The sequence below is a fragment of the Rutidosis leptorrhynchoides genome, chromosome 3, assembly GCF_046630445.1.
Source record: "Rutidosis leptorrhynchoides isolate AG116_Rl617_1_P2 chromosome 3, CSIRO_AGI_Rlap_v1, whole genome shotgun sequence".
In the NCBI taxonomy this organism is placed as follows: domain Eukaryota; kingdom Viridiplantae; phylum Streptophyta; class Magnoliopsida; order Asterales; family Asteraceae; genus Rutidosis; species Rutidosis leptorrhynchoides.
In genome coordinates, this window is record NC_092335.1 from 110,881,756 (window position 1) to 110,953,844 (window position 72,089).

General features: G+C 32.2%; 2 protein-coding genes, 1 long non-coding RNA gene and 1 pseudogene across 3 annotated transcripts; 3 read left to right on the top strand and 1 right to left on the bottom strand.

The window, feature by feature from the left end:
• Positions 1-3,763: 3,763 nt before the first annotated feature.
• On the bottom strand, positions 3,764-5,299 carry LOC139900305 (uncharacterized). Its single transcript, XM_071883093.1, has one exon. The coding sequence runs from the start codon at positions 5,297-5,299 to the stop codon at positions 3,764-3,766; it is 1,536 nt and encodes a 511-aa protein (XP_071739194.1).
• Positions 5,300-15,609: 10,310 nt separating this feature from the next.
• On the top strand, positions 15,610-18,645 carry LOC139896657 (glutamine synthetase). Its single transcript, XM_071879303.1, has 12 exons — positions 15,610-15,801; positions 16,333-16,372; positions 16,476-16,579; positions 16,676-16,724; positions 16,835-16,941; positions 17,038-17,125; positions 17,222-17,350; positions 17,445-17,519; positions 17,628-17,681; positions 17,801-17,838; positions 17,933-18,092; positions 18,179-18,645. Exons 1-12 carry the CDS (start codon positions 15,728-15,730, stop codon positions 18,320-18,322), a joined length of 1,062 nt encoding a protein of 353 aa, XP_071735404.1. The 5' UTR covers positions 15,610-15,727; the 3' UTR covers positions 18,323-18,645.
• A 2,551-nt stretch (positions 18,646-21,196) lies between these two features.
• Positions 21,197-24,907, top strand: LOC139900306 (uncharacterized; annotated as a pseudogene).
• A 169-nt stretch (positions 24,908-25,076) lies between these two features.
• Positions 25,077-26,730, top strand: LOC139903030 (uncharacterized). The gene is made up of 3 exons (XR_011777879.1): positions 25,077-25,099; positions 26,453-26,534; positions 26,681-26,730. It is a non-coding gene; the product is annotated as an uncharacterized lncRNA (long non-coding RNA).
• The last annotated feature ends 45,359 nt before the right edge of the window (positions 26,731-72,089 follow it).

The following is a 72,089-nucleotide window of genomic DNA, read 5'->3' on the forward strand; positions in this document are numbered from 1 at the left end:
TTCCCGAATACACATCGGCGGATTATTCCATCGGGACAACTTTTAAACAAATGTGGATCTTCCCAGAAATAGTGTTTTATATCACTAAAGAATTTCTTTCGTTTTTGGTACGACAACCCTTTTTCAAGGAATCCACATACTAAGATAAAATAAAAATGAAATGAAATGATAAGTGATAATAAACTATAGAAACGAAGAAGTTGTCACGTGGTTCAACGGTTGATGGTCTGCCTCCTTTAGAAGTGGTCAGGAGTTCGACCCCCGTTAGCTATATATTAAAAACACAATTTCATCCCTGCTGTAGAAAATAACGAATCAAACACCAGAAGTATACAAGATTGTATACTTTCAGATCAATTTCACTGAATCAACAACAATGAATTGAAACAATATTACTAAACAAACGAAACCAATACAATGATCTCAAAGATAACCATAATTCATCAACTAGATGAATTAAGAAACTTAACAAGAATTACAGAATATTTAGAGAGCTTTTTACAAACTGAAAGAGATTGATTGAATGAATGAATCAAACCTTAGATCTAATCTGGATATATCAGAAATATACACCGACACACCCCATAAACTTTACATAAAGTGCATCTAAGCCCCTCAACTATATAAACTATTAGAAGTTGACAAGAATGACCCTTGGATGTTAGAATTAGACTCAACTACGTCCCATCGTTGTGCTATTAGAGAAACCTCCATACTAGGTATGTCGATTTAACAACTAACAACACATGATTCGCAAAGAGTCTAAAACCTTCAAATAATCTACACCAAGTATCATACAGCAACAACTTCAACATAGCCACCAAACAATCAACCAGAAAACCTGCACAATACTAATCATGCAATGAGAAACAAACAAGAATAAAGAAAACAATTAGATTGATACTTTGAACACCCCTCCTTAATCTAATTGCCAAAACAGTCTTTAAGACCAAGCAAACAGCACATTCTGTTATGTTCAAAAGTACTCAGCCCCTTTGTAAACACATCAGCAACATTTTCAACAGAATTAATTTTTTCAGTTTTAATAACACCTTTAATAATTTTTTCTCTCACAAAATGTAAATCAAGATCAAAATGTTTAGTTTTTTCATGAAACACAGGATTAGCTGCTATTTTAATAGCAGTTGAATTATCCATAAAAACAGTTAAATGTACTTTAAGATTTATTTCAAAATCCCTTAATAATTTCAATACCCAAACAATTTCACAAGTAATATCAGCTAGAGCCCTGTATTCAACTTCAGCTGATGACCTGGAAATGGTAGGTTGCTTTTTACTTTTCCAAGATAAAAGAGACCCATTTTGAAATAAACAAAAACCTGTAACTAACTTTCTATCCATTACTTTCTTTCCCCAGTCAGAATCAACATAGCTAATCAAGCCATTTGATTCACTCTTTAAAATACAAATACCTTTTCCTGGAGCAGACTTAAGATATCTCAAAACCCTCATTGCACACTTCAAGTGAGAATACCTTGGAGCATGCATGAACTGACTTAAAACATGCACAAAATATGAAATATCAGGTCTGGTTAAAGTTAAGTAAATTAGCTTACCAACAAGTTTTTGGTATTATGTGATATTTTTTAAAGGAGGATCACTTGAATTTTCATTTACACAAAAGGTTAAATTTGGTTCAATTGGAGTTTGAATAGATTTACTACTTAAGAGACCAAATTCAGCCAGAAGATCAAGAGTATACTTTCTTTGTGACAAACATATATCATCTTTATTCCTTATAACTTCAATTCCCAAGAAATAATTTAGAATTCCCAAGTCTTTTATCTGAAATTTAGTCTTTAAGTAATTTTTAAAGATTTTAATTTCCTCAACATCATTGCCTGTAACAACAATATCATCAACATATACCAAAACAACAATGAAAATACTATTATCAGATTTTACAAATAAAGAATAATCATTCAAGCTTTGTTTAAAACCAATTTTAGATAATGCAGCAGTAAGTTTTTCATTCTATTTCCTAGGTGCTTATTTAAGCCCATATAAGGATCTCTTTAATTTACACACCTTGTTTTCTTTATCACTAAATCAAGCATCTAACAGTTGTCATTTTTACAATAGGAGAAAAAGTTTCATCAAAATCAATGCCTTCTCTTTGATTAAACCCTTTAGCCACAAGTCTAGCTTTAAATCTATCAATTTCACCATTAGACTTATATTTAATCTTGTAAACCCATTTACATCCAATTGTTTTTCTATCTAAGGGCAATTCTGTTAATTCCCAGGTCCCATTCCTATGAAGAGCCTCCATCTCAATATTCATGGCCTTTATCCAATGTTTAGACTTACAGACCTCCCAATAAGTAGATGGTTCAAACATTTTATTCAAACTAGTGGTAAAGGCAAACATTTCTTTACTAAGCTTTGAATAATTAACAAACTTATCTATACCATATTTAACCTTACCATCTAAAACAAATTCATTAAATCTTTTTGGAATGGAAGTGTTCCTTTGAGATTTTCTGACAGATGGTTGAAAAGTATAAGATGATTCACCTTCTTTATTTTGTAAAACAGTGCCCTCAGGGTTTATGATTTCATCATTAAGTGTTGCTGTAGGACTTGTTGCCCTGCCACACTCTTCAGATTCTACTGTGTCAGCAGAATCATCAGAATTATCAACATGCATTGAGTCACTACTGCCATCACTCTGATGATCAAGATCTTTCCCTTCATTATTGGGACTTTGAGAATTTTGATTGTCTAATTCCATATTTTCAAAAAAATTGATTTGATTTTGAAATTCTTTAATAGAATCTAAACCTTCTTTTAAAACTTTAAAAGGAAAAATATTCTCATAAAATTTGACATCTCTTGACACAAAACAATTTTTATTATCCAAACTATATAACTTGTATCCCTTTTTAACAGAAGAATAGCCAAGAAAAACACAATTTTCAGATCTTTCAGAAAACTTGTCTTTATTGTTTAAAATAGTAGAAAAAGCAAGACAACCAAAAACCCTTAAGTGGGAAAGATTTGGAGTTCTTTTATAAATGAGTTCAAAGGGACACTTTCCATTCAGCAAAGAGGTAGGAGTCCTGTTAATCAAATATACAGCAGTTAAAATACATTCATCCCAAAACCTTAAAGGAATTCCCCCTTGAAACATAAGAGCTCTTGCCACATTAAGCAAGTGCCTTTGTTTCCTTTCTACTAAACCATTTTGTTAAGGAGTATATGCACAAGATGTCTGATGAATTATCCCATTATTTTGAACAAATTCACTTACTCTAGAATTAATAAACTCTGTTCCATTATCTGATCTGAAACACTTGACAGTTTTATTAAATTGATTTTTTAAAAGATAAAATAAATTTTCTAAACAGTCTGCAACTTCTTCTTTAGTTTTAAGTAAATAAACCCAAACACCTCTGGTAAAGTCATCAACAACTGTAAGAAAGTATTTAAAACCTTTATGACTTTGAACTTTATAAGGACCCCAGACATCTAGATGCACAAGTTTACCCAGCTCAGTGGTTTTATGAACACTATTTTGAAAAGATTCCCTAGTTTGTTTTGCCTTATGGCATACATCACAGGGACCATTTAAACTTTTATTATTTAGATTCAAACTATCTTTTAAACACAACAATGCTTGCTCAGCTGGATGACCCAGCTTGCAATGCCACAAATCAACAGAATTATTATTTATTTTACTAATGTTGGAACTACCAACAATACCTTTTTCATTTCCAGTTAGATAGTATAATCCACCACATTAACTACCAGTCACAAGTGTCTTCTTGGACACCAAGTCCTGAATATAACAGGCACTTTCATCAAAACCAACAAACAACTTACTATCTCTAACCAAACAATACACAGATAAAAAACTCACATAATAGTCTGGAACTACCAGAACATCTTGTAAAATAACATTATTGGAGATTTTAAGATTTCCAATTTTGCTAACTTTAGCTTTAGTACCATTTGGATGAGAGACAGTTAAGTTAAGATCACTAACATCAATAAATGACACAAAGTTTTTAACATAATTAGTCATGTGCTGGTTAGCACTAGAATAAACAATCCACCCATAATGAATATTATCATTGCATCTATTAGCCTGATTGGTTTTATAAAAAACTTCAAAGTTGGAGTTAAAGTGTACATTAAAGTTTGTAAAATTACCTGACATATTTGAAACACCAGGCTTAACCCCTCCTTTTTCATCAAGTAAGCTTAATAACCTCATAACCTGTTCATTACTCAAAGATATAGGAGTAGAGGAGCTACTCCCTTGATTTTCACAATTGGATTTACTTGCATTTCCTTTAATATTATTATTTGAACCAAATCCCTTTCTTTTTAGATTATTAGGATATCCAACCACTTCAAAACATCTGTCAACAGTATGATTAGTCATACCACATTTTGTGCATTTAAGATTTTCAGTTCTAGTTGGATAACCAACCACTTCAAAACATTTGTCAACTGTATGATTTGTTCTACCACATTTAACACATTTTAAATCTTTGGCTTGTGAATTAAAACCTGGTTTAAATGAATTAGAATAGAAAGCAGAAGATTCAGAACTCTTTTTTCCACTTATATTTGATTTTCTGTGTGATTCTTCCATTGAAATTATTGCAAAAGCAGTATTCACTAAGGGCAGTGGATCTCTGGTGAGTATATTACTTCTGATGGGTTGATAAACATCATCTAAACCCACCAGAAATTGCATTAGTTTTATTAAACTTGTATGATCCTTAAATTCTTTTGATGATGTAAATTGACAGCTAGGAAGCTGAACCATGGTATCATATTGTTTCCATAATGAATTAAGTGTATGATAATAATCAGAAACAGAATTACCATTTTGAGTCAAAGAATTTAGTTTTTGATACAAGTTGAATATCACAGATCCATCTATTTTATCATAGGTTTCTTTTAGTTCTTTCCATACATCAGAAGCAATTTTTGAATATATTTGACCATTATATAACTCATCAGACATAGAACCAAGAATCCAAGATAAAACAACAGCATTACATCTATCCCACTGGATTCCAAGAACCTCATTATCTTCACTTCTTTTAAAAGTTCCATTTATAAAACCCATTTTATTCTTTGTTTGTAAAGCAAGTTCAATAGCACAAGACCAAGATTTATAATTTTCAGTTCCTTTTAGCTTTACATTTATTAAAGGTGTACTACTAATATCACTTGGGTGAAGATAAAGAGGATCCCCAAAATCCGGTTTGCTAATCTGAGTAGTACCACTACCAGAAACATCATCATCATCTTTAGCCATATTAAACAAACAGTATTAAAAAATAGTAAAAAACAGCACAGAAAACCTAAAAGGTAATCCAAGCAGTGATCCAGATAAGTGAATTTTCAAGGAAATTCACTCCAGGTCTTACTTGGGACCTCCTCTTCTACAATAAAACCAAGAAAGTTAGTACACAATAAAGATAAAGAAGGGTTAGAAGTAACCAATCAATCACGAATGATTGATGATGCAGCGGAAGACAAACAAGAATCAGATGATGAAGATTTGAGAACGATGAACACCAAACCCTAATTGAAGAAAATTAGGGTTTTCAGCAGCAATTAGTAGATTCAACGATCTATCACCCCAGATGTTCTTGATTAATCCCAAAATGAAACAAGATATGACCAGAAACAATTGTATCACCGATAAACACAGAGATCGATGAAACCCTAAAATCCAGAACCTTGAATCAAACGATGAAGATAGACAATAATCAACACCACAATCGATCCGTATCGCTCTGATACCATGTAGAAAATAACGAATCAAACACCAGAAGTATACAAGATTGTATACTTTCAGATCAATTTCACTGAATCAACAACAATGAATTGAAACAATATTACTAAACAAACGAAACCAATACAATGATCTCAAAGATAACCACAATTCATCAACTAGATGAATTAAGAAACTTAACAAGAATTACAGAATATTTAGAGAGCTTTTTACAAACTGAAAGAGATTGATTGAATGAATGAATCAAACCTTAGATCTAATCTGGATATATCAGAAATATACACCGACACACCCCATAAACTTTACATAAAGTGCATCTAAGCCCCTCAACTATATAAACTATTAGAAGTTGACAAGAATGACCCTTGGATGTTAGAATTAGACTCAACTACGTCCCATCGTTGTGCTATTAGAGAAACCTCCATACTAGGTATGTCGATTTAACAACTAACAACACATGATTCTCAAAGAGTCTAAAACCTTTAAATAATCTTCACCAAGTATCATACAGCAACAACTTCAACATAGCCACCAAACAATCAACCAGAAAACCTGCACAATACTAATCATGCAATGAGAAACAAACAAGAATAAAGAAAACAATTAGATTGATACTTTGAACACCTGCCATGAAGTATCCACCCATGACACATTTCCCATATCGTTTGGGGGGGGGGGGATAAAAGGGAGGGGGTTTTACTTGGCAGTGCCCTTGGATCGGTTTCAAGGTTTTCTCCCGGGCAGCGATGGAGGGCGGGGTTATTATCGTTGCATCGGCATAGTCAAAACGGGTGATGATCACAACAGGTGATTTAGTCCTCCTCGAGTGATCTCAATCGCTGTAAAAAAAAAAACGAAGACCACTTTAAAAATCAATGCATCATGTTAGTCTCGTGGGATGTTTTAGGGTATATGAGGTGTTAGTTATCACTCTCCGAATCTATTATACACTTATCTATTGAATTATTATGTGATATTTTCAGTACTGTATTTGATATATCAATCACAATTTCATTCAAGTTTTCAGAAATATTTTCCATTAAATACTAATAATAAATCTTTGTAAGACATCATTTAAAAGTAGATTAAAGAGCGAATCTATCAAAAATCATGTTAGAAATATTAATTCCCTTTTCAAATGTTCAAATTTAATTGTCAAAATTCTAAAAATAGTATAAATAATAAGTACCCTCAGGCCTCGAGTATATAATTTATAATTGTAACATAAATGTCACAATGTTTAACACATAAAATATTAAGCTTATTATTATTGAATAAATAAAGATATTATCAAAAATGTTTGAAACATTAAATCAAATTTAGTATTTATTAATTAGGTTAATAATACTAATATTATAAGGAGCATATCTATATAGTCATATAAAGCTCTAAAATGATGATATTATCATTAAGCTAATTATTCACTAATTTTTATAATGATGATGTCATAATTATATATTAATTTAATTAAAAAAATAATAGAAAATTTTTTATAAAAAGAAATACTAATCTCTCCTAAATTATAATTTTAATTTTCTAAAAAAAAATCAAAAAAGCATTTATTATTACTTATAATTATTATTATTATTAAAAATATAAATACTCAACTTAGAGCGAACTTTATTATTATTATTTACTTTTAATATAATAATAATAATAATAATAATAATAATAATAATAATTAAATTATTAATATTCAAATATTAGGTTGTTATTGTTTACGAAATTAATTACGTTACATATGTATGCGAAAATACATGTCTCTATATATTTGTAAAAACAACGACAAGTTTCTTAGTCAAACGGGTCATTAAAATAAATGACTTCAGCATTTACATTCACTTAATACCTAAACATGTCATTAAATTATTTCGTTTAAACAAACTCGTGATTTCACGGGTCATTTTACTAATTATATTATATTATACTAACAATAAAGCATGTATTTAAAAAAAGATTCTATTTGTTATGATTCAGTAGGCTTATAACTACCTTTAGTGGTTTGATTCTTGATGTTATAATTCAGTAGGCTTATAACTACCTTTAGTGGTTTGATTCTTGATTAAGAATGCTAATAATGAAGTGTAAGAACAAAGATGATAATGGAGAGAAAGAAAGAAATACTTTGTAAGTGTGAGAAAATAGTGCAAGTTTAATGCTTGCATTCATGGCTATTTATAGCAAAAATATCACAAGTTTAGGTAATACAATAATATTACTTTTGTGTATCAATAATTGACTATCCATTATATATATATATATATATATATATATATATATATATATATATATATATATATATATATATATATATATATATTATAACACTCCCCCTTGGATAACAATTTTGTTTGTTGAAGATCAACTGTAAGTTACTGCCTCGTTAAAAACCTTGCTAAAGAAAACCCAGTGGGAAAAAAAAATTTAGCTAAGGGAAAAAGAGTGTAGCATGGAGTTGACTCCCCCTCAAGTAGACATCGCTTCAGTTGTTACATCTTTTGAACATGTCTCATACCAATGTTATGAACGTGTGTTCTGAAAATAGCAGTTGGAAGTGCTTTCGTGAAAAGATCAGCAGAGTTTTTGCTGGATTGAACATATCTCATTTCAATCTCGTTGTCCTTAATGAGATTTTGAGTGTATGAGAAGAATATAGGAGGTATGTGTTTGGTTCGGTCACTTTTGATATACCCTTCTTTCATCTGTGCTATGCAAGCTGCATTATCTTCATAGATAATTGTTGGACTTTTATCGCGTTCTAGTCCACAAGAATCAGTAATGATTTGTGTCATTGATCTCAACCAAAAACATTCCCGAGTAGCTTCATGTAATGCAATCACTTCGGCATGATTTGATGATGTAGCAACAAGTGTTTGTTTTTGAGAACGCCATGATATTGGAGTACCTCCATTTAGGAATACATATTCAGTTTGAGATTTAGCTTTATGTGGATCAGATAAATAACCTGCATCAGCATAACCAACCAAATCTTGTTTTGATTCGTTAGAATAAAATAATCCTAAATCAGTAGTTCCTCGAAGGTATCGAAATATGTGTTTGATCCCATTCCAGTGTCTTTTGGTAGGAGTAGAGCTGAACCTTGCCAACAAATTAACTGCAAAAGAAATGTCAGGTCTTGTACAATTTGTAAGATACATAAGAGCTCTAATTGCACTAAGATATGGTACTTCTGGTCCAAGAATATCTTCATGATCTTCATGTGGACGAACTGGATCAGTTTCAACATTGAGTGATCTAACAACCATAGGAGTACTTAATGGTTTTGCCTTGTCCATATTGAAATGTTTCAGAATCTTTTCAGTATATGTTGTTTGATGTACAAGTAAACCATTAGGCATATGCTCAATTTGTAAACCAAGGCAATACTTGATTTTTCCGAGATCTTTCATTTCAAATTCTTTCTTTAGAAGTTGAATGGCTTCATGGATCTCTTTATTTGTACCTATGATGTTAAGATCATCAACATAAACAGCTATGATCACATATCTGGATGTTGTTTTCTTAATGAAAACACAAGGACAAGTAAGGTTATTTGTATACCCTTTGCTTATCAAGTAATCACTTAATCGGTTATACCACATACGTCCCGATTGTTTTAACCCATATAAAGATCTTTGTAATTTAATCGAATACATTTCTTTGGGTTTTGCATTTGATGCTTCTGGTACCTTAAATCCTTCAGGTATCTTCATATATATATCACTATCAAGTGATCCATATAGATAAGCAGTCACAACATCCATGAGATGCATTTCTAAATTTTTAGAAACTGCCAGGCTGATTAAGTATCTAAAAGTAATTGCATCCATAACAGGGGAATAAGTTTCTTCATAATCAATTCCCGGTCTTTGAGAAAAACCTTGAGCTACAAGTTTAGCTTTATACCTTGTAACTTCATTTTTCTCATTTCTTTTTCGGACAAAAATCCATCTGTATCCTACAGGTTTCACATCTTTAGGAGTGAGAATGATGGATCCGAAAACTTTTCTTTTATTGAGTGATTCTAATTCAGCTCGTATTGCTTCTTTCCATTGAGCCCAATCATGTCTATTTTGACATTCAACCATAGATGTTGGTTCTGGATCATCATCATTATTCATGATGTCATATGCAACATTAAATGAAAATTTCTCATCAAGATTTTTCATTTCATTTCGGTTCCATAATATTTTTGAATGTGCATAATTGATTGCAATTTCTGTATTGACATCATCAATCTCCTCTGCAGTAGGAGTACTAATTTGTGGTTCTTCTTGAACACTTTCTTTTACCTTATTATCAGCTGATTTTCTTTTTCGAGGATTTTTATCTTTGGAACCAACTGGTCTCCCACGTTTCAGACGTGGCATAGATTCCTGAGTGACTACATTATCAGTTTTCCGATTTGGAATCTCAACTCGAGCTGGAGTATTAACTGCTGGTATATATGATTTAGTCACCCTTTTTGTATCTGTGAATGCATCAGGCAATTGATTTGCAAGTTCCCGTATATGCATTATCTTTTGAACTTCTATCTCGCATTCTTTTGTGCGAGGATCAAGATACTTTAATTGAGGTTCACACCATGAAACATCATTTTCTTTATTTTTTATTTCTCCCCCTAATCTAGGAAACAATGTTTCATTAAAATGACAATCAGCAAAACGTGCTGTAAAAACATCACCTGTCATAGGTTCAATATACCTTATGATTGAAGATGTTTCATATCCAACATATATTCCCAACCTCCTTTGAGGACCCATTTTTGTACGTTGTGGTGGCGTAATTGGAACATATACTGCACAACCAAATGTTCTAAGGTGGGAAATATTTGGCTCTTGACCAAAAGCAAGTTGTAGGGGGGAATATTTATGACTTGCACTTGGTCTGATGCGAATCAATGCAGCAGCATGTAAAATTGCATGACCCCATATAGATACAGGGAGTTTTGTTCTCATTATCAATGGTCTAGCGATTAACTGTAAACGTTTAATCAGTGACTCGGCTAAACCATTTTGTGTATGCACATGAGCAACAGAATGTTCAACAACAATTCCTATAGACATGCAATAGTCATTAAATGCTTGAGATGTAAACTCACCAGCATTATCAAGTCTCACCTTTTTAATGATGTAATCAGGAAAATGTGCTCTCAATTTAATAATTTCGACAAGAAATTTTGCAAATGCCACATTACGGCTTGATAACAGACAAACATGAGACCATCTACTAGATGCGTCTATTAGGACCATAAAATATCTAAATGGTCCACATGGTGGATGAATTGGTCCACAAATATCACCTTGAATTCTTTCAAGAAACATTGGTGATTCTTTCTCAACCTTAAGTGGTGAGGGTCTAGTTATCAATTTTCCAAGAGAGCAAGATATACATGGAACCATTGTATCATAAAGGATTTTTCTATCCTTCAGTGAATGTCCATGTGTACATTCAATAATTCTTTTCATCATTGTTGATCCTGGATGGCCCAATCTGTTATGCCATAAATTAAATACACCAGGATCAATATACTTTTCTTTAATCACCATATGTGCTTCTGGTACATTTATATGTGTATAATGTAATCCAGAATTAAGTCTTGACAGTTTTTCAATCACGTGATTCTTGTTAGTGATACTTAAATATTTCTCATTTTCTGCCGTTACTGACTGATAATCATATCCATTAAGGTATATGTCAGAAAAACTCAATAAATTTCTGCTTGACTTAGGAGAGAATAAGGCATTATTAATTAAAAATGTTGTACTGTTTGGTAATATGAATTTTGCCTTTCCTATCCCTTCTATCAAGTTAGCAGCACCTAATATTGTATGTATAGTTCCTTTCGTTGGTTTCAAATCAATGAAATATTTTTCAGATTTAAGTATAGTGTGTGTAGTACCACTATCTGCTATACAGAGATCTTCACTACTTGATTGATGTTGTGTTCCAGCAGAATTCATATTAAACTTCATATATAAGAAACAAACAGTAAGTATATAAATGTTACACAAAATGTTTATTACACACAAATAGATAAAACTGAAACATTTGACATACATAGAATTGAAACATCAAACATAGAACTGGAACATTTGATAAAACATATAAACTGAAACATTTGAGAAAACATGATGACAAAGGTTAAATCGTTTTATTTATAAAAGAAACATATTAATTTAATTCAAGAAATCTTCATATAAATCAGATGGTTGCTCAGTGACTGTTGGATCAATATTATCCATAAAATTTACTTCATTTTCTTTACCTTTCAGCGAATCCTGATACATCTTAAAAAGATATTTAGATGTTCGGCAAGTATTAGCCCAGTGGCCCATTCTACCACATCTGTAACAAGATTCTTCAGAATTTTTAGAAGAATTTTCTTCAACATCTTGTTTAGTGGGCTTGTTTTGTGGTTGATATTTATATTTTCGTGGATTATTATTTCTTTGACCACCACGGCCACGGCCACGTCCACGCCCATTCCCATTACCATAAGGATGGTTTCTACCATAGTTATGGCTTTTGGCATGATGATGGCGATGGTTATTATAACCACGACCTTGCCCGCGTCCTTGTCCCTGTTTATAATTATTTGCAGTATTTGCTTCAGGGATTGCAAGTGTACCAGTAGGACGGGATTGCTGATTTTTCATTAATAGCTCATCATTTTGCTCTGCAACCAAGAGATATGAATTAAGTTCAGGATATGTGTTGAACTTTAGCATTCTCAAATTTCTTTGCACTGTGATGTTGGCAGCATTCATTGTGGAGAAAGTTTTCTCCAACATGTCTGCATCACTTATTTCATGTCCACAGAATTTAAATTGTGAGACTGTATTATACAGAGCTGAGCTGTATTCATTTACTTTTTTAAAGTCTTGGAACCTTAATGTTCTCCATTGATCCATAGCAGCTGGAAGTAAAATTTCTCTTTGATTATTGAATCTGCTTTTGAGACCTTCCCATAAAACATGGGGATCTTCTACAGTCACATAATTATTTTGTAAGCATTCATCAATATGTTGATGAATAAAGCAACATACCGTTGCTTGTTCTTTTTCAGAACAAGTGTTGTTTTCATTTATGGTTTCAAGAATGCCCATTGATTTAAGATGCATTTTTACTTTTATAACCCATGGCATGTAGTTATTTCCCGTTGATTCTAAAGGAGTAAATTTAAGCTTTTCCAGATTCGACATTTTCTATTATCAAAAATTAAAACAAACAACATGATAAATTAGAGTCAATTTATATTCATAAGTATATAAACATTAAACATAAATTTAATATAACATAAATGATAAGTAGGCGACATTGTCGACCATATATTATTCAGATGGTATAACCGACCATATATCATTTAGGTGGCAGAGCCAACCATAATTAGTATTAAGATTATCGTGCTGATAACGTGTTATGATTCAGTAGGCTTATAACTACCTTTAGTGGTTTGATTCTTGATGTTATAATTCAGTAGGCTTATAACTACCTTTAGTGGTTTGATTCTTGATTAAGAATGCTAATAATGAAGTGTAAGAACAAAGATGATAATGGAGAGAAAGAAAGAAACACTTTGTAAGTGTGAGAAAATGGTGCAAGTTTAATGCTTGCATTCATGGCTATTTATAGCAAAAATATCACAAGTTTAGGTAATACAATAATATTACTTTTGTGTATCAATAATTGACTATCCATTTATATATATATTTATATATTATAACACTATTTTTTATTTGTTATCTATTATATTGTGTTATCTAAAGTAATAAGAAGCATATATATATATATATATATATATATATATATATATATATATATATATATATATATATATATATATAAAAGTTTGTGCGCGTATTGATAAAATATTATATTATATTATCAAATCAATAATTTAAAATGAAAATATCAATCTATCGCCATCCACTAACACAAAATTTTATAAGCTCTAAAGAGTGAAATAAACTATACCATAATAAATATGTATAGAGATATTAACGAAAACGCTCATTTTTCAAAAGGTTATAACGATACGCCCCGAAATTAACAAAGACAAAACACACACGCAAGTCATAAGGTTGTCTAGCGACTTGCTATTTATCGTTCATGATCGATAAATTTCTAGTGGCGACTCAAAATTTATTGGTCATGACCATCTGTACTCAGTCGGATAGACCTTGCGACTCGATACTGACTGTTTGTCGTCAGTCAGTCGCAAGGTTACAAGTACCAAGGTCTGGCTGACTGAGTACACACGATCATGACCTATAAATTTTGAGTCGCGACCTGATTTTATCGGTAACAAGTCACAAAGTCGCAAGATAAATTTGCGACTTACGTGGGTGTTTTGGCTACTTTGTTTATATGAAAGCGTACCACTATAATTTCTTTTGAAAATAGGCATTTTTTTTAGTAACCCATGATCATAATACATTATTCATTCATTAGTATATTTTTTTGTTATTGATTATAGATTGATCACTTTTTACATGTATTATTATTATTTATATGTAACTCCTTTATTAATTAATTATTAATTAACTAGCCTAATACTGATGATACATGAATAGTAATCATACTCCTATTCCTATTCCTATAATATCAATATCAATACCAAGGTTGTAAAAGTCGCGAGTCGGGGACGCATCGGTCGAGACTTAAAAAGGACGCGTCGGTCGAGTCGGGGACGCGTCGTGGACGCATCGGTCGTTGACCAACGTTGACTTTATTAATAATTTACTAAATATATATTTATATATGTATAAAATAGCTGATTCCGTACCATAAATTTCTTAAATAAGAACTTGAATTTAAATACAATCAAACTTTAAACTCAATTAATGTTACCGAGTACATAATCAGTAAGGACACAGAGAAAAGAGCGGCCCAAAAAATGAAAACAAACCCTAATTTTAAAACATATCACATCTTGACGAAAATTTGACTGATTTTTACCTTTTTTGACCAACTTTGACCGTCTTTGACAGACTTTGATCGAACTTTTAACTTTGACCGTCTTTTGAGTCGTTTTTAGAAAAAACGGGACGGAGAGCCTAAAAAAATGACGCATCGGCCGACGCGTCGGTCAAGTCGGCCGACTTTTACAACACTGATCAATACCAATATTGAAATAATTAATTATCAATAAAATATGAGAATTTTTTAATGATAATCCTAGTAATCATATTTCTATGAGATTTATAACTAATCCCAAAACAGTTAATGTCAATAAAGTATTTAAGGACTTTTTTTAATAACAACTCAATAAATTTTATAAAAAATGTATTGCTCCGTATTTATTTGTACACGGAAAGTAATCACACTTCAAAAAATTAACAATTCTTCAACGTATTATTACTATATGCAGAAATATAGAATTTAATGTTTTTAGAATAATTCAAAATATAAATACGAAATCTTAGATATCATTATTTTCTACAAATTCGTAAATTACATTCAATACATTGTGTAACCTAATTTCAGTTTCAACTTTCAACAGAAAATTAATTCAAACGTGAAACATATTCTTAATTTATCTCTTACGATAATAACTCCAATATACTCTACACTCATCACATGCAACCGCTATAAATAAATATAAATGTGAGATAAACAAATTCCAGTTTATTTCCCCAAGAAAAACGTAATACCTTTTCATTCCAACTTGTTTTTAAAAACTTTATATATATTATAATATTCTATATTTTCTCAAATACACATATAAAATTCAAATAAATAATTACGATACACCCAACCGCAAAATTCTTGTTATCGAAGTATTAAAAAAATGCAACTTTCGTATCATAATCAACAAAGAACAAACTAAACTGCACTTATATAAGCGCACACTCACCCCTCTCCCACATTCATCTTTATATCTATCATCTATCATCTCTCTTTTTTCTCTTGAATCCACATATATATTCGGGTTCGGATCTCATGGCTCTACTTTCGGATCTTATCAATCTTGATCTTTCTGGTTCCACCGATAAAATTATTGCAGAATACATATGGTATGCATTCTTATACTTAATTGCTTTCTTTTTTCTTACTAATTTTTACCCTCTATGATTCCCCTGTTTTATGGTTCATTCTGTTTATAACTTATGATTCTTATCATAAATTAAGTAGCTTTATCTATTTAATTGTATGACTCTGTTTGTTATTTTGTTAATGGCGCATATATATAATTACGTGTTTTTGTGCTAGCTCCGAGTAATTTGGGGTACTATTGTACTAATCAAAAAACCAAAATGCACATACTTATTTATATGAACTAAGAGATATATTCGAATCAATATAAACTCAGCAATTAGTGAATAAGCTTGCAAATTCCCTATATGTTCTTGAATCTTTACAAACTAAAAACTATAAAGCACATAAGAAGTTTGACTTTTCGTTGTGTACTGAATTAGTCAGAGCATCTTGGTATTGAATTAAATCTAATAGATTTAAATTCAATTTTGTCACAAATTAAATTTACTCAAAAAGATTTTATTTTATTTTATTTCATAGTTTTTAATTGAAGTGGTTACTGTTTATAGGATTGGTGGATCAGGCATGGATCTTAGAAGCAAAGCAAGAGTAAGTAGAATTATTTGTCAAGAATCTTGAAATTATTAATCTTTTTGGACTCATTTATATACTGTTATTTTTTTTTTTTAATTTTTTTTTTTTGGTTTTTTAGACTCTTTCAGGACCAGTGGATGACCCAAAGAAGCTACCCAAATGGAACTATGATGGGTCTTCAACAGGGCAAGCCCCTGGTGAGGATAGTGAGGTCATTCTATAGTGAGTATTCATACCCTGTAATTTAAAATGTAATTTTGTTATATAAAGATTGAATTTTTATATAATTTGTAGACTGACAATTGTATTTTAATGAAGCCCACAAGCTATATTCAAGGATCCATTCAGAAGGGGCAACCATATCTTGGTATTCATTCAAGAATCTCAAGATTCCTCCTTTTTTTATTATTAATGTTTAGTATGTTGCTTAAAGTTTGAAACTTTATTATTAAAATATTTTTTATTTTGGTATTTTAGGTGATGTGTGATGCGTACACCCCTGCCGGTGAGCCTATCCCGACTAACAAAAGATGTGCTGCTGCCAAAATCTTCAGTAAACCAGAAGTCGAAAAGGAGGTTCCATGGTATATATTGTTATTAATCATATATACCTTAAACCCTGTTTTTTTGGGACTTATTATCTGTTAATTAACTTATTATTTGATATTTGATATTAATAGGTACGGAATCGAGCAAGAATACACCTTGTTACAGAAGGATGTCAACTGGCCTTTGGGCTGGCCTCTAGGTGGTTTCCCTGGTCCACAGGTAATAAATCTTGTGCTCTTAATGCTTATAAATGCGCTCACGTAAATATTGTTTCAAAACTTTAATTGTATATTCATGTGATGTGATGCAATTTAGGGGCCCTACTATTGTGGTATTGGTGCTGATAAGGCTTTCGGACGCGATATTGTCGATGCTCATTATAAGGCCTGTCTTTATGCCGGCATCAATATTAGTGGTATCAATGGTGAAGTTATGCCCGGCCAGGTAAAAGTTTGACTTTTTTGACCAAGACCGAATTTTGACTCCGATTTTGGCCTAGTTACCATTTCTAAACTTATTTTTTCATGTTTGCTTACAGTGGGAATTTCAAGTAGGACCTTCTGTAGGTATTTCTGCAGGTGACGAGTTGTGGGTCGCCCGTTACATTCTTGAGGTACTTTAATCGACTCCACTTACTTATTAATTAATGTATTATATTATTATTACTAATTACTAATTTATCAGAATGTAATCTTGATATATAAATTCCCTTTTCTTTCAGAGAATCACTGAGATTTCTGGGGTGGTAGTCTCATTTGACCCCAAACCAATTCCGGTTAGTTCTTTTTTTTTATTAGATATATATAAAATCACTATTAAAAAAAATACTTTTTTTCGTGTTCTATTCTTATATTTGATTGGAGTGTTGGGTTCTAAAGATGTAATATTGACCAGGGTGACTGGAATGGCGCCGGTGCTCACACGAATTACAGGTATTCTATGCATATCTTTCTACTTAATCCCATTTCATTCATTTCGTTAAGTTTAATTTAAACTAAATATAAAACCATAATCATGATCTTTCAGCACAAAGTCCATGAGAGAAGATGGAGGTTATGAAGTGATTAAGAAAGCTATTGAGAAATTAGGTAAAAAGCACAAAGAACACATTGATGCTTATGGTGAAGGCAATGAACGTCGTCTCACTGGTCATCATGAAACTGCCGATATCAACACTTTCTTATGGGTACACCATAAACTAACGAAAAAACTCAAATTTGAACACATTTTATGTTCCTCAAGGATGTAATTATGTATAATATTATCGCGCAGGGTGTTGCAAACAGGGGAGCATCTATTCGTGTTGGTAGGGACACTGAAAAAGACGGAAAAGGTTACTTTGAGGACCGAAGGCCAGCTTCAAATATGGATCCGTACGTCGTGACATCCATGATCGCAGAAACTACCATTCTATAAAGCAAATCTTGAACAATAAAGATTTGGTTGATGGAATTATGAAGCCTTTTTGGGAGGGAGATTAAAAAAAAAAAGGACGAGCATAAGATTTGGAACAACCCTTCTTATTGACTGTCTTTAAAATTAGTTTGCATCCTACCTTTTTTTCTTTGTATTTTTTTTTTTTTTTTTAGTTTCATCTTGATGTTTCATGCTTCTGGGAGTAAAGCATTTTGAGTTCAAAATGTAAGATATCTACTACTGCATTTGAGATTTTTTCCATGTTGTTTTCATGGAAAGATTGTTGATATTATCTATTTTTAAATAACAATATGGAGGGTTGAAATGGATCCCTTTGTTGCTCGCTCTGTTTGCGCATGTTTTGAACTTTTTACTAACATGTTTGTTATTGTGTACTACATCGATCTATTTATAGAGTACAAGATACATACAACTGTATTGGACTGAGCCTATCGGGGCGAGTCATTTACACTAACCTAATTTAAATTAGTATCCTAATACTTTATAATAACAACGTATTAGATTCAGCGTTTTGATAATATTTTTATGTGCCAGAAGAGTGTCTTGTTTTCGCATACAAATGCAAGTCTTTTCTGAATCTTCTTGGACTAGACAAGCAAATCGACGATTACAATGTGATAATAGTTTATGCATAATACAAATTAGCTTGCATATCGTTTGTCACTAAGCCTACTTACAAAAGGTCGACTATGCAAAAGGCCGACTATGTGATCCCTATAAAAGAATCACGTCATTTTCTAAAAGTTCTTCACAAAACCAAGTCGCGACTTACGACTCGAGGATTAAGATGTGAGCTACATTGTTTTAGAGAATTAAAACAAGATAATCGACATTTTTATCTTGAAGTTTTGCCTTGATTGATACATACATTATTAGAATAATTCGTCTAGTTGCCGAGTACAAGGAGCTTTGCCCTTTGGTGATGTGAAGAGTTTAGAGAGCACAAAGCCGGCATACCTCGGACCTCAATCCTCCCAACATAGTTCTATGTGTTGGTTACCAAGTCAACGTTGTTTCTTGTTTCCTTGTTAGTATCGAAAATAGTAATAATACTAGAGTTAGATAATACTGCACCTAATGTCATTTAGTATAGTCACATCAAGGCAGCCATTTTATAGTGTTGTTTCTTGACTTCACTTTAAGGCCTCTAAGTGATATCTATGGGCTAACGCCAACCTATTTTGAAAGGATCTTAATGTGCGGTTTTGCGATCTACTAGCATTTTTTTTCTTGTAACTTAAGGATGAATAACATTGGATTACATAATGTGTTTTGACGGAGTTATTCATTTGCCTTCCATGACCACTTATCTTTCAGCCTAAATGTATGTGCAATTTTTGTATCATTCAACCTGCCCAAATAGAATAATTCAAATAGTCCTCTGTCCCATTTAAATTCTCCATAACTCTATTTTAATTGTTCATCTTACTATTCTCGTATATGTCAATAAAATTGATCACTTACAAAAAAATAACTACTAAAAATCATTAACATCATACATTAGCCTCATTTACTATCGTTAATCATTTAATACTCCGTACTTAGTAACTTTCAGTTCATCAATTTATCATGGAAATGATAACTATAGCCCTAATATGATGCATTAATATTTTCAATATGATGACGAGTATGCCCGAGTGTGACCTGGGTAAGGAAAAATAACCCGCACCGTCATTTCAGAATAAGAATCATCATAAGCGTAAGGAAGAAGTGGTTCAAGGAGCTGAAATGACCAAATTCGAAGTCTTCATTAAGGACATTTGAGGTCCTTTTATTGGTTTATCCTTTCTTGTTTAGTTGTTTTCTCAGAATTTGTAACTTGTTCTTTCGGTTGCGTTTAGTCTTTTTTAGTTACGGTTATGGGAAGGCGTGACTCGGTATAGATAGTTTGTTGGTATCGATTTCTAGGTACGAGCCTCGCCGGGTTTATCTTTCGTATTTTTTGTTGAATTCGTTTTCTTTTCGAGAATGTTTTCCGTTTTATGAAAGTTATCGTTATTTTCGGCAAAAAAGAAGAAGATACATTATCATAAGAAAATATTTTGCAATAAATGTTTAAACGTATCCCTTCGGGTTACATTTAGCATTCTCCATATAATATAAATCAAATGAAAAAAAAAAAATTGTGTGACACTACTACATTTCTCGTCATTTAGACGTGTCAGATAAGCTAATTAGACGTGTTTTTCAACATGTCTAGATGGAGCAGCACTAAGTGTTCCTAGATTCTCAAATAGACGTGTTGAACACGTCTAATTAATTATATTAACACGTCTAATTGATTAAATTAACACGTCTAATTGATAATTAGGCGTGTTCCTTTTTTGTCAATTAGACGTGTTGTCAATTAGACGTGGTAAATATTAACCCTGGTTAAACTCTCAAATATTTTAAATAATACCCATCAAATTCTCAAATATTTCAAATAATACCCGCCAGATACCAAATGCACCAAATATACCAAATCAAATTTACAAAAACCAAACTTTATATTAACCCTGGTATGTTGTAATTTTTGTTCGGTTAAGGTTGGTTCCATTATGTGCGGTTCGATTATAGATAGTTTGTTTGTTTTACCGTTTTCTAGGTTCGAGTCTCATCGGTTTCATTCTTGTACTTTTGGTACTTTTGATTGAAGATGTTTTCCATTTCGCTATCTATACGAGTTTCGTTTTTTCACTAAAAACAAGCATTAAACATTTCATTGCAGCTGTTAGAAAACAAATTATAAGTCAATTTACGGGTTTACCCGTTTATTCCATAAGTCATATGGCAAACAAAGTCTTATTTATTTGTGACCATCAGACACACTAATTAATTAATAATCCAGACCATTAAACAAGCGGATCGATCATGGCTCCACAAGATGGTGGTTTCAGCAATCATAAAGGTAACTACACACGGTTCCCGTATATTGACCCAGGCCTTTGATATTAACAATGACCTTTCCTTTCGTTTGCATTGTCTCTTCCCACTCTGATCGATACACCACGCTTTGCTACCCACATGAGAAGGAGTCGATGTATGTGATTTCATGACAACCAGTGAGCCGACGCTCATTGCCCTTAGCCATCCATGTGATAGTCGTACCTAAGTATGAGCTTTTAAATAGCCTTTTGAAGGGTTTTATATCCATTCTCTTCTCTCGTTGGTCTAGCGATGTCGAATTAAACAAACGCGCTACTTAGCTGTGCTACATCCCTTCCATTAGTCTACAATGTCATTGTATTACCGTAGTCGTGGCTGTAATCGATTGATACTAGGCGTTGTGCGTATCGCACAAAGAAAATATTTTGTTGCGAATGAAAAAAATATTAAGGAATTTCCAATCTAATCTTCTTATTTAAATAAGGGTTAACAAATAGTCTATATACTTTTTTAAATGTCTTGATGTATGCTATATACCCATTTTCGTTTCAGTGTCAGCTATATACTTTCAAAAAGTGTTATCATGTTAACAAATGGATACCAGTTACCGATACAACCGGTCAAAATAATTACGTGTAATTTTTTTATTTTTTTTAAATGTGACGTGGACTAAATATCATTAAAGATTAAAGCTATAAATCAGCTATATAGTTTCTCTTTTGTTTTAATGTAGGCTATATAGTTTCTTTTTTTGTTATAATGTAAACTATAAATATAAATATAAATATGATGGCACGTCATCACCTTTTTTGGTTAAAAGTTTAAAAAGTATAATCGTTTATATTAGTACATTTATTGAAAGTATATAACCGACAATGAGAAAAAAATAGATATATAGCCTACATCAAGACATTTGAAAAAATATATAGTCTATATTTAACTTCAACCATTTAAATAATAACTAAAATAAAGAAAATGTCTTTTATTTAACTTCAACCATTTAAATACTAGTAATAACTAAAATAAAGAAAATGTCTTAAAGTGGAGATCTTTCAAACAACAAGGGGCTGTCATATGTGAATAATATGGTAAGAGTAACGATAGAGCCCCTTAAGACTACTCTCATCGGCCTGTGATGCGAGTGTGTTATCCATTTGTGATGCAAGACATGAATGATGGATTGTAATGGTGTGTTATTCATTCGTCATCTATGACTCGTGATGATCTATATCATTTTAAAGCACATTGCAGGACGAACTTTGTGCTTTTAATATGTTGTGCATTGTACTTAAGTAACTTTTATTCATTTGTGGTTGAAAGAAAATAATGACTTGACGTTAATGTGACGGTTCTCTCTTTGTCGAAAATCATGCATGTATGGATTGTAATTTGTGATTGCTCTAATAAGTAAAGAAGCTGCAGCACTTCACTGCTCGTCTTTACAATTATGCATAACTTCAAAACCTCCAACCTCCACCGTGCGCCACCACCCCAACTCCAACTCCGCCGCCTCCTCACCACCATCTCCGTCACCCCTTGGTACAACCCACCACCGTCAACCACCAACCACGAACCAATAAACCCACTCCTCACCACATTATCTCAAGCCATCATCACGAACAGTTCAAATTCAAACCCACTCGAAACCTTACTCCGTAAACACCTACCATCTATCAAACCATCTCACGTAATCGACCTAATTAACCTCAACCCACACTCACTCAACCCACACTCGCTGTTATCCTTCTTTAAATGGATTTCAACTCAACCACCATATCGTCACACTATTCAATCATACGCTACCATGATCAAATTCCTTTCAGCTTCTCAGTTGCATTCACAGTCCGAATCCTTACTTAAATTTGTTATCTCACGTAAAGGAAAACACTCTGCTGGTTCTGTATTTCAAACATTTATTGACACAAAATGTCCCAGTTGTGCCAAAGATGATGACTTTTCTGTTTTTAATTTACTGGTTAACTGTTATTTAGATCATGGTTTTGTTTCTGATGCGATTCATTGTTTTCGGTTGGCGAAAGAGAATAATGTTAGGATTTGTTTCGAGTGTTGTAGACGGATTATTGATTGTTTGTTGAAATCGAATAGTAATGAGATTGCTTGGGGGTTTTATATGGAGGTTTTAAGATGTGGATATGGTGCAAGTGTATATGTTTTTAATAATTTGATGAGTAGGTTTTGTAAACAAGGTCGAATGAATGACGCCAAGAAGGTGTTCGATGAAATGCCTAAGTGGGGATTACGTCCGAGTTTGGTTACTTTAAATACTTTGTTAAATGGGTATTGTAAACTGGGGAGATTGGATGACGGGTTTAGGTTAAAGGAGGTTATAGAAGAGAGTGGATTTGTTACTGATGTGTTTACGTACAGTGGTTTGATTAATGGGCTGTGTAAAGCAAGTAGATTAGGTGATGCATATAAGCTGTTTGATGAAATGTGTAAAAGAGGTTTGAAACCGAATGATGTTATATTTACGACGTTGATTAACGGTTTATGCAATAATAAAAGGATCGATTTGGCTATGCAAATGTACGGTAAAATGGTAACAAGAGGTGTCAAAGCTGATTTGATTACTTTCAACACCCTTGTAAATGGTCTTTGCAAGAGTGGTAAAATTAACGAAGGTAGAAACCTAATTAATGAAATGATTCGCGTGGGGTTGAAACCTGACAATATTACATACACATGTTTACTTGATGGATGTTGCAAAGAGGGAGATTTGCAATTAGCACTCGACGTTAAAAATAGAATGATCAATGAAGGAATTGTTCTTGATAATGTTGCGTATACAGCCCTTATATCAGGTTTATGTAGGGAAGGTTTAGTTATTGACGCAGAAAAGTTACTTAGGGAGATGACGAAATTGGGTTTGAAACCTGATAATGCCACTTACACTATGGTTATTGATGGGTTTTGTAAGAAGGGGGATGTTAAAATGGGTTTTCAGTTGTTGAAGATGATGCGTAGGGATGGAGTTGTACCAGGAATCATAACGTATAATGTGTTGATGAATGGGTTATGTAAGCTTGGGCAAATGAAAAATGCAAATAAGCTGTTACAGTCAATGCTTGATTTGGGTGTGTTTCCAGATGATATTACTTATAATCTTATTGGAAGGTCACTGCAAATATGGAGACCGTGAAACTTTTGAAAAGTTACGCAGTGAAAAGGGACTTATTTATGATATTGCTTCTTATACATCACTGGTTGAAGGTTGTACTCAAAGCGTTACATATAATCAGAAGAGATGATATTAACTTTAAAGGGCTATCTGTTTTTATGAATGTATACGAGACTATATTTGAGTTAGGAAAATATTTTGATGTACAGAATGAGTTTGCATCCTGGATTATGGCATTTGAGTCATCTTGGATGTTGCCTTTTGTAATTGGCAAATGCAAATAGTTAGAAAAACTTGCTACAATTTGTGGAACCACTTATTCGCACGTTTGTTGTGTAATCGCTTGTTAGGTATGTATTGACGTAAACTTACTTGTCTTTTGATGTTATATAACATTTCTATTAATTAATATATTTTACATGTTGGCAACTGTATGCGCTAGATTGGTTCTAAGGTGCTTTGTTATATGGGGAGACTCTTGCAGTATTATGTGCTTCCAATGCCATTTGTTATTACTCTCTGCGTTCCAGTTTAATAGTCCACAGACAAAAAAAAAACACAGTTTTGGAAAAGTCATTATCGCACTGTACTTTTTGTTCACTTTACAGTTACCTCTTACTATTATTTATCTTTTTATTTTACATGCATAATGTAAGGGTATAAAGAACTTTATCTCATTATTCTCATCTATTTTTGGAGTGGACAAAAAGCAAAGCAGAACTATTAAATTGATCGAGACTGAGAGAGTAGTATCCTTTTGTACCTTATTGGCAAAATGCATAAACATGAATTGACTATGAATACATATATAACTAAGCTAGATACATACATGCATTTATCTCCAGCTGCTTTAGTAAGGAAGGTGAGTAAAATTTATTGGGCCATTTACTTTTTGAAACTGCTAGGCTTAAACTTAAATTTTTTTGGAGACGTTTTTCTGTAATCTGCCATTTCATTGATAAACCCACCCAAAGATAACCGTCAGTAGAACCTTTCTTTTCCCAATGAGGTGCCAAATAAAGCGTCATCCTTTGTCACGCGTTGGTAGAGATCAGATGTGACAATATTAAATCTGTTTGTATGGGGACAGGTTAATCTTGTATTCAACGAAGCAAGGTTGCAGGCGTTGCGAGTGGGACAGGGTTCGGGGATATTAAGGTTGCAAACAGCCAAACAGGGGAATTGTTGTAGGTGGTTATTGTTAATGCGACCAGGGTGTTGCAAGTTGCGACATTTTTGCAGGCTGCAACAGGCTTGTACCCAGGGTGCAACTAAATTCCTTAAGATCTTTAACTTTCTGACTTTACTCGATGGTTTGTGGTAGGGCGTGACCTTTATGTCGCACCCATGACTCATTGTTTTAAAAAATGTTTGTTTTGCTTGGTCTTTTCACTGTTTTCTGCTCCAATTGTATTCAGTCCATATCTTTGACCTGACCATATTCAGTCCATATCTTTGACCTGACCATATTAAACAAACTATTACATACGAATATTGTGGCCTTCTCTATTCGAATCAGATAATGTAAGGTGGATATTGCTTTATAAAAATGTGTGTCTTAGGCGATATCAGTGAGGTATTTCAAATCCATCATTAAATAGGATTTCTTTAAATAAATAATGAGAATATTACGCCTGATATATTTACATATACAATTTGTTACTGATGTGGGTTGTTGATATTTCTGCTTCAAGGCTAGTTGTTTTTAGTGTATATACACTGTAGTTACAGACTTACAGTTGTGAAGTTGGTTGGATTATTTATTTGCTTGTTTAGATAATCAACTTTATATGCTGTTGTGTGTGTTGATGAAGTATGCAGCATTATGCACTTATACTTTGGTATATGATGTGTTTTTCCATAAATCTTGATTCATACACTAGATTTAGTAGTAAAACATGAGTCTCTAGTTACCAAGATCTTTGGTCATTCGAACTTTCGTAGGAATATTGTGATTAATACAATTTTTGTAAGTGTGGCTTAAAATTAATTTTTGTTACCGTAAAACTTTTTTGGTGTTAAATTTAATGTATAAGCATATCTCTGATGGAACATTTTGCTATAAATTCTATTTTGTTATACTTAACTTCATTGGTCATTAGATTCAAATGCAGATTGATAGTGTATGCTTACTTCTTCGCGTCTTGTTTTTGGTCCTGCGCTTGAAGATTATACTGATCTTGGGTATATAATTCGACTGTAAATGTTTTATATAGTTTACTCAGGTTGAGGGCAGTATCATCAGCTGTTAATATTCTCAACACTCTCTTTGTGTTGCTCAGGTGAATCACATAACTTGGAGCTCAATCCTTTTTGTCTATTTTGTGCAGCCTTGGAAAAACACGTTCAGATTGGACATTTCTCTAGCCTTGAATCCTTGATGATGCAGACATGCTTACGGTGAAGAAGCTATCTCATTATACTTCAAAGTTTTTAATTTTTAATCTTTCTTCCTATTTGTTGTTAATTTCGACTCTAGATTAGTCACTGATACCCATGTTTGTTCATGCTTTGGTCTCTGATAAGTGCACATTATTTGTTTTTCATCATTAAAGGTATGAATATGATATATGTACAAAGAAAAGTTTTAAAGTTATAAACAATACAATGCAAATATAATTTTGGAATTCTTGGCTTTAAATTTACAAACAACAACAAAACCCAATATCACATGAGTGGTGTATGGAGAGATTAGATGTAGATAATCATTCTCTATCCGAGAATAAAAACAATTCATTTCTCCACCCAGAGTGAAAATACTCTCAAAAGTAGAGAAAGTCATCTTCTCTTCGAATTATAAAGATATTGTTTCTGAGTGGAACTCCGGCCAATAAGTAGGAAATTTCTGAAAAAAATAGTAAAATAAAATTAAAAATAAATTTGAGACGCCATGAAAATGGTATAATCAAATTTCCATGGGTTTTAAATCCTGCCTGAAATTCAATTTAGGCTCTAAACGGAAGTCAAGACGTCAATTTTGGCTTTAAATATCTTTGTAATTAACCTTGTGTTGTAGCTCATGTGGTAGTGGCTTGTCTCTCTTAGCGAGAGGTCAGGAGTTCGACTCCCGTGAAGTTCAACAATGCACACAAGGTTGCCCCTTAAGATCAAATGTAATTGAGTGCAAACTCTGTGATTTCCATTAAAGTTTAAAAGATACAATACAATGAAGAAGAAGCAGATATATATACTAACACTAGCAGTTAAGTTACTAACATCTAACTCTAACTATACTAACAGACTAACGAATTTCTGTTACAATTTGTGAGATATCTCCTAAGCTTCTCATACTGACTGGATGTCACCTTGAGCTATGTACATTGACTTTCATGTTGACCAGATGCAGTGATATTATCATTGTTACCCCCTGCAAGTTGGCAGTGTGAATGGATCACAAATGTCAAACTTGGATATACAATTGAAGTGTGGAGATTTTCATAGTGCCTTTGTGAGAACATCTGCAACCTGAGATGTGGAGGGTATGAAAACAGTAGAATTAGATCTAGCCTTGATCTTGTCTCTAACAAAGTGACAATCAATCTCTATGTGCTTGGTCCTAGCATGATTTATAGGATTAGAAGCAAGAGCAGTAGTAGATTCATTGTTACAAAATACTTTGACTGGCTTTGTTGGAGGGATATGTAGGTCAAGTAATAAACTTTGAAGCCATGTAATAAACTTTGACTGGCTTGGTTGTTGCGAAGCAACCAGGGTGCAACAGCAACTTGTAAACCGAATTCAATTCTGTGGGGCTGTCAAACGTGTGTTACAGGTTGTACATTTTTGCAGGCTGCAGCAGGGATGCACCCAGGGTGCAACTAGATTCCTTAAGATGTTTAACTTTCTGCTCTATCTTGATGGATTGTGGCAGGGTGTGAGCTTTATGTCGCACCCACTGACTTGATTTAATTAAACATTGTTTGTTTTGTTTGTTCTTTTCACCGTTTTCTGCTTCAATTGTCTTCAGATCTTTGACCTGACCATCATAAACGAATATATTACGTACGAATATTGTGGTCTTCTCTATTCGAATGGGATTATATAAGTCGGATATTGTTTCTTATAATTTGTGTATCTTAGGCGATACCAGTGAGGGATTTCAAGTACATCATAAAAAGGATTTCTTTAATAAATAATGGACAATAATATGCTTGATAATTGGATATACAATCTGTAAGAAAACGGGTATGAAACAGACAATCTGGATTTATTCCTGAATCGTGAAATACTTTCCTAATTAAGTATTTCGCCCCTCACAAGCCTCGGGTTTACACGAAATCCTAATTGGGATAAGACAAGAACAATTTTGTTTCTAGGTAAGAACAAATCAAAATCACGTATGAGCGAATATGTGTGTTTCTTATGTGTTTTTTGTGAATGCAGAAAAACTATGAAAACCCGAAATATAATCAGTTTTCGGATCGCCATTGTTTCTAGGCTAGAAGAAATCAAAATCACGCTGCCCCTTGACCTCGCAAGGGGGCGCAAACCTTTTTGACCCTCGCTATTTGCACGATAGTTGCTAGCCAACTCTTACGGGCGTGTACTCCACACTCTCCGAACCCGTTGTTAAGTATAACTAGCTAACTCTTGCATCCAAGTAAATCCCAATTAACTAAAATTAATGTTAGATGACATTAAAATCACTAACACAGGTTAAGTTTTTGTTGCTGATGTGTGTTGTTGATTTTTTCCTGCTTCAAGGCTAATTGTTTTAGTGTATACACTGTAGTTGCAGTTGTGAAGTTAGTGTATACTGTGACAACCTGGAAATTTTCGACCAAATTTAAACTTGATCTTTATATGTTTCCGACACGATAAGCTAAGTCTGTAATGTTGAATCTCAAAATTTTGGAACTACATTCATGTAATCAATTACCCTTTGACCGTGTCCGACGATTCACGAACAATTATGTGTAAATAGATACGTATGAATATATATATACATATGTGTGAATATTAAGTTGAGAATTATTAATAAAACATTTAACGGTTTGGTTGATATGAAAAGAAGTTATGAAATCTATTATATAACTTGAAAACGTTAACAAGGTATTAAACGTATAACGTTATACTTATTCGGTTTAGATAAACATCTATGTAATAAAACGTGTTATGTGAAACGTATGTGTGTGTGTGTGTGTGTATATATATTGACAAAGTACATTGAACTTATATATAAGCGGTTTCGAATACAATTAATAGATATAGTAACACCTGTTTGATATTAAACAAGTTAATATAAACTTATGAGGATAAACATAAGTTCTAGTAATAGATTATGTGATCTGAATATAATTTAATTTTAGAAGAATAAACTTTATGATAGTTATTTGATTTAGTTTCAAACATACGAAAACATTTTCAGTCTAAAAGAATTATATTACTAAAACGTTTTATAATGTAATTTGGGTATGTATATAAAACCTAATTAAAGTTTTATAAATCACAAGTACATATAATTATGGTTTCAAAGATATAAAACGTACTACGATATATTTTGAAAGAATTGTACATTTTACAACATGTCATGAAGTAGATTATTAAAGTTATTATCATTATCTTTTATTGTTATAAATTTTAGAAATTATATAAAATGATTTGAGTGTCACGTCTTCTTTAAAAAGGAATATAACTTTATAAATATCTGGAACCACTTTTGACAAATTATTGCCAAGCCATTTTAATATGGATAAAGGTTTTAACGTTATCTTAAAATTTAGAATCTTTCCAGAAACCTTTTGACGAATGTTAAATGATAGCAGTCCGTGATTCAATTAAATATATGAATAACTTGCAACGTGTATTTAAAACGTGTTTATGTATATTATAGTTCAAATTAGTTAGTAAACAATAGTAGCATTCATTTGTTCAATTGATAGTTAAGATAATTAGAACGTTTGAGAAGTTAAAATAATGCTAGCTATAGTTTTAAAGTATAAATGTTATTTGATATAATATTTTCTATTATTTAAAGGATTTAGATTTTTTTTATAAACTTTAAATATAATTAGTCTTGTAAAACTATAGATTATATCGTTAAATAAAGATCCTATATTATTTGATATATTTAAATAAATATCGAGAAGACGGTTTATAGAAGCAGATGACCAAAACGCTTAAATGATTAAGTTACACTTCGAGTGATATAATTATTGGTGAATTAAGTCTAAGATACACGTCGCGAAACGTAAAGTACTAGATTTCACAACGTACGAAATAACGTTTGAAAAACCGGAACCGAGTCATGAACCGTTTTCCAACGTACAAGTCATCGAAATAAAAGTTACAAGTCAACTATGCTCATGAATATAATATAATATATATATAATTATATAAATTAAATATATATATATATATATATATATATATATATATATATATATATATATATTATATATATATATATTATATATATATATATATATATATATATATATATATATATATTATATATTATTAAAACTGTCGGCCGCCTTCAATAATGCAAATGTGAGCTGGAAAACTTAGCCATGCGATCGCATGGCATTAAGCCTGAGTTCCCATGCGATCGCATGGGGTCTGGAATCAGGAGAGGTTATAAAGCTCGATCAGTTTTGGACGAAATCATTCACATTCAATTTCTCTCATCTCTCTATGCACTCTATATATATTTATATTATTATTATTATTATTATTATTATTATTATTATTATTATTATTATTATTATTATTATTATTATTATTATTATTATTATTGTTAAAATTAATATTATTTAGGAGTATTATTATTATTATTATTATTATTATTACTATTATACATAAAATATTACGACGGAGTGCTGTCCGAGTAATTTCAAAATGGTTTTCGAGCGGGATAGAGATAAGAAAATTATGGGTTATAGCTATGGAGGTTATGGGTATGGTTCGGGAGTATAGCTCGTGAGGTCAAACTAGTGTTCATCATCTCCGTTACGTCTACGTACTTTTCCTGCAATATTGAATCACAATATTGATACGTGAGCATTCATATCTTATCTTTTATATGTTAATAATGTATCCCTGATTAGTGCTCGAGTATATATGATTATGCATGCTTGTATGTTTAATTTCGTCATTAAATAGTTTATGATAAATCATGAATTTAATACATATGCTACTGAGATAAGGTATATGATATGCATGTCGTTGGAAAGCTAGCGAAAAATTAATAACTCTTCATTTAGAAAGCATATGGTTTCGATGAACGTATTAATAGATATAGTCAACTGAATTATTATTAATTTTAGTATTATTATTAAAATGACTATTATTATTACTATCGTCGTTATTATCGTCGTTATTATTATTATTATTATTATTATTATTATTATTATTATTATTATTATTATTATTATTATTATTATTATTATTATTATTATTATTATTATTATTATCATTATCGTTATTAATATAAGTATTATCATTAAAATTGTTACTGTTATTATTATTACTATCGTTATTATTATTACTATCGTTATTATCATTAAGGTTATTATTAATATTATTAATATTATTATTATTATTATTATTATTATTATTATTATTATTATTATTATTAAAAGTATCGTTAATATTAAAACTATCATTTTATCAAAATTATCATTTTAATAGAAATATCATTGTTATTATAAAATATCATTATTATTATCATTTTAGTATTATTATTATTAAAAATTATCATTTTGAATAGAATTATTATTTTATATAAAATATTATTTTTATTAAAGTTAATATTAAAAAGTATCATTATTATTAAAATTATCATGATTAGAATTATCATTTATTATAATTAAAATCATCATTAATAAATAAATATTGTTATTATTATTATTAGTAGAATAATAATAATAATTATTATTATTACAAAATAATACAACTTTTACTTATTATTATTATTATCAATATTATTTTATCAAATAAATATGTGATACAAATATATTTTACCACACGTAATATAATTACATTAATAATACATACCACTATATTTTTATAATATTGAGTGAACTCTTACTTGAGATATATAAAAGTATATTTTTATCATATATAAATTTTTATTTATTAATAAATGACTTGTATTATTTACTCTAATAAAATATGATAAATATATTTAAATATATAAAACGACTATATTTAAGTTATATATTAAACATGTATAGATTTTGGAAGTCATTTTGGATTAAGTTGACTTTTGTTGACTTTTGCATATCGGTCTCGAGCATTAGGATTGTGATACACTACGACTTGATCTAAATTGTTAGACAGATATTGACCAACATATAAATATATATATACTTAATATAGGTTCGTGAATCCGAGGCCAACCTTACACTTGTTCAGTGCCATCATATGCATAATTGTTACGAAATACAGTATAGTGAGTTTCATTTGCTCCCTTTTTAAATGCTTTTGCAATATATATTTTTAGGACTGAGAATACACGCGCTTTTATAAATGTTTTACGAAATAGACACAAGTAATCGAAACTACATTCTATGGTTGGATTATCGAATCGAATATACCCCTTTTTAGTCTGGTAATCTAAGAATTAGGGAACAGACACCCTAATTGACGCGAATCCTAAAGATAGATCTATCGGGCCTGATGTGTGCGAGGTGTAGTACGAAATAGATTATATTTTACTACGAAATACTATTAAATACGATACAATTTACACAAGTTATTTATTTATTTATAGAATGGATATACCTAAACCTTGCTACAACACTTATAGGCAGTGTACCTAATCGTAGAGTAGTGTAGTTTTTAGTAAGTCCGGTTCGTTCCACAGGGAGCTAGCTGAGTTTAACGCTATATATATTTTAAAAACTATATTTGTATAAATATATATATTTATATAAGTAGTATTATTATTATTATAAAAGGGGGTTTTACCGTTTAGTGACCGGTTTATTGATTTTAAGTCTTAAGTCACAATTAAAACCTAATGTAAAATATTAAATATAAATACAACTTAATTTAAAGTGTAAAGTAAATGACGATAATTAAAAGTGCGATAAAATAAAAGTATGATAATTAAAAGTGCAATAAAATAAAAATACGATAAATAAAATGCGATAAGATATAAAATAAAGGAATTATGCTTATTTAAACTTCCGTAATCATGATGTTCGACGTGTTGATTTTAGTTTATTACCAAGGGTTAATTGTCCTTTGTCCTGGATTATTCGATATGTCCATCTGGTTTTGTCCATAATAGTCCATCGGTCATAATTATAAAGTGCGAGAGTCTTCGCCAAATTAATCTTATACCCGAAGTCAAATATTCCAACTAATTGGGGATTCGAACTGTAACAAGGTCTTAATACTTTGTTTAATGAATACACCAGGTTATCGACTGCGTGTAATCCAAGGTTTTAATACTTTGTTAACAATTACACCAATTACCCATGAATGTAATCCACCCCTGTTTTAATGAGTCCAGTGACAATTAATCCATCCCCGTGTCCGGTTAAATGAACAATTATTAGTATTTATAGATAACAAGATATCATTTAATTAATATAAAGCCCATTAATAGCCCATAGTCCAATTTTCACAAGTGTCGGTCTTTTGTCCGAACCCCAATTATGGTTCAAAACCCAATAACCCAATCTTAATATTTAGTCCAATATCACGATTACTTCGGCTTAAATAAGCATAATAATAATTTAGCTACGAGACATTAATTTAAAAAGGTTGAACATAACTTACAATGAGTATTAATCGCGTAGTGTTATACGGACAGAATTTCGACTTACAAACTTAAAACATTCGCCACTATAACCTTATTATTATTAACTTAATATTAAAATTATAATTATAATTAAAATATATATTGAGAGAGTAAGAGATAAGATTGAATATGGTGTGTGTAACTCGTCCGAATTCTGGCCAATTTATAGACCTGACCAGCCTTTCTACTCCATGCGATCGCATGGAAATTGTTCCTCCTGGCCATGTGATCGCATGGCCGCCATCCACTGGTCACATATGATTCCAAAACGTGGGCTACTCGTATTTAAATATTATATAATATAATATATATAATTTTATATAATTATATATATATTATATTATATTCTTGTGCATCGTTGACTTGTAATTTTAGGTCCGTTGCGTAGCGCGTTGATAGTTGGTTCATGTCCCAATTTTGGATTTTCGAACGTCCTTTCGTACGATTTAATATCTTGTATTTTGCGTTTCGCGGCTCGTACTCTTGTAATTTTTAGACGTTTCTCAGCAATAATTTGAACCACTTGATTGTACTTTGTACTTTTTAGCATTTTGGTCGTTTGCGTCTTCAAATCTCGAATCTGTCTTTTGTCTTCACCTTTTATTATTTAAACGAATATCACTTGTAAATAGAACAATTGCAACTAAAAGCTTGTCTTTCTTGAAGGATAATGCTATGAAATATATGTTCGTTTTTAGCATTATCAAATATTCTCACACTTGAGCGTTGATTGTCCTCAAGCAATATAGAACTTGAACATAAAAACATACTTGAATCACTTCTTTATTCTTCACACTTTATACATCAGTGATTTTGATACGGCGGTATGAACAATGATAGTAACATTGTGGTTTACAGTCCCACATGACTATGAAAATTTAGATCCTTAAGGAAATTGGATCTTTATGAAAACATTTGATCTTTTGAAAATTCAATCTAGTTTTTACCCTAGATAAGTTTTCCGGAATAACCCTTCACCGGTGTTCGCAAATTGTTTTTGTGGGTTTTGTGGGTTTCAGATTTGAAAATTTTAGCTCAAAACTTGTAGTTTTGTGCCACCCACTTGCTAACCTTGTATTTGGAAAGCAACACGTCCAGTATACTTGCTCTGTATATTACCTTTCGGTAAACTACCGTCCGATTGTAAAGGAAAGCGTTGAACAAGCAACTGTTAAGGCAATGTCTAATGACATGCTTTTGATTATGGTCTATATCGTGTCGGATGCAATTACTATCCTTTGTAGGAGCAATAGTAAAGATCACCCTATAGTTTTTCGGTCTGGGACAAGGTCCTGTCTTCAACCATGCTATTCAACCACCGTTCTTACGGTTGATACCCGATTTGGTTCAGGTGACCTAATGAATTCCAGGTGAATTCTTAGGATTTTACGTTCAATGGTAATGAACTCATTGAAAATGGGTTTTCAGAAAACAAATCGGTTTGTAATTTAGTCAAAATATTTTCTCATTCAAGCTCGAGTTTAGATATCATCGAATTCCATGAGTTTGTAATTCTCAATCTTTAAGGTCAATCTCAAGGATTGAGTAATATCAGGCTTAAATGCTGATTTTTGATCTTTATGGAGATTATCCTTTCTGGGGATCTGATTCATTAGTCTTATAAGCTAATTTGCACGGTGCCCCCCCATTGTACGAGACAGGTCCTCTCATGGATAGGATAAGTCTGACCACATGGTGACCCTGTTTGATGCCGAGGTCCGTGAATTTCCAGCTGATTTTCGAGAAAACTTTTCAAGGTTTTTCGTAGACTCTACAATTGGTCTGGACGATAACTTCCTGACCTAAATCAAGAAGCGCGTGTCTTTTTCTCGGAAGACTTTACTTCCTTTTAAATTTTATATTACAATAAACTGGGTAAAACTGATTAATATCGTCTAAAACAAAAGTATCTTCAATTATTTGTACAAAAATATGTGATATATGTTCTAAATAACTTGGTAAAATTTTCCCACACTTGGATTTTATTTTTCTTTCTTTACCTTTTTATTCTCTTCTATTACATTTTAAATGAATTCAAGCGTTTTGGGTTGTTTCTCAATTTATGTCCTTTCCAAGGTAACAATAATTTCGATGTTAACACCTAGTTTTATCGTTCATAAATATGTATAAAAATGATTTTGAGTTCATTTAGTTGAAAATTTTTTTAAAATTTTTTACTAGAAGTGGGTAGTCAGTATATAAGACTAGGGCTGTTCTTTATTATCAGAGAGCACTAGATTCTAATACAACTATTGCGTTACTAGTAAAGTTTAACGGTGGCTATTAAACCAAGTGTATAAGTCAAATTTTTAAAACCGAAAGAATTTAATCCCTTCCCACACTTAAGATCTTGCAATGCCCTCATTTGCAAGAAATCAGTAACAATTTAAATTATTGAGGGTGATTAGCGTAGAAAAATGATTAAATTTTACCAAAGTTTCCAAACATATTGTTGTTTGTTTGAATGATAAATGGTGCACTTCATTTGTTCATTCCTGCAGTTGTTATTTCACATATATTTTGCATCTTGTCGTCAAAATTAGTTGCTTTTGCTGAACTTAATGCCCGTCTTTGAAAATGCGCTGTTTTACCCTGTTGTGTACATGAGATAAAATACATACAATACAAATATAAACATGCATGGTATTTTGAAATGGGACTTAATATCCCACTTTCAAATTACAAAAATGAAATATTAGTACAAAATAATAAAAATGTTAAACATTACATAAAAGTATCAAAATGTTAAATGTTTAACATAAATAGGTAAAAATAATAAAAGATAAGAAATCACCAATGGAACACTATTGATTTGGATAGGGATTCCAGTTCATATCATCGCTCGGGTTCCATGGTTGGTGATATGTGTCCTGGTAGGCTTGATTGGGGTCGTACAGGTCAAAAGGTGGTCGCATGTCGGGCTGATGTGGTGGATAAAAAGCAGACCGAGTCGGGATGTAGTTATTTGGTACCTGATATGATACCTGGCTCATGATTTGGTGCTGATGAACTTGCCAGCTATCGTGTTGGCGTCGCCTGGATTGCTCATACTCATCCGCGGCTCTCCACTGCTCATACTGATGATGCCTAGCCTGGTTATTTATTTCCACCTCATCTACATGATGGAAGACATCAGTATAACTATCCCTAATGACATCCCTAATGTCATCTGCTTCCTCCATCTCCTCATCCGAACCCCTCTCTACCTGTGGATGGTTGCCCTGATATGGTATTGGCATATTGTGCCTCCGTTTTAGTACCTTTGCACCTTGATAAACCTGCAAACCTATAGTATCGGTTTGTTCCTCAACCACCATCATTGAACCCCCGTGTTCCCTATCTACACCTAAATACTCTCCAATGAGAGTAACAAAAATGTCTCATCCTATTATTCCCCCGTCCTGTATTCCTTCCACAACTTTGGACAAATAAAACCCAACACAGTAGGGGATATTAACAAAGCCTCTAGTGTCTCGAATGCATTTAAGGTAGAATAAATCGTTTAGGGTCACTTTCTCCTTGTTTCTACCTCTTTGTGTAATCGAGTTTGCTAAAAATTTATGTATTATACGGAGCTCTGCTTTATTAATATCTAAATAGGAGTGTCTTCCACCCCGCATAAACACATTAAAATTTGACATAAGCCTCCATATGGCGTTAGCGTCAAAATCTCTATCTACCCTCTCACCTTGATAAATTAATGCTGTACAATCAGGTGATAATAATTCAGCGGGCGTGTAAATCTGTAAAGCTCTAGCCATGTCTATCATAGACATCCTGTACATCCTACCTCCAAGTAAAAATCTAAGAAAAGTCTTATCGTCTAACCTATCTACATCATTATTTAAGGCTATAGTACTCATTAGCTCAACACACCACTCCTTATATACAGGCCTACGAGTGGTAAATAAACGTTCTCAATCAGGAAAAGAAGAGTTGCCATACCTTTGGATTAGTAATAGCCTAACTGAGTTAGCTATGTTGACCCTTTCCAAAGGATCCCAATCTATTACCCTTGGTACTTCCACATTTTTGGTACAAAGCTTAAATTTGTTACGTTGGTACGTTGGGTAATCTCTCCAGCTTCTATCAAACCTTAGATTGGGATGTAACTCCTGTTCATGAATTCTTGAGTGTTATATTACATGGTGAACGAGAAATATTATGTAGACAATAAAAAATTGTGGTTCTGGTTCATAGTATGGCACGTGTTGATCATAATGTTGTTGTTGTTCAGGTTGTGGTTCCAGTTGCGGTTCTTGATTAGGTTCTTGTTCAGGTTGTCTAGACGATGATGCACCATCCGTATCTGTATTTCTCTGCAAAACACATTAAACACAAAATTGGTGCATCCAAATATGCATTAATGTTAGCAAAATAACAAATTAAAACAATTTCAATAGCATGTTTAATCCATATTAAACTGTGATGACCCAGAAATTTCTGACCAAATTTAAACGTTATCTTTAAATGATTTAATGTTTTCGACACGATAAGTAAAGTCTGTAAAACTGAATCTCAAAATTTTTGAACTACTTTCATATATTCAAATACCTTTCGGTTATTCTTGACGATTCGCGAACAATTATATGTATATAGATACATATATATATACTATAACTTGAAAACGTAACAATGTATTAATTGTTTGATACTGTAAATTTAACTTATTGGTTTAAATATTTATTTGAATATATATGATAAGTTAGAATATTAATTATATGAATAACTTGCGACGTATATTTAAAACGTGTTTATGAATGTTGAAAATATATATTAACTTGGTCATAAAACGATTTGTTATTATATATATATATATTAACAAATAGCGAGACAACGATTTATAGAAGTAAATGACCAAAACACTCGAAAGTTTAAGATACACTTTGAATGATATAGTTTATTGATAATTTAAGACTATATTTTGACAAAGGTACGAGTCACAAAACGTAAATTGCGAGTTTTCTAAGCGTACAAAAATGCGTTCGAGAAACCGGAACCGGGACATAAGTCGAGTGATAACGTACGAGTCATCGAAACGAAAATTACAAGTCAACTATGCACATGAATTTAATATAATATATAATTAATTATTTAAATTATATATATTATATATATTATAAAATATTATGTCGACAAACAAGAAGTTAAAAATTTGTGAGCTGTCCCAGGGTGCCATGCGATCGCATGGCCTTGAAGCACAAATCCCATGCGATCGCATGGGGTACTTTTTCAGAAAAGATTCTATAAATTCAAACGATTTCATTTCAATCACACACATATTTATTTATGTTACTTCCTCCGTATTTAAATTATTATTATTATTATTATTGTTATTATTATTATTATTATTATTATTAATCTTATTAATTATTAGTATTATTAATTATTAATTAGTAATATACATAAAATACTACGACGAGGTTATGAGCGTGTCACTTTCAAAAATGGGTTTTTGAGCGGGATAAAGTTAAGGAAATTATGGGTTATAGCTATGGAGGTTATGGGTAATGTTCATGGGTATTATTTACAAGTCAAACCTACTGTTATCATCTATGTTGTGTCTACGTACTTTTCTGCAATATTGAATCACAATATTGATACGTAAGCATTTATATTTTATCTTTTATACATTAATTGTGTATCCATGTCTAGTGCTCGAGTATATATATTTATACATGTTTGTATGCTAAATTTCGTCGTTAAACAGTTTATAATGAACCACGAATTAAATACATATATTACTGGTAAAAGGTATATGATATACATGTTTTCGGAAAGCTGGCGAAAAATCAATAACTTTTCATTTAGACACCGAATAGTTTCGATGAACGGATTAAAAGATATAATCAACTGAATTATGATTGACGTTAATTGAAATTGCTTTTGAATCTGCAATTAAGATTTAAACAACTTGTTTACGAGATTGATAAAGTGAACTTTTAAATATTACCAACCGAGTAAATGACTCCTTATATAAGGTATGTCTCGTTTTGTTGAACTATTGTCAAAATTGACTTTTTGAAATGACCTTGGATAACTTTTGTATGTCGATCTCGAGCATTAGGATTATGATACACTATGACCTGACCTAGCTTGATAGACATTTATTGACCAACATATGTTCTCTAGGTTGAGATCTACGGTTATTTGGTAATCCGAGTTTTAGTCACATTTTGGTGAATGGCTTTATATGCTGCTAAGGTGAGTTTCATTGCTCCCCTTTTAATTGCTTTTGCAATATATTTTTGGGCTGAGAATACATGCACTTTATTTTAAAATGCAATGGATACAAGTACATACTAAATTCTACACTGAGTTTGAACCGAAAATCCCTTAGCTTTGGTAACTGTTAACTGCCAGTTATAAGAACTGGTGGGCGCGAGTAGTAGTATATGGATCCATAGGGCTTGACATCCCCGTCTGTTCCAGGTATAGAAACCCTAGCCTGAACTATAAAACAGACGTATGCTATTTGAGTGTATCGTACATGTTGGTTGCATGTTAAACACAGGGGTACTTATTAGATAGACGTTAAAGCTTAGTTACCAGGGTGCTCAATCTTGTAGAATATATTGATAAACGTTTCTGGATGAAACAACTGAAATCTTGTGATCCACCTTTATGTACAGATTATGCAAAAAATTAAAACTATGAACTCACCAACCTTTGTGTTGACACTTGTTAGCATGTTTATTCTCAGGTTCCCTAGAAGTCTTCCGCTGTTTGCTTACATGTTATACAAGCTATGTGCATGGAGTCTTGCATGCTTTATTCAAGAAAACGTTGCATTCACAAAACCATCATCATGTATCTATTTTGACTGCATTGTCAACGGAAGTATTATTGTAAACTATTATTTACGGTGATTGTCTATATGTAGAAATCATCAGATGTCGAAAACCTTGGAATTAAATATTCATTTATGATATGCCTTTTCAAAAGAATGCAATGTTTACAAAACGTATCATATAGAGGTCAAATACCTCGCAATGAAATCAATGAATGACGTGTTCGTCCATATGGATTTGGAGCGATCGTCACAGTTGGTATCAGAGCGTTGGTCCTAGCGAACCAGGTCTTGCATGAGTGTGTCTAACTGATAGTGGTTAGGATGCATTAGTAAGTCTGGACTTCGACCGTGTCTACATGTTAAAAGTTTTGCTTATCATTTCTTGTCAGAAATTACATGTTTATCATCTTAAGTCTAAACGCATCTTATTGCATTGATTGCATAGATAGTGTATAGACAAAATTCATATCTTAGCGTATCTGTTACTGTAAACTTTTCCTGACATCTTCCGAAAATTCCTCCGTGATTTATGGAATTTTGGTATTATATATACATATGTAAATTATGTATTGAAGAGTACCAATCTAAATTCTATAATCTATTTCATATCAGAAATCATCTGTCTAATTATACAAGATGGATCCCGTATCTAGTTCAAATTCCTTAAACTCCGACAGCTATTCCGATATGGATATTCACCTGAATTCCGAAGACAGTGTAACCGGAATGGATCAACCAATCAGCCATCACCTATTCTGGATGAATTGGGGATGGGTTCGTAGCCTACTTAATTATTGGAGACAAGAAGAAGGCGATCCCTTCCATCCACCACATTGCCCTCTTGGCGAAGAACCTGAAGCACTTACCGGCGAACCTGTTCGAGACACCATTTTCTCTCTCATTTTCAGAGTATCTCGTCACGATAATATACTATCTCAAATTCTGGATCTTATTCATCCGCTCATCCGAACCGCCAATCATCCCGGTGTAGTAAAAGAAGTCAACGAGCTTCGCGCTCGGGTAGTGGCTTTGGAGAATATGGTGCAAAGGTTACAAGCACCAGCAGCATCACCGGAAGCAACAGTACCACCGACAACAACACCAACAGTACCATTACCACCACCAACAACATCCGCATCGCAAACCTCAACTTCACAATCTGTTCCACGAGCATCAACGTCATACGCACTGTAGTTACCAAGAAATACCAGCAACAATAACCGATGAAGTATTAACTCATTTCCCCTGAAGAAATTTTATGTATATTTAATCAAAATAAATCTTTTCATACTAAGCTATTACGTGTGAATCTTAACTGGTAGGTACTACTCGGTTAGTTCATTTTACTAATATGCAATGATGTACATCCTTCCTTAACAACTTAACCATTGTTAACTACAATCTCTGTTTCAACCCAATGAATTCCATTTCATAATAAACCAAGTGTATTAATCAATTACATAATTGATTTTATATTTTCAATTTCGATATACTCGAAACTTTCCAGAAAACATCATCTGTGCCTTGTAAGGTTCACAAAAATTCCACGAGCACCAACATCCTTCACCGAGGAATATCAATAAGAATAAATAATGAAGTGTTGATTTCATTAGTGAAAAACTCCGCAAAGATTATGTAATCTTTAATGTTTTAGAGATTAATCATTTCTAAGTCAAGCCGAAAATCAAATGAGCTTAATATGATATTAACTCATTAAATCCGTGTTACATCTGAAGAAATATACATACATATATTTTCATAAAGACTGTAATAAAAATTCTTTTGTACAAAATATTACTTGTGAAATCTTTAACGGGTAGGTAATTCCCGGGAAATATATAAGTTCACAATTAATATGTTATACTGTACATTCTTCAACTTTGATTCAAAAATTATTAACTATGCTCACAGCGATATACAATCGTTTCCATACAAATTCAATTACATATTCTGATATTGACATATCAGAATCCAAGTCAAGATTTAACGGGTGACATCATTCTTAGATCTCTATATCTTTCAAAGCTATACTTTGACTTCAAAAATGTGAAAGATCCTTTAGCATTATTATTACTAAAAATAATATTGCAATCCCTTTTCAAAGTATTCAGTTTTACCACACTTTCAACCAGTCAACTTCAACTTTTCAGATTAACCTTATTATAAACTTGACATATACGTTCTTGTTACTGGGGAACCTTTCATGTTCCACCACATTAGCAGTAAATTTACCAACAACTTTATTAATCCTTGACCTTTCGAAAAATCCTTATACTCATTGAAACCCTATCATGTACTCATCCACATCTTGTAACAATAATTGCCATACCAACCACTGGGAATTAGCAATCAGTATTTTGAATCTCGCAGCATTTTCTACGACAACAGTTATATATATATAACATCCAACTTCTAGACTTACATACTTCGAATGTGAAGTTTCTGAAAAACATCCCAAACTATGAACTAGTTCTCTGAAATTGGAAAAATGCTGATGAAGCAGCAAAAACTGTAAACGACCTTAACAGTCAAAAGTTTGATGATAAAGAATAGTATGGTGGTAAAGCTGAGAAAAAGAGAAGGTTTGGAACTGAAAAACGGATTGAGTAAAGTATGAAAGAGGCTGTGGATAAATCACAAAGACTGAACCTGCCTTCAAAGAATCCAAATGACTCAGTAACTACTGAAACCATTAGTAAGAACCTTACTTCTTATTCTAAACCCTCACAGACAGATTTTCCGCATCATCCTCTGATATTAGAAATTCTAAGATATCATCGTATCTTTCATTATAAATCTCCTCGATATTTCTGAAGATATTTTTTTATAATCATTCTTATCTGAAATCATTCATCTCTTCGCGCTATCTGTATTACATCATAAAAGAAACTATTTTAGTTTCTAAAATCTGAAAAATTCGAAAAATAGATGTTTTGAAGTAATGTTGGGAATTGAAGCATGAGTTAGTATAATATAATAACACTTGATCAACGTGATTATATTACAGTAAGTCATGATGAGTTTCTAATGGAACGTGATAAAGGTTCACAGATCACACCCTCATCATTAACCATGTTACATAACTCTTCCATTCTATTTAATCTCTAAATATATCAAGAAAATACTTTTCTTGATGATTCGGTCTTTTCCAGATATTCTGGTAATTTGACAAATCAAGATCGTGTCATTACAATTTCTTTCTTAGAACATTAACTATGTTCATTCCGAAATGTATAGCTACGAATTCTGGACCATTATTCGCTTGACTTAAAGTCGGGAAGAGATAACGAAAGCATGAAGCTCCGAAATATAATGGAAAATATAAAGCCCGAAAACAACTCTGAAATTACAAACCGTGTATATCAATGCGTATAGCAATATAAAGACACGGGAGAATGAAAAACAATATAACCCCAAGGTAATAGTAGAAGAAAATAACCTCCTCTGGTGGCAGATGAAAAAGAGGAATGAATGATATGATTGCCAAGAAAATATCAAGAATCAAAACTGGATGAAGCATTTTCACAAATCTTTTGTAAGTATGAATTAAGAAAGAAGATTATAGGAGTGGTGAAAATAAATGAAATGGAAGAGGTCAATTTATAGCAAAATATCAGACATAGCAATCGAGGCAGATTACGCATTTAATCAAAGGAAATCCTAATTTCCTTAAATTCCGAAGAATTAAATCTTATTTAAATTATGAAGATTTTCTATTCCTTAAATTCCGGAAATCAATCATTACTACATCAAGAGATAAGACGAATCTCTATTCTCCATTTCACTCTATTACGATAACTTCTCTCATACGCTTCGAGTAATCGGATTGTTTTACCCGTATTATTCAACGGTGATAAAATTCTATTTATCAACTCATATTCGTCATGAAAACATTTTTATTGTTAGCCATGACGACCTCACTTAAATTTCAAGACGAAATTTCTTTAACGGGTAGGTACTGTGATGACCCGGAAATTTCTGACCAAATTTAAACGTTATCTTTAAATGATTTAATGTTTTCGACACGATAAGTAAAGTCTATAAAACTGAATCTCAAAATTTTTGAACTACTTTCATATATTCAAATACCTTTCGGTTATTCTTGACGATTCGCGAACAATTATATGTATATAGATACATATATATATACTATAACTTGAAAATGTAACAATGTATTAATTGTTTGATACTGTACATTAAACTTATTGGTTTAAATATTTATTTGAATATATATGATAAGTTAGAATATTAATTATATGAATAACTTGCGACGTATATTTAAAACGTGTTTATGAATGTTGAAAATATATATTAACTTGGTCATAAAACGATTTGTTATTATATATATATTAACAAATAGCGAGACAACGATTTATAGAAGTAAATGACCAAAACACTCAAAAGTTTAAGATACACTTTGAATGATATAGTTTATTGATAATTTAAGACTATATTTTGACAAAGGTACGAGTCACAAAACGTAAATTGCGAGTTTTCTAAGCGTACAAAAATGCGTTCAAGAAACCGGAACCGGGACATAAGTCGAGTGACAACGTACGAGTTATCGGAACGAAAATTACAAGTCAACTATGCACATGAATTTAATATAATATATAATTAATTATTTAAATTATATATATTATAAAATATTATGTCGACAAACAAGAAGTTAAAAATTTGTGAGCTGTCCCAAGGTGCCATGCGATCGCATGGCCTTGAAGCACAAATCCCATGCGATCGCATGGGGTACTTTTTCAGAAAAGATTCTATAAATTCAAACGATTTCATTTCAATCACACACATATTTATTTATGTTACTTCCTCCGTATTTAAATTATTATTATTATTATTATTATTATTATTATTATTATTATTATTATTATTATTATTATTATTATTATTATTATTATTATTATTATTATTATTATTATTATTATTAAGATTAATATTATTATTAATCTTATTAATTATTAGTATTATTAATTATTAATTAGCAATATACATAAAATACTACGACGGGGTTATGAGCGTGTCACTTTCAAAAATGGGTTTTTGAGCGGGATAAAGTTAAGGAAATTATGGGTTATAGCTATGGAGGTTATGGGTAATGTTCATGGGTATTATTTACAAGTCAAACCTACTGTTATCATCTATGTTGTGTCTACGTACTTTTCTACAATATTGAATCACAATATTGATACGTACGCATTTATATTTTATCTTTTATACATTAATTGTGTATCCATGTCTAGTTCTCGAGTATATATATTTATACATGTTTGTATGCTAAATTTCGTCGTTAAACAGTTTATAATGAATCACGAATTAAATACATATATTACTGGTAAAAGGTATATGATATACACGTTTTCGGAAAGCTGGCGAAAAATCAATAACTTTTCATTTAGACACCGAATAGTTTCGATGAACGGATTAAAAGATATAATCAACTGAATTATGATTGACGTTAATTGAAATTGCTTTTGAATCTACAATTAAGATTTAAACAACTTGTTACGAGATTGATAAAGTGAACTTTTAAATATTACCAACCGAGTAAATGACTCCTTATATAAGGTATGTCTCGTTTTGTTAAACTATTGTCAAAATTGACTTTTTGAAACGACTTTGGATAACTTTTGTATGTCGATCTCGAGCATTAGGATTATGATACACTATGACCTGACCTAGCTTGATAGACATTTATTGACCAACATATGTTCTCTAGGTTGAGATCTACGGTTATTTGGTAATCCGAGTTTCAGTCACATTTTGGTGAACGGCTTTATATGCTGCTAAGGTGAGTTTCATTGCTCCCTTTTTAATTGCTTTTGCAATATATTTTTGGGCTGAGAATACATGCACTTTATTTTAAAACGCAATGGATGCAAGTACATACTAAATTCTACACTGAGTTTGAACCGAAAATCCCTTAGCTTTGGTAACTGTTAACTGCCAGTTATAAGAACTGGTGGGCGTGAGTAGTAGTATATGGATCCATAGGGCTTGACATCCCCGTCTGTTCCAGGTATAGAAACCCTAGCCTGAACTATAAAACAGACGTATGCTATTTGAGTGTATCGTACATGTTGGTTGCATGTTAAACTCAGGGGTACTTATTAGATAGACGTTAAAGCTTAGTTACCAGGGTGCTCAATCTTGTAGAATATATTGATAAACGTTTCTGGATGAAACAACTGAAATCTTGTGATCCACCTTTATGTACAGATTATGCAAAACATTAAAACTATGAACTCACCAACCTTTGTGTTGACACTTGTTAGCATGTTTATTCTCAGGTTCCCTAGAAGTCTTCCGCTGTTTGCTTACATGTTATACAAGCTATGTGCATGGAGTCTTGCATGCTTTATTCAAGAAAACGTTGCATTCACAAAACCATCATCATGTATCTATTTTGACTGCATTGTCAACGGAAGTATTATTGTAAACTATTATTTACGGTGATTGTCTATATGTAGAAATCATCAGATGTCGAAAACCTTGGAATTAAATATTCATTTATGGTATGCCTTTTCAAAAGAATGCAATGTTTACAAAACGTATCATATAGAGGTCAAATACCTCGCAATGAAATCAATGAATGACGTGTTCGTCCATATGGATTTGGAGCTATCGTCACATAAACTTATACTTATTTTCATATTTTTATCAATTTTTCAGTTTTTCAAATAAGCATATATGAAAAGGTATACAATGTTCATAAGCATTCAACTCAAATAACATGTTAAAACAACTATTACTAGCAATTAAACAAGTTTCAAATGGCATTTATATCAAAATAATCAAGTTCATGAATTTTAGACTTAAAAAGTCCACTTTGATGCTCAAAAATCATGTTTAGGATCAAGGTTTGGATCATTTAGCAAACTAAACATGTTACACTACTTAATTTAGCAATAATTCATAACAAAAATTGGCCATAACCTGTTTATATCAAAAAGCCCCAAATTGCTCAAGAACACAAACCCTAGATTTCTAAAAAATTTGAACTTTAAGGCTTCAAATCATGTTAAATAGCATCAATTTAGGTTATAAAAGCATAATATATGAATAATTTAACTCTAATTATACTAAAAATTATCAAAATTAAATTAGGTAAAAAAATTGCTCAAGAACACTAAAATTCGAATTTAAAGAGTTTTAGGGGTAGAATTGTTACCTTCTTTGAAAAACTTCTAAACAAACGCATGATTAGAGCGGATTATAGCAAGAAATTTGGTGAATTTTGATAAAAAAAAATGATGAATTTAGGGGGGTTTTGAGAGTATTTTCGGATGTATGTGTGTGTGTTTTGTGGAAGACAAAAGCAGGTCGACTGATTTTATGAATCTACCAGTACAGGGTTCCCATGCGATCGCATGGGTTCCCAGTGCAAACCCCATGCGATCGCATGGGGTGTAATTTTTTTTTATAAAAACCTTTTATTTATAAAACAAAAACTGATTAAATTTTAAAAATTTGTTTCTTTTTAGATTGAGGGCGTTTCGGTACGTTTACCTAGTTCGTCCCTCGACAAAATTTTAAAATTTGTCATTTTAAAGTGATTGTTTTAAAAGCAAAGATTTTTGAGTTTTTTTTAAATGTTTTTGGCATACTTTAAATCAATAAGATTAAAATAATGATAACAAAATTTGTCGTCCCTCCCTCGGGTAAAGCAATTTCGGTTCAACGACCTAGTCTTCAACTCACGACGTATTTTAGAAATCAATTTTTTTAACTTAATGAAATAAAGTACATTTTTGTTTTTAAATTCACACCAAACTTAAATTTAAAATGCATAAAATTTCATATAAATATTAATAATATTTATATACATTAATTTTACAAACTTATATTTAAAAATAATATAATTATACATTAATTTTGTTTTAAAAAAAAATTACGATATTAATAAATTAAAATTAATTTTAATAACATGGTAAAAATAAAAATCTTTTTGGTCTTTTATCCCACTTTAATCAATCAAATATTAACAAAAATATACGTCCCTCTTTTGGGTAAAGTAATTTCGGCTATATTACCTAATTTTACTCCTGACGAATTTCTGAAATATTTTGGATTGATTGATTAAAGATATTTATACCTTATGAATAAACGGTAAATTTCGCAGTGATGAATTAAATTTTTGTATGATATCAATAATTTTGGTTCCGCATACCTAATTTTATTGAATATCAATTTAATACTTTATAGCGAACGATTCAGCGTTTATTATCAAAAGGTTAAAAGCAATAAATAAAAATAAATAAAAATTGTACATACTTACCTGTGAGATAGAATTCTCAGAGACCTGCTTTAGTTGACTCATAGGAGAGTCGTTCGATTTGGTTTTCCATTGCTACATAGGCGTAACCTCGAATTTTCAATAACTTTTCTTCTAAACATATGAACGGTCCTTCTCTACATAAAGTAACGAACTCGGTATTGGAATGTGTTTGATTGTTCGAACATTTCCCTTCGTGTGACCATTTTCCGCATTTATGACATCTTTCAAGGTGTCGTGCTCCTCTTTTTGTTGCGGATTTTGATTTTCCTTTACCAAAATGTGTCTTATGATGATCTTTCCTGAGTTCTTTCCTCACTTCGTCCATTTTGCCTCTTATGAATGATACCAGTTCACTCGGGAAGGTGTTATTATTACGTTTAGTAATCATAGCGTGTAGTAGTAGACCATGGGTCAGATCAAAGGAATTCTTCATCTCGTAAAACTTAAAAATATAAAAATTCAGAATGGAGGGAGAAGACTAGTTCTTTAGGGTCTGCTAGGGAAAGACCATTTGGATTCCATTTTTGAGAACTACACGAAAATAGAAAATCTAACTCTAACAGAAATACAGGATCTTAAAACATTTGAATCTTCCCACACTTAGTTAGCTGTGGTATCGAAATTGTGATTAACTTCATTATTAACTTCAATTGGACCATCAACAACTTTCATATCTCTGACTTTTGCTTCAAGCCATTTGTTGATTTCCTCTGTAACATTCACAAATTCAATTAACATCGCCTTTTCTTTAGGCGACAAATTGGATACTAATCTGTTACATAACTTAAAGTTTCCCTTAATCCTAGCATCTTGAATCCGTTTATAAGTTTCTTATTTGAACTGTTAAAAATTGGTCCATCTAATTTCGTATCAACAACGGGGTTCTTTGTTATCGGGTCAACATTAGGTGTTTCTTCATCTTCCCCACACTTAGGCGTTTTTATTGGTTCAACAATTTTGGTTGGTGAAGATTGAAACTTTCGATTCACAAAGGTGACCGATTTATCGCCATGCCTAAGTGTCATTCTACCTTCTCTTACATCAAAGAACGCCTCGGTGGTTGCTAAAAATGGGCGACCTAAAATTAGAGGAATATCAAGGTCTTCCTCCATATTAATAACTATGAAGTTTGCAGTGAAGGTCAAACTTCCCACTTTAACAAGTAAATTGTTGGCTATTCCAACCGGGTGTTTAATGGTTTGATCAAATAATTGAACACCTATTCTGGTTGGTCTTAATTTACCCACACCTAATCTTTTGTATAAGGAAAGAGGCATACCATTTACACTCGCTCCTAAATCTGCGAGCCCATTATACATAGCACCATCATTAAGCAAGCAAGAAATGATAAATTCACCTGGGTCTCCTACTTTAGTAAGTAGAGTTAGTTTGTTAACCTTTTTCGGGTGATCTTTTCTTGGTTCTTTCACTTCTACTTCTTGTTCACATTTTTCTTTGTTTCTTGGAATGGGAGGTTTATATAGAAATTCTTCTTCATCACTCCAATTTGAAGCCTCCCCGTCTTCCAATTTTGGCTTTTCATATGTCGTTGACAACATATTTATGTTTTCATTCTGAGGGTTTTCTTGGGTGGTGAAATTATGATTAACTTCATTGTCAATTTCCGTCAGATCATGTATGTAATGTTTAACTCTGTGACCATTAACTTTAAATTCAATCCCATTTGAATTTATCAATTCTATTGTTCCGTATGGGAAAACTCTTTTGACTATGAATGGTCCAGACCATCTTGATTTCAACTTTCCAGAAAATAGCTTGAATCGTGAATTGAAAATAAGAACTCTGTCTCCTTCCTTAAATTCTTTTGAACTTCTGATTCTTTTATCATGCCATTTCTTCGTTCTTTCATTTTAGATTAACGAATTTTCATATGCATCATGTCTTAATTCTTCTAATTCGTTTAGTTGACTTAACCGTAGACGTCTGTCTTCATGCAAATCAAGATTACATCTCTTCAAAGCCCAAAATGCTTTGTGCTCAATTTCTACTGGAAGGTGACATGCTTTTCCGTAAACGAGTTTAAAAGGTGTGGTGCCAATTGGAGTTTTGTAGGCTGTTCTAAAAGCCCAGAGTGCATCCTCCAATTTCATGGACCTTTCCTTTGGATTTGATCCTACGGTTTTCTCTAGAATACGTTTTAAAGCTCGGTTGGTATTTTCAACTTGTCCACTTGTTTGTGGATGATAAGCGGTGGAGATTTTATGAGTTACTCCATATCTTTTGAGAACTTTCTCAAGTTTATTATTACAGAAATGAGTACCCCGATCACTTATTAAAGCTTTCGGTGTTCAGAACCTTGCAAAAAGATGTTTTAGGAAGTTGACTACAACTCGTGCATCGTTAGTTGGGAGAGCTTGTGCTTCCACCCATTTAGATACATAATCAATGGCAACGAGAATGTAGAGATTATTACGAGATTTTGGAAATGGACCCATAAAGTCAATACCCCAAACGTCAAAAACTTCATATACTTGAATGACATTTTGTGGCATTTCATCCCGTTGACTTATTTTCCCGGCCTTTTGACATGCATCACAGGATTTACAAAGAAGGTGTGCGTCTTTGAAAATTGTAGGCCAATAAAATCCAGCATCGTAGACTTTCCTTGCTGTAAGTTGAGGCCAATAATGCCCTCTTGTTGGTCCTGTGTGACAATGGTTTAAGATTTGACTAGCTTCATCCCCGAATACGCATCGGCGTATTATTCTATCGGGACAACTTTTGAATAAATGTGAATCTTCCCAAAAATAGTGTTTTATATCACTAAAGAATTTCTTTCATTTTTGGTACGACAACCCTTTTTCAAGGAATCCACATACTAAGTAGTTTGCATAGTCTGCAAACCATGGAATTTCATTATAATCGATCTTCAATAGATATTCATCAGGAAAGTTTTCTTGTATGGCCGATTCATTTAGAACTTCTAATTCGGGATTTTCAAGACGAGAAAGATGATCAGCGGCGAGATTTTCTGCTCCCTTTTTGTCTCGGATTTCAATATCGAATTCTTGTAAGAGTAAGATCCAACGGATTAATCATGGTTTAGCATCTTGTTTTGGAAATAGGTATCTAAGAGCAGAATGGTCGGTATAGACCACCGTTTTAGATAGAACGAGATATGAACGAAATTTGTCAAAAGCAAAGACAATAGCAAGGAGTTCTTTTTCAGTAGTTGTGTAATTCATTTGTGCTCATTGTAATGTCTTACTAGAGTAATAAGTAGGTTGAAATCGTTTTTCAATCCTTTGTCCTAAAACGGTTCACATTGCAAAATCACTTGCATCGCACATGAGTTCAAATGGTAGATTTCAATTTGGAGTTATCATGATCGGTGCATTAGTGAGTTTTTCTTTAAGAATATTAAAAGATTTGATGCATTCATCCGAAAAAATGAATGGAGCATCCTTTTCTAGGAGTTTATTCATAGGAGTGGCAATTTTAGAAAAATCTTTTATGATACGTCGGTAAAAACCAGCATGCCCTAGAAAACTCCTAACTCCTCTAACATTGGTGGGATGTGGAAGTTTAGCAAATACATCTACTTTAGCTCTATCCACTTCAATTCCTTCCTTTGAAATTTTATGACCAAGAACGATGCCTTCTCTAACCATGAAATGGCATTTCTCCCAATTAAGTACTAGATTTGATTTCTCGCATCTAATAAGCATTCGTTCAAGATTAACTAGACATGTTTCAAAGGTATCACCGAAGAATGAAAAGTCATCCATGAAAACTTCCATGCATTCTTCTATCATGTCGTGAAAAATCGCCATCATGCACCTTTGAAAGGTTGCAGGGGCATTGCAAAGTCCAAATGGCATGCGTTTGTAAGTAAAAGTACCATAAGGGCACGTGAATGTGGTTTTCTCTTGGTCCTCGGGTGCGATTGAAATTTGAAAGTATTCGGAGAAACCGTCAAGAAAACAATAGTAACTATTCCAAGCTAACCTTTCCAACATTTGATCAATGAAAGGTAAGGGAAAGTGATCTTTTCTGGTGGCGTCATTTAATTTTCTATAATCAATACAAACACGCTATCCTTTTATAGTCCTAGTAGGAATAAGCTCATCTTTTTCATTTGTGATGACAGTCATGCCACCCTTCTTAGGTACACATTGAACTGGGTTTACCCATTGACTATCAGAGATTGGATAAATTAAACCTGCATCAAACAGTTTAATAATTTCTTTCTTAACAACATCTTGCATATTAGAATTTAGTCTTCGTTGGCGTTGCACATATGTTTTATGACCTTCTTACATAAGGATTTTATGTGTGCAATACGAAGGACTTATTCCTTTAATGTCATGAATTTTCCATGCAATAGCTGGTTTGTGAGCTTTTAGCACAGAAATGAGTTGAGATTTTTCATTTTCAGTAAGCGGAGACGATATTATTACAGGTAATTCAGATTCACCATGTAAATAAGCGTATTCCAAATGGTTTGGAAGTGGCTTTAACTCTAATATCGGTGGTTCTTCTATCGATGATTTGTATCGATATCTGTCTTCCTCTTTTAGCATTTGAAGTTCTTTTGTTGTTGGTTCATAATCATTAGCCATAAGTGCAGCTAACATTTCAGCTTCATCAATATGACACCCCCAAATAGGGCCTGGGGTATTTGTGTCTAATTATATCAAATCACAGTTGTATAAACGAGAACGACTCTACATGAGACGTTTTGTGAGTTTTGCAGCGGAAGATAAATATGTCTTTAATTGGTATGATATGAAATGAAGACTCCAAGCATAGTAAGCAATCATCATCAAAGTAGTAGATATACAGCGGAAGCAATATCTAAGTACCTGAGAATAAACATGCTTAAAAAGTCAACACGAGGTTGAGTGAGTTCATAGGTTTGTCATAAATAATGATTTCAGTAATAGTGTTAGACCACAAGATTTGTTTTCATAAGTAGATCTCGCAAGATCCAAAAGTTGATCTCCCGCAGGATCAAAAAGTTATGCCAGTGCGTGATATTTAGACTAAACGTTGTTTGCCCCGTGACAAGTTGTTCTGTCCTTGTCGTTTTAATTTCATTATCAAGTAATACAAAGACGTAGTCAAATGTATCGGGGACGTTACTCCTGATAGGCCTATCCCCAATAATTAAGAATGCCGCAGCAATTACAAATATCACAGTAGGGACTTAGTCGGACATAGCCGGGTATATCATAGTTTAATAGTTGGTACTGATATTTAGACTAGACTTTCAAGTTTACCCCGTACAAGTTATCATTTATACTTGTCGGTTGGGGACTTGCTGGTCATAGCCCAACATATCACAGTTTAATAGTTGGTACTGATATTTAGACTAGACTTTCAAGTTTGCCCCGTACAAGTTATCGTTTATACTTGTCGATTGGGGACTTGCTGGTCATAGCCCAACATATCACAGTTTAATATTTGATACGTGTAAAACAGTTATAAAAGTTGCGCATGTATTCTCAGCCCAAAAATATATAAAAAGGGAGCAGATGAACTCACATTAAATAGCAGTTGAAGTATTCCACGCAAGAAGGAAAGTAAAGCAAGTAAGTGATATGGATATCAACCTTGAGGTATAACGTTTGATTAGTTAATGTCTAACTTGACATAAAGTATGTTTATTAATATAGCAACTATATTGACAGTGACGGTTTTCGAGAAAAGTTCCTATTTCTCAAAAGTTTCTATTTTTGAAAACCTACTATTTATGAAAAACTTCCACTTATAGTAAGCTTCTAGTTTAAGAATGTTTGGGTTATAATTCTTAACAAAGATGTTGTACAATCTCGCCCAAACTTTGTCGCTAACATGCAAGTCACTCGAATGATCTATTGTTACCGAGCGACCCAGGATCTCTTGACCAGAATCTAAGTCTTGGCATTCGAGATTCACAAGCGTCCCATAATGGTAACAAGGATCACCCTAGGCCACAAGTAGCGGTGATGTTTGTAGTCTTTGTACGCTATCTTTAATTATAACCTTCACGTTAGGTGCGTATATACATATATATTCATTAATTCGATTTTAATTATAACTCCTATATATTAATTCATAAAAATACTTTTATAATTTTTAGTAACATATATTACTAATTATAACATGTTATTTATTTTAATTTTAATTGCATATAATTTATAACATTATTTACATGTTTCGGTAAAACAATAATAAACCGAAGTAAATAGTAAAAAGTAAAAAGTAAAAAGTAAGAAAAAATACTTACTAGTAGTAATTCTTCAAAGAGAGAATGAGAGAAATTTTGGTGTGAGTTTGAATGAGAAATGAGGGGTATTTATACTTGAAAAAATTAGGTAAAAAGAATAAAATAATTAAAAGAAAAAGAAATATTTTAATTTTTAATGGGATTTTAAAATTCGAAAGTATTAAATGTTAAGTCATGAGATAATGCACAAAATAAAATAATAAAAGTAATTTTCCATTATAATTTTTAATTAAAAAGTAATTTATTTATTTATTTTATTAAAAAAAATCATTTATTTTAAGGATTTTTTTTTATATATTTTTTTTAAAATAAACAAATTGATTTACTACTTTTCCAAGAATATTTGTCAATATTTTTTTTATTCATAATAACAATACTGATAATAAATATATTAATTATTGATATCTTGTTTAAAAAGGATATTAATAATAATAATATTAATATATCAAATTAATGCGTAATTATTTACAAATAATTATTCGTGAATCGTCGGAATTAGTCGAGGTTAAATGAAATCATATAAAAATTTTGTTTAAATTTTGCCGGAAATTTACGGGTTGTCACAGTATCCCCCCGTTAATAGAAATTTCGTCCTGAAATTTTAGTTGTTGCCATCCATCGGTGTTGTTTGTAAACAGGTGAGGATATTTTCATTTTATTTGGTCTTCACGTTCCCAGGTATGCTCGGGGCCTTGCGTGAATTCCAACGGATAGAATATTGTTTTGTTTCAAGAGTTTAAATCATAGGAATCCATAAATTTTACGAAGTGCATTTTATTATTAATGCGGAGGTTATCTAAAGGATTTAACAAGAGTGTCATTGATTAGGTTTCCTCAGAAGGAGATGATGACGTCATACAAGCATTTCAATATACATGAAATATGTTATGAATAATAGTGAACTTATTTAAACCTTGAATGTTTATGCCACCATATTAGGGTAGTCAAAATAGAGAGGAGTTCATGAAAATCATAATCATGAAATTTGATAGAGATCATCATATTCTTTACAACAAGAATGATGAATATGAGTTGAAAAATAGAGTTTTATCAACATTGGGTAATATGTATAAAATATTTCGATTATAGGAAGAGTATAAAAGAAGCTATCGTAAAAGATTGAAATAAGGAAATATCTGTTTGCCTTAACTTTTTGACATAGTTAAAGTTGATTTTCGAAATTCAAGGAATTAAAGAAAATCTTTATAATCTTTATAAGATTTGATTCTCCGGTAATTACGGAAATTAGGATTTTCTTTAATTAAATGCGGTGAATTGCCTCGATTGCTGTGTCTGGAATTTTGCTATAAATTAGCTTCTTCCGTTTCATTATCTTCACTACTTCTATACTTTCTTTCTCAATTCATTCTTCCAAAATTTATGTTAATATGCTCAATCCAGTTCTTATTCTTGACCTTATATTGGTTATCGCCACAATTATCCTTCTTTTCCAACTCCCACCAGAGGAGTCTGTTTACTTCTACTATGCTTTAGGATTTATTGTGTTTTTAGTTCTCTTGTGTCTTTATATTGCTATACGCATTGATATACACGGTTTGTAATTTCAGTGTTGTTATCGGGCTTTATATTTTCCCTTATTTGTCGGAGCTCTTTGCCTTTTTATTCTCCTCTCGACTCTAAGTAAAGCGAGTAATGGTCCAGAATTTGTAGGTATGAAGTTTCGAATGATCATTATATATAAAGTTGAAAGGAAAGGTAATAGCATGATTTGATTTGTCAAATTACCAGAATATCCGAAAAAGACCGAATCATCAAGAAAAATATTTTCTTGATATGTTTAGAGTTTAAATAGAATGTAAGAGTCATGTAACATGGAAAATGATGATTATAAAGTCTATGAATCATCATCTTCCATTAAAAATTTAGCATGACTTACTAAAATATAATCACGTTGGCCTGACGTCATTATATTATACTAACTTATGCTTCAATTCCTAACACTTCTTCAAAACATTTATAATTTAAACTTGAATATAGAAACTAAAACAGTTTCCTTTATGATGTGATAAAGTTATCGCAAAGAGATAATTAATTGAGAACAAGAATCGTTATAAAGATATTTTAAGAAATATAGAGGATATTTATAACGAAAGATACGGTGATATCTTAGAATTTCTAAGATCGAAGGATGATAAAGAAGATTTGTCCATAAAGGTTTAGAGTCAGGGGCAAGGTATTCGTTGATGACTTCAGCAGATACTAAATCGTTTGAATTCTTTGAAGGCGGATTTAATCTTTGTGATTTGTCCACAGCATCCTTCATAGTTTGTTCAATTCGTTTTCCAGTTCTAAATCTGAGCTTATACCATTCTTTATCATCAAACTTTTAGCCCTTAAGACCTTCTACAATTTTGCTGTTTCCTCTGCATTTAATGCAGTCATATTTGAATCTTCGGTTATCAATGGTTTCAAGAAATTTTATTTTTAGATGATTAAACGCTGATTGTAATCGTCAACGGATTTAATGGTTAACGAATAGGCGTTATTGATTTTAAAAGTAATGAATGATAATTTCGGTGGTTTGATATGATAATTCATCATAGAATATGAATGAATACAATTCATGAGAATCAGAATTGAAGAATGTAACATATTAATGTGAGATATAAATATTTCTAGGGTATTACCTACCCGTTAAAATATTTTCACAATTAACAGTTTGTACAAAAGAGTTTTAATTACAGTCTTTATGAAAATATACATACATATATATTTTCCTTCAGATGTAATCATGGATTTAATATAATATTAAACTCATTTGATATACGGTTGAAACGAGAATGAATAATCTCCAAAACCTTTAGAGATTTCATAATTGTCGCGAAATATTTCGCTAATGAAGTTATGAATCAATACATTCATCGTTACACTTGATTTATTATGAAATGGAGTTTATTGTGTTGAAGCAGTGATTAACAATTGTTAAGTCATTAACGAAGGGTGTACATCATAGCATATTAGTGATATGAATTAACCAAGTAGTACATACTAGTTGAGATTCACACGTAATTGCTTAGTACGACAAGGTTTATTATTGTTCCAAATCATATATATATAAGGTATACATATATAATTCTTCGCGAAGAATGAGTCAATACATCTTAACTCATTATTACTAATATTCCTTGGTATTTATGGGCGTATGATGTTGATGTTTGAGGTACTGAGTGTGATGTTGAGGCGTGGGATTCAGATGTTGTTGTTGATGAAGCTGATGCTGTTGGTGGTGATGTTGATGGTACTGTTGGTACTGGTGTTGCTGTTGCTGATACTGGTGCCTTCAGTGCTTGTTGTGTTGGTGATTTTGGCGGTATTGCTGGTACTTGTGGTGCTGGTTATGCTGCTGGTGTTGCTCGTGGTACTTGGGTAGTAGGTGTGATCCTAGCTTCCAAATCGTGCACCGTTTCCTCCAGGGTTTCTACTTTACGCTCGAGTTCTATAGATTTGTTCTACCCATTCCTCCGTAAGGTTTGTCAATTCTTGATATTTAGTTCGAAGTCTTCTAACTTCTTCTAATAACCCAATCTGGTTAGAATTCGGGAGTAGAGGACGAATACTGTCTTGGGCTACATCGAGTCGACCTTCGAGGTGGAAAATCCTTGCAAAAAGAGTGTAAACGGTATTACGAACAGGTTCGCTGGTAAGCGGATCGAGTACTCCGACGTTTGGTGGTAAGTTTGGCTCATGATAAGGAGTATCTTCTTCGTTTCTCCATAGGGTGAGTATTTCACGAACCCATCCCCATTTTCTGAAGAAATTACGGTAATTGATCGGTGGGTGTGCTCCCGTTACGTTATCTTCGGAGCCAGAGGAACTTGAGGAATCAGGTGAGAAATCCATATTATGTGTTTGGAATAGGGTTTGATATGAAACGGGTGTTGAATATTAAATGATATATTCGTTTCCTTGAATACATATATATAGCAAATAGGTATCCGTAATTTACGGAGGGAATTTAGGAAAAGCGTTAGACAAATTCTATTGGGATAGATATGATAAGATATGATTTGTCTATACTCCATTTATGTAATAATGGCGGTATGACGTGTCGAGATTAAAATGATAAGTATGTAATCAGATAAACTTCCGATTAAAGACTTTCAATTCGTATACTGTGATAACCCAATGACATTTTTCAGTTCGCAAACCGATGCATAAAGGTATAAGGCATATAGGTACGTGATATAACAGGGAGTTATATACATTTGAGTATGAATAGTAATAATTATAGGAGTTTCAAAAATCATAGATAATATTTCATGTAATACATATGTAATACACAAAACCATGATAGATGACATAGGAATGTCAAGAATTTCAGAAATCATGGTGTCGCATTTAAATGCGGTGGCGTAATTGGATAATACTTAGGAAAGTGAGCAGAGTTCTTAGGTTGGCTCGGCATTCAAAGATAAGTAAAGTTTCTAAAGCATAGTGTAGCATTTAACAGTTAAAGGCAACAAGTAAAGGCACTACGGTCAAGGAAAGTTGTAGTCCTACATTTCTAAGGTACCTAATTGTATAAGGCACACATAAAATGCAATCCTGGTTCTCTACAACAACCTGCTCTGATACCAATCTATGACACCCCCAAATAGGGCCTGGGGTATTTGTGTCTAATTATATCAAATCACAGTTGTATAAACGAGAACGACTCTACATGAGACGTTTTGTGAGTTTTGCAGCGGAAGATAAATATGTCTTTAATTGGTATGATATGAAATGAAGGCTCCAAGCATAGTAAGCAATCATCATCAAAGCAGTAGATATACAGCGGAAGCAATATCTAAGTACCTGAGAATAAACATGCTTAAAAAGTCAACACGAGGTTGAGTGAGTTCATAGGTTTGTCATAAATAATGATTTCAGTAATAGTGTTAGACCACAAGATTTGTTTTCATAAGTAGATCTCGCAAGATCCAAAAGTTGATCTCCCGCAGGATCAAAAAGTTATGCCAGTGCGTGATATTTAGACTAAACGTTGTTTGTCCCGTGACAAGTTGTTCTGTCCTTGTCATTTTAATTTCATTATCAAGTAATACAAAGACGTAGTCAAATGTATCAGGGACGTTACTCCCGATAGGCCTATCCCCAATAATTAAGAATGCCGCAGCAATTACAAATATCACAGTAGGGACTTAGTCGGACATAGCCGAGTATAGCATAGTTTAATAGTTGGTACTGATATTTAGACTAGACTTTCAAGTTTACCCCGTACAAGTTATCGTTTATACTTGTCGGTTGGGGACTTGCTGGTTGATAATGCTAAAAACGAACATATATTTCATAGCATTATTCCTCAAGAAAGACAAGCTTTTAGTTGCAATTGTTCTATTTACAAGTGATATTCGTTTAAATAATAAAAGGTGAAGACAAAAGACAGATTCGATGAATTGAAGACGCAAACGACCAAAAAGCTCAAAAGTACAAAAGACAATCAAAGAGGTTCCAATTATTGATAAGAAACGTCTCGAAATTACAAGAGTAGAAGATTCAAAACGCAAAGTACAAGATATTAAATTGTACGCAAGGACATTCGAAAATCCGGAACCGGGACATGAGTCAACTCTCAACGCTCGACGCAACGGACTAAAAATTACAAGTCAACTATGCACATAAATATAATATAATATTTAAATAATTCTTATAATTATTTATATATTATATAATATATTATAAACCGTCGGCAAGAAAGGCTCCAAACTTGTGTGAGCTGTATTTACAAACTCCGCGACTCGCGGAGTTTGAAGGCAAAAAGGGCCGCGAGTCGCGGAGCCCCAAATTCTGAAACTCCCTATAAAGCCAACCGAATTCTGATCATTTTTCATAACATATATCCATCCATCTCTCTATCTATATCGTAATATTTATATTTATAATTTATATTTTAATTTTAATCCTAATCCTAATAATAAGGGTATGTTAGCGAATGTTGTAAGGGTATAAGTCGAAATTCTGTCCGTGTAACGCTACGCTATTTTTAATCATTGTAAGTTATGTTCAACCTTTTTAATTTAATGTCTCGTAGCTAAGTTATTATTATGCTTATTTAATCCGAAGTAATCATGATGTTGAGCTAATTACTAAAATTGGGTAATTGGGCTTTGTACCATAATTGGGGTTTGGACAAAAGAACGACACTTGTGGAAATTAGACTATGGGCTATTAATGGGCTTTATATTTGTTTAACTAAATGATAGTTTGTTAATGTTAATATAAAGATTTACAATTGGGCGTCCCTATAAATTACCATATACACTCAATCGGACACGATGGGCAGGGTATTTATATGTACGAATAATCGTTCATTTAACCGGACACGGGAATGGATTAATAGTCACTAGAATAATTAAAACAGGGGTGAAATTATGTACAAGGACACTTGGTATAATTGATAACAAAATATTAAAACCTTGGGTTACACTTAGTCGACATCCTGGTATAATTATTAAACAAAGTATTAAAATCTTGTTACAGTTTAAGTCCCCAATTAGTTGGAATATTTAACTTCGGGTATAAGAATAATTTGACGAGGACACTCGCACTTTATATTTATGACTGATGGACTGTTATGGACAAAAACCAGACGGACATATTAAATAATCCAGGACAAAGGACAATTAACCCATGGGCATAAAACTAAAATCAACACGTCAAACATCATGATTACGGAAGTTTAAATAAGCATAATTCTTTTATTTCATATTTAATTTCCTTTATTTTATATTTAATTGCACATCTAATTATAGCACTTTTATTTGTTGTTATTATATTTAATTGCACTTTTAATTATCGTACTTTTTAATTATCGCAAGTTTATTTTATCGCACTTTTATTATTCGCAATTTCATTATCGTTATTTACTTTACGCTTTAAATTAAGTCTTGTATTTATTTATTATTTTACATTTGGTTTTAACTGCGACTAAAGTTTTAAAATCGACAAACCGGTCATTAAACGGTAAAAACCCCCCTTTATAATAATAATATTACTTATATATATATTTGTATTTTTATAAAAGTAAACTAATATAGCGTTAAGCTTTGTTTAAAAAGATTCCCTGTGGAACGAACCGGACTTACTAAAAAACTACACTACTCTACGATTAGGTACACTGCCTATAAGTGTTGTAGCAAAGTTTAAGTATGTCCATTCTCTAAATAAATAAATATCTTGTGTAAAATTGTATCGTATTTAATAGTATTTTCTTGTAAAAATTAATAGCTATTTTATATACACCTCGCATAACTATCAAGTATTTTTGGCGCCGCTGCCGGGGAATCGCTTAAAAGCTGGAAGCGCAACGCTAATATAAAAAAAAAAGATTATTAGTTTACTTTTATTAAAATTCGTTTTTATAAAAATACGTTTTAAATATTCGAAAATATAAAAAGAAAACAAAAATATAAGTATTTTTAAGATTTTGTTAAATATTTAAGTTTTATAAAGTTTCTTTATTTTTATTTTATAAAAATATAAGTTTTATTTAAATATTTTGTTTTTATTTAAAACATAAAATCAAAAACCAAAATATATATATATATATATATATATATATATATATATATATATATATATATATATATATATATATATATATATATATATATATATATATAAATCTAGTTTTAAGATTTTTATTTATAAAATTATAAAGTATTTTATTTCTATTTTAGTTTTTAAAGATAAGTTTTATTTAAATTATATAAATATATTAATTAAATTAAAAACAGAAAAATAAAAAAAAATAAAAATAATTACGTCGAAACCTGTCAAACGAAACAACCTGATCTGAAATTTGAAATCCCGCGACTAGCGGAGTTTTCTAGCTTCGAGAACCGCGACTCGCGGAGCCACTCTGACACGAGTACACAGAACCCTAATCAGGCATTAATTACGGGTAATTATTATAATTATTATTATAAAACCCTAATTAGGTTTTAATTAATTATTTATTTTAGTTTTTATTATTATTTTGTTTAATTAATTTAATTAAATTGTAAAATTAATAGTTTTAATAACTAAATAATATAAAAATAATATTTTTATAAAAATTGTACTTTTTACAACTTTTTGTATATTTTTATATTTTGTCCCTTTTCAATCGTTTTAGCGTAATATTTGTATTTTTAGCTCATATTTAGTTTTAAACTTAGTTTTTGCCATAGTTATTTTTACTTCTAGATTTTTAGGCTTTGCCGTAGAATTCCTTAAGTGCTTTTTCTTTAGACTAAGATTTAGGTACTTTAGAATTTTGCGACGCCTTTTTAAGTTTTAGTCTCTTTTTAAGTTATTTCCATTTGGGATTTAGTTTTTCTTGTAAGCTTTAATATTTTTATACGACTTTTTCCTATGTATCAATTATCATTCCAATTAGTAATCTCAATTTGCGATTATAATTTTAAGTTAGTTGTAGTAATAAGGTTAGGTTAGTCAAGTGTTTTTAAGTGTTATAAGTTTCTTTTATTTTTCCGTCACCTTTTATTTTTCAACCATTTTTCTTTTTCGACCTTTTTCCGACGCGCTCTTTTTCTTTCTTATTTCTCGCTATTCTAGTTTTAGGACATAGATTTTTATTCTACTTCTTATCTAAATTTCTTAAAATTACGAAAATTTATTTTAAGTGGTTAAATTGATAGACATCAAAATTTTCTGGTTCGTAGTAATAGTTGGATTTGTACGTGGACCGGGTTATTGGAGCCAAACAGTCCTCAATTATATTGAGACCAAACGAATCCTGCCCCTCTGCTGCATCTTTTGGCTATTCGAAACGTGGGCAAAATTAGAAAAGTCTATTGATTGGATAACTTATTATAATTTTTCTTTCCTTTTAAAAACTAATAGGATATTCAGTGAATGCACCGAGCAAGACGTTCACCACCTTTTGTACGTTCACCACCTGTAACTAGATCAAGACATTTAGCAAATATTACCGCCGTTGATTTTTCTTTAGAATCGTCATCCAGTCGACCAAGTACTCCAGTTCAAATTTCCGATAATCCATTTTTTGAACCCGACCTCACAATTGAGAATCTGGAGAATATTCAGGAACGATTCGTAGATCCTGAACCATTAAATTTTCCTCCGGAACCACCAATCATTCAAACAGAGATTGTTAAGGAACGAACCATTAAATCAGAATCCTATAGTGATTCTGATTCAACAAATTCAATTATGGAGAATCTGGAACCTTTAAGTATGGAAGACCGAATGAGAGCTAAACGCACTGGCCAAGGTCACGCAATTACTCATCCAGACATTAATGTGCCAGATTATGAAATCAAAGGACAAATTCTACACATGGTGACTAATCAATGCCAATTTAGTGGTGCGCCGAAGGAAGATCCAAATGAACATCTACGTACCTTTAATAGGATCTGCACACTATTTAAAATCCGAGAAGTGGAGGATGAACAGATATATCTCATGTTATTTCCCTGGACTTTAAAGGGAGAAGCCAAAGATTGGTTGGAATCGTTACCTGAAGGGGCGATTGATACATGGGATGTTTTAGTTGAAAAATTTCTTAAACAATTCTTTCCGGCATCTAAAGCCGTAAGACTTCAAGCAGAAATTGTTACGTTTACACAGAAGCTGAATGAAACTCTATATGAGGCGTGGACAAGATTTGGAAAGTTATTAAGAGGATGTCCGCAACATGGTTTAGACACCTGTCAAATAGTACAAATATTCTACCAAGGATGCGACATCACTACAAGGAAATACATAGATATAGCAGCTGGTGGTTCTATTATGAAGAAAACTGAAACTGATGCTTACAAAATTATTGATAACACTGCTTCCCACTCACATGAGTGGCACCAAGAAAAAGATATCGTTAAATCATCTAAAGCAGCTAGAGCCGATTCTAGCCATGACTTAGATTCCATTTCCGCAAAGATAGATGCTGTCGAGAGACGAATGGAAAAGATGACTAAAGATATTCACTCAATACGAATTAGTTGTGAGCAGTGTTGAAATGTCCCGTTCTTATTGATTAAAAACGTTCCATATTAATTGATTTCGTTGCGAGGTTTTGACCTCTATATGAGACGTTTTTCAAAGACTGCATTCATTTTAAAACAAACCATAACCTTTATTTCATCAATAAAGGTTTAAAAAGCTTTACGTAGATTATCAAATAATGATAATCTAAAATATCCTGTTTACACACGACCATTACATAATGGTTTACAATACAAATATGTTACAACAAAATAAGTTTCTTGAATGCAGTTTTTACACAATATCATACAAGCATGGACTCCAAATCTCGTCCTTATTTAAGTATGCGACAGCGGAAGCTCTTAATAATCACCTGAGAATAAACATGCTTAAAACGTCAACAAAAATGTTGGTGAGTTATAGGTTTAACCTATATATATCAAATCATAATAATAGACCACAAGATTTCATATTTCAATACACATCCCATACATAGAGATAAAAATCATTCATATGGTGAACACCTGGTAACCGACATTAACAAGATGCATATATAAGAATATCCCCATCATTCCGGGACACCCTTCGGATATGATATAAATTTCGAAGTACTAAAGCATCCGGTACTTTGGATGGGGCTTGTTGGGCCCGATAGATCTATCTTTAGGATTCGCGTCAATTAGGGTGTCTGTTCCCTAATTCTTAGATTACCAGACTTAATAAAAAGGGGCATATTCGATTTCGATAATTCAACCATAGAATGAAGTTTCACGTACTTGTGTCTATTTTGTAAATCATTTATAAAACCTGCATGTATTCTCATCCCAAAAATATTAGATTTTAAAAGTGGGACTATAACTCACTTTCACAGATTTTTACTTCGTCGGGAAGTAAGACTTGGCCACTGGTTGATTCACGAACATATAACAATATATACATATATATCAAAGTATGTTCAAAATATATTTACAACACTTTTAATATATTTTGATGTTTTAAGTTTATTAAGTCAGCTGTCTTCGTTAGTAACCTACAACTAGTTGTCCACAGTTAGATGTACAGAAATAAATCGATAAATATTATCTTGAATCAATCCACGACCCATTGTATACGTATCTCAGTATTGATCACAACTCAAACTATATATATTTTGGAATCAACCTCAACCCTGTATAGCTAACTCCAACATTCACATATAGAGTGTCTATGGTTGTTCCGAAATATATATAGATGTGTTGACATGATAGGTCAAAACATTGTATACGTGTCTATGGTATCTCAAGATTACATAATATACAATACAAGTTGATTAAGTTATGGTTGGAATAGATTTGTTACCAATTTTCACGTAGCTAAAATGAGAAAAATTATCCAATCTTGTTTTACCCATAACTTCTTCATTTTAAATCCGTTTTGAGTGAATCAAATTGCTATGGTTTCATATTGAACTTTATTTTATGAATCTAAACAGAAAAATTATAGGTTTATAGTCGGAAAAATAAGTTACAAGTCATTTTTGTAAAGGTAGTCATTTCAGTCGAAAGAACGACGTCTAGATGACCATTTTAGAAAACATACTTCCACTTTGAGTTTAACCATAATTTTTGGATATAGTTTCATGTTCATAATAAAAATCATTTTCTCTGAATAACAACTTTTAAATCAAAGTTTATCATAGTTTTTAATTAACTAACCCAAAACAGCCCGCGGTGTTACTACGACGGCGTAAATCCGGTTTTACGGTGTTTTTCGTGTTTCCAGGTTTTAAATCATTAAGTTAGCATAACATATAGATATAGAACATGTGTTTAGTTGATTTTAAAAGTCAAGTTAGAAGGATTAACTTTTGTTTGCGAACAAGTTTAGAATTAACTAAACTATGTTCTAGTGATTACAAGTTTAAACCTTCGAATAAGATAGCTTTATATGCATGAATCGAATGATGTTATGAACATCATTACTACCTTAAGTTCCTTGGATAAACCTACTGGAAAAGAGAAAAATGGATCTAGCTTCAATGGATCCTTGGATGGCTCGAAGTTCTTGAAGCAGAATCATGACACGAAAACAAGTTCAAGTAAGATCATCACTTGAAATAAGATTGTTATAGTTATAGAAATTGAAACAAAGTTTGAATATGATTATTACCTTGTATTAGAATGATAACCTACTGTAAGAAACAAAGATTTCTTGAGGTTGGATGATCACCTTACAAGATTGGAAGTGAGCTAGCAAACTTGAAAGTATTCTTGATTTTATGAAACTAGAACTTTTGGAATTTATGAAGAACACTTAGAACTTGAAGATAGAACTTGAGAGAGATCAATTAGATGAAGAAAATTGAAGAATGAAAGTGTTTGTAGGTGTTTTTGGTCGTTGGTGTATGGATTAGATATAAAGGATATGTAATTTTGTTTTCATGTAAATAAGTCATGAATGATTACTCATATTTTTGTAATTTTATGAGATATTTCATGCTAGTTTCCAAATGATGGTTCCCACATGTGTTAGGTGACTCACATGGGCTGCTAAGAGCTGATCATTGGAGTGTATATACCAATAGTACATACATCTAAAAGCTGTGTATTATAAGAGTACGAATACGGGTGCATACGAGTAGAATTGTTGATGAAACTGAACGAGGATGTAATTGTAAGCATTTTTGTTAAGTAGAAGTATTTTGATAAGTGTATTGAAGTCTTTCAAAAGTGTATAAATACATATTAAAACACTACATGTATATACATTTTAACTGAGTCGTTAAGTCATCGTTAGTCGTTACATGTAAGTGTTGTTTTGAAACCTTTAGGTTAACGATCTTGTTAAATGTTGTTAACCTAATGTTTATAATATCAAATGAGATTTTAAATTATTATATTATCATGATATTATCATGTATGAATATCTCTTAATATGATATATATACATTAAATGTCTTTACAACGATAATCGTTACATATATGTCTCGTTTAAAAATCATTAAGTTAGTAGTCTTGTTTTTACATATGTAGTTCATTGTTAATATACTTAATGATATGTTTACTTATCATAGTATCATTTTAACTATATATATATCCATATATATGTCATCATATAGTTTTTACAAGTTTTAACGTTCGTGAATCACCGGTCAACTTGGGTGGTCAATTGTCTATATGAAACATATTTCAATTAATCAAGTCTTAACAAGTTTGATTGCTTAACATGTTGGAAACATTTAATCATGTAAATATCAATCTCAATTAATATATATAAACATGGAAAAGTTCGGGTCACTACAGTACCTACCCGTTAAATAAATTTCGTCCCGAAATTTTAAGCTGTTGAAGGTGTTGACGAATCTTCTGGAAATAGATGCGGGTATTTCTTCTTCATCTGATCTTCACGCTCCCAGGTGAACTCGGGTCCTCTACGAGCATTTCATCAAACCTTAACAATTGGTATCTTGTTTTGCTTAAGTCTTTTAACCTCACGATCCATTATTTCGACGGGTTCTTCGATGAATTGAAGTTTTTCGTTGATTTGGATTTCATCTAACGGAATAGTGAGATCTTCTTTAGCAAAACATTTCTTCAAATTCAAGACGTGGAAAGTGTTATGTACAGCCGCGAGTTGTTGAGGTAACTCTAGTCGGTAAGCTACTGGTCCGACACGATCAATAATCTTGAATGGTCCAATATACCTTGGATTTAATTTCCCTCGTTTACCAAATCGAACAACGCCTTTCCATGGTGCAACTTTAAGCATGACCATCTCTCTAATTTCAAATTCTATATCTTTTCTTTTAATGTCAGCGTAGCTCTTTTGTCGACTTTGGGCGGTTTTCAACCGTTGTTGAATTTGGATGATCTTCTCGGTAGTTTCTTGTATAATCTCCGGACCCGTAATCTGTCTATCCCCCACTTCACTCCAACAAATCAGAGACCTGCACTTTCTACCATAAAGTGCTTCAAACGGCGCCATCTCAATGCTTGAATGGTAGCTGTTGTTGTAGGAAAATTCTGCTAACGGTAGATGTCGATCCCAACTGTTTCCGAAATCAATAACACATGCTCGTAGCATGTCTTCAAGCGTTTGTATCGTCCTTTCACTCTGCCCATCAGTTTGTGGATGATAGGCAGTACTCATGTCTAGACGAGTTCCTAATGCTTGCTGTAATGTATGCCAGAATCTTGAAATAAATCTGCCATCCCTATCAGAGATAATAGAGATTGGTATTCCATGTCTGGAGACGACTTCCTTCAAATACAGTCGTGCTAACTTCTCCATCTTGTCATCTTCTCTTATTGGCAGGAAGTGTGCTGATTTGGTGAGACGATCAACTATTACCCAAATAGTATCAAAACCACTTGCAGTCCTTGGCAATTTAGTGATGAAATCCATGGTAATGTTTTCCCATTTCCATTCTGGGATTTCGGGTTGTTGAAGTAGACCTGATGGTTTCTGATGCTCAGCTTTGACCTTAGAACACGTCAAACATTCTCCTACGTATTTAGCAACATCGGCTTTCATACCCGGCCACCAAAAATGTTTCTTGAGATCCTTGTACATCTTCCCCGTTCCAGGATGTATTGAGTATTTGGTTTTATGAGCTTCTCTAAGTACCATTTCTCTCATATCTCCAAATTTTGGTACCCAAATCCTTTCAGCCCTATACCGGGTTCCGTCTTCCCGAATATTAAGATGCTTCTCCGATCCTTTGGGTATTTCATCCTTTAAATTTCCCTCTTTTAAAACTCCTTGTTGCGCCTCCTTTATTTGAGTAGTAAGGTTATTATGAATCATTATATTCATAGATTTTACTCGAATGGGTTCTCTGTCCTTCCTGCTCAAGGCATCGGCTACCACATTTGCCTTCCCCAGGTGGTAACGAATCTCAAAGTCGTAATCATTCAATAATTCAATCCACCTACGCTGCCTCATATTCAGTTGTTTCTGGTTAAATATGTGTTGAAGACTTTTGTGGTCGGTATATATAATACTTTTGACCCCATATAAGTAGTGCCTCCAAGTCTTTAATGCAAAAACAACCGCGCCTAATTCCAAATCATGCGTCGTATAATTTTGTTCGTGAATCTTCAATTGTCTAGACGCATAAGCAATCACCTTCGTTCGTTGCATTAATACACAACCGAGACCTTGCTTTGATGCGTCACAATAAATCACAAAATCATCATTCCCTTCAGGCAATGACAATATAGGTGCCGTAGTTAGCTTTTTCTTCAATAACTGAAACGCTTTCTCTTGTTCATCATTCCATTCAAATTTCTTCCCTTTATGCGTTAATGCAGTCAAGGGTTTTGCTATTCTGGAAAAGTCTTGGATGAACCTTCTGTAGTAACCAGCTAGTCCTAAAAACTGGCGTATGTGTTTCGGAGTTTTCGGGGTTTCCCACTTTTCAACAGTTTCTATCTTTGCCGGATCCACCTTAATACCTTCTTTGTTCACTATGTGACCGAGGAATTGAACTTCTTCCAACCAAAATGCACACTTTGAAAACTTAGCGTACAATTCTTCCTTCCTCAATACTTCTAACACCTTTCTCAAATGTTCACCGTATTCTTGGTCATTCTTTGAGTAAATAAGTATGTCATCAATGAAGATAATGACAAACTTGTCAAGGTATGGTCCACACACTCGGTTCATAAGGTCCATGAACACAGCTGGTGCATTAGTTAAACCAAACGGCATGACCATAAACTCGTAATGACCGTAACGTGTTCTGAAAGCAGTCTTTGGAATATCATCTTCTTTCACCCGCATTTGATGATACCCGGAACGTAAGTCAATCTTTGAATAAATAGACGAGCCTTGTAGTTGATCAAATAAGTCGTCGATTCTCGGTAGTGGGTAGCGGTTCTTGATGGTAAGTTTGTTCAACTCTCGGTAGTCGATACACAACCTGAATGTACCATCTTTCTTCTTGACAAACAAAACAGGAGCTCCTCACGGTAATGTGCTTGGTCGAATGAAACCACGCTCTAAAAGTTCTTGTAATTGGCTTTGCAGTTCTTTCATCTCGCTGGGTGCGAGTCTGTAAGGAGCACGAGCTATTGGTGCAGCTCCTGGTACAAGATCTATTTGAAATTCAACGGATCGATGTGGGGGTAATCCCGGTAATTCTTTCGGAAATACATCGGGAAATTCTTTTGCGACGGGAACATCATTGATGCTCTTTTCTTCAGTTTGTACTTTCTCGACGTGTGCTAGAACAGCATAGCAACCTTTTCTTATTAGTTTTTGTGCCTTCAAATTACTAATAAGATGTAGCTTCGTGTTGCCCTTTTCTCCGTACACCATTAAGGGTTTTCCTTTTTCTCGTATAATGCGAATTGCATTTTTGTAACAAACGATCTCTGCTTTCACTTCTTTCAACCAGTCCATCCCGATTATCACATCAAAACTCCCTAACTCTACTGGTATCAAATCAATCTTAAATGTTTCGCTAACCAGTTTAATTTCTCGATTCCGACATATATTATCTGCTGAAATTAATTTACCATTTGCTAATTCGAGTAAAAATTTACTATCCAAAGGCATCAATGGACAACTTAATTTAGCACAAAAATCTCTACTCATATAGCTTCTATCCGCACCCGAATCAAATAAAACGTAAGCAGATTTATTGTCAATAAGAAACGTACCCGTAACAAGCTCCGGGTCTTCCTGTGCCTCTGCCGCATTAATATTGAAAACTCTTCCGCGGC

Excerpts from the sequence above, each read along its gene's own strand:
- LOC139900305 (XM_071883093.1), bottom strand. The coding sequence starts at position 5,299 with ATGGCTAAAGATGATGATGATGTTTCTGGTAGTGGTACTACTCAGATT.
- LOC139896657 (XM_071879303.1), top strand. The coding sequence starts at position 15,728 with ATGGCTCTACTTTCGGATCTTATCAATCTTGATCTTTCTGGTTCCACC. Across the intron at positions 17,682-17,800 it reads TTGACCCCAAACCAATTCCG|GGTGACTGGAATGGCGCCGG; the intron begins GTTAGTTCTTTT and ends AATATTGACCAG. Across the intron at positions 17,839-17,932 it reads GGTGCTCACACGAATTACAG|CACAAAGTCCATGAGAGAAG; the intron begins GTATTCTATGCA and ends ATGATCTTTCAG.